The sequence below is a fragment of the Pteropus medius genome, unplaced genomic scaffold (genome assembly GCF_902729225.1).
Source record: "Pteropus medius unplaced genomic scaffold, Ma_sr-lr_union100, whole genome shotgun sequence".
Lineage (NCBI taxonomy): Eukaryota > Metazoa > Chordata > Mammalia > Chiroptera > Pteropodidae > Pteropus > Pteropus medius.
This window is the reverse complement of record NW_024349802.1, coordinates 8140481-8212569: the sequence shown is the minus strand read 5'-3', so window position 1 is coordinate 8212569 and position 72089 is coordinate 8140481. Positions and strand designations below refer to the sequence as shown.

Here is a 72089-nt window from a genome sequence, read left to right as displayed (position 1 = left end):
AATACCTTCACAGAAACAGCTAGACTAATGTTCGGCCAATTGTGACCTCATCGACTTGACATGTAAAATAAACCATCACAACCTTCCTAGTTGATTGAAACTGTTAGCACTATGCAGTCTCTCTCTTGATCTTTAGTAATGCTTTTTGCATTAAAGTCTAATTTGTCTGATATCATTACAGGTATAAAAACTTTTTTGCATAGTTGTCTAGTCTGTTCAGGCTGCTGTAACAAAATACCAGACTGGGTAGCTTATAAACTGTAGAAATTTATCGCTCACAGTTCTGGAGGTAGAAAGTCCAAGATCAGGGTGCCAGCATGGTTGAGTGAGGGCCTTCTTCCAGGTCAGAGACTTTTCTCTCTGTCTTCATGTGACTGAAGGGGCAAAGAGTCTCTGTGAAGCGTCATTTATAAAGGCACTAATTCCATTGATGAGGGTTTCACCCTCATGACCTAATCACTTCTCAAAGGTCACACCTACTAATATCATCACTTTGGGGGGTAGAATTTCAACATATCAATTTTTTTTTTTTGGAGCAGGGAAACAGACCATAGCAATAGTGTTTCTCTTTCATCTTTTTTACTTCTAATCTTCTTCCTTATATATTAAAGTTTATCTCAGTAAGCGGCAAAGGTTTTGAAAAATTTTCACCTAGTCTGACAATCTCTGTCATTTAATTGGAGTATTAGTTTATTCACATTTAATGTGACTAATGACATATTAGGTTTAAATGCTTGCATACTTATAGCAATGAGAACAATAAAAATACCACAATTAACATTTCGACAAATTATCCTGCCAGTCTTCCATTTGTTGATTTAGTCAACAAACACTGATTCAACACCTAACATGTGCCGGGCTCTGCGAACTACAGGGAAGAGAGTTGGGGATGACAAGGACCTGGCCTTTCCTCTCTCCTCAGGGAAATGAAGGAGCTTAGAAGCAAAGTTAAGAACTCTGGCTCTGGTGTCAGAAAGATGTAACTTTGTACTCTTGGGGACCTCAGAAAAAATGCTCTAATTTAAAGAACAAAGAATGTAATTTACTTTTTTGCAATATTTTAAGATAAAATGAACATTTGCTACAACTGAATGAGTGAATGAGATGAGATGAGACGAAGTGATTAATCCTTGCTCTGCTGTCTCTAGTTCTGACAGGGTGACCACGTCCTTTTCTCTCTGGTCAGTTGCTCATCTATACAAAGGATGACAATGTTCACTAGGTTATCTCTAATGGTTTTTTTTTTTTCATTGACTTCTAATATTTTGATTTCTGTGACTCTATAAAATGATCTACGGCCAGCACTGAAAAGGCATTTTCAGGTTCAACAAGTTCTTAACACTCTGAGACACTAGAGGGCAGGAAAACCACACTAAAAAAAAAAGAAATGCACATCCCATTGTTGGGGTTCTTACAGTAAAAAAAAAAGCTCTTGCTAAACTGCATGTTTTCTTCTTGCCTAGGCTGAGTCTGCCCTGACCACCAGGCATGGATTTTGCTCATCACTTATATCTCTGACATAGGTCAATTCCATAACCATTTTCCTGCTCTTAATCCTCATTGCAGTGACTATTTTTTTAAAGTGTAGTTGACATACAATATTTTATTAGTTTCAGGTGTACAACATAGCGATTTGAAATTTATGTAGCTTACAAAATGATCACCATGATAAGTCTATAGCTGTCACCATACAAAGTTATTATAATATCACTGACGAGATTCTTCATGCTGTACATCCCTGTGACATTTATTTTATAACTGCAAGTTTGTACTTCTTAATCCCCTTTACTATTTTTATCTACCCATTCACCCCCCTCCCTTCTGGTAATCATCAGTTTGTTCTCTGTATCTATGAGTCAGTTTGTTTGTTTGTTTGTTTGTTTGTTTGTTTAGATTCTACATACAAGTAAAATTATACAGCATTTGTCTTTCTTTGTCTGACTTATTTCACTTAACATAATGCCCCCCAGGTCCATCCATGTTGTCGCAAATGGTAAGATTTCATTCTCTTTTTTTATGGCTGAATAATACCCCATTGCATGTATATACCACATCTTCTTTATCCAATGGACTCCTAGGTTGCTTCTATATCTATTGAAAATCATGCTGAAATTAACATAGGGGTGCATATATATTTTCAAACGAGTGTTTGCATTTTCTTTGGATACCCAGTCTTAGGTAGTTCATTCTTAATTTTTTGAGGCACCTCCATTTCGTTTTCCATAGTGGCTGCACCAATTTATAATCCTACCAAAAGAGCATGAAGGTTCCTTTTTCTTTTCATCCTCACCAACATTTGTTATTTGTTGTCTTTTTGGCGGTAGCCATTCTGACAGGTATATCACTGTAATTTTGATTTACATTACCCTAATGACTAGTATTGTTGAGCATCGGGTCATGTGTCCCTGTATGTCTTCTTTGGAGAAATATCTATTCTGAACCTCTGCCTATTTTCTCATCAAATTGTTTCAGGGTTGTTGTTGTTGTTGTTTTGTTTTGTTTTATTTTGTTTTTTGGTGTTAAATTAACCTCTTATCAGATATATAATTTGCAAATATCTTCTTTCATTCAGTAGGTTGCCTTTTTGTTTTGTCGATGGGAAATAAATAAAAGGATATATCATGCACATGAATTGGAAGAATCAATTATCATTAAAATATCCAAACTGTCCAAAGCGATCTATGGATTCAGTGCAATCCCTATCAAAATACCGACGGCATTTTTCATGGAGCTTAGAACAAACCATCCTAAAATTTATATGGAACCACAAAAGACCCCGAATAGCCAAAGCAATCTTGAGAAAGAAGAACAAAGCTGGAGGTATCATGCTCTCTGATTTCACACTATATTACAAGGCTATAGTAATCAAAACAATATAGCACTGACATAAAAACAGACACATAGATCAATGGAACAGAAGAGAGAGCCCAGAAATAAACTCATGCTTACATGGTCAGTTAATCTATGACAAAGGAGGCGAGAATGTATAATGGGGAAAACACAGTCTCTTCAACAAATGTGTTAGGAAAACTGGACAGATACATGCAAAAAAAGAAACTGGACCACTTTCTCACACTATATGGAAAAATAAAGTCAAAATGGGTAAAGACTTAAATGTAAGACCTGAAATCCTAAAACTCCTAGAAGAAAACATAGGTAGTAAACTCTTGACATCGGTCTTGGTGATGTCTTTTGGACATGTCTTCTCAGATAAGAACAACAAAAGCAAAAATAAATGGGATGACATCAAACTAAAAAGCTCTAGCACAGTGTAGGAAACTGCAGTGACTATGTTCACATAATGAAATTCAGAACTGCTCATTTGAAAACAGAATGCACTGTTTGAGAGTGGGGCTATGCTGGGAAACTCCTGATACGAGGTTGGTATAGCCAACAGCCTTTCGTGTCTGATCACAGTCCCATCTGGCTCAACTCATTTACTGAATCAGAGTAGAAACAAGTAAACTTGTATACTGTGCACCAAATATTGGTTGGTGTAAGTGATGGAGAGAGGGCTCATCCATTGTGCTGACAGCCAGCACCCTGGAGGGCTCGGAGCTGAGGCTGGGAACCTCAGTGTGACATAATGCAGTAAGAAATCAGAAACCAGAGTAAGGTCCTAGGGTTCTGGGAGCCTGTGGCAGTGAAAGGCTATTCCTTGTCTGCTAAAAGAACAGGGAGTGCAGAGGCAGACTTCAAATACAGCAAGAGTGATTTTGAGTCAAAGTCAGGGATCAGTTTCCTGATCCTGAAGTATAAGTTATCATGGACAGAGGCTTACACTACTGATCATCAGGCATGGTTGGGAAGGGCCTTTCAACTGTGCAGGCCCAACTTACTCGGTATAGATGCCTAGACTAGAGTCCAGCGAGGGGTAACCTTGAATGAACTCTCATAGCAAGCCTATGACAAAGCCTACCCTCATTGCCAGTCTTGGTCCAAGATGGTAATTCCTCAGACTGAAAGTCCGGGTTTAAGGAATGAGTAATTTTGGGGGGGACCAGCTGGTCTCCAGTTGTTGCTGGCATGCTCCCCAGAATGTGCTGAAATGGCCCACTCAACCCCAGAAGGTACAAGTTCTAGCTGGCCATGAATTTGAGACTTGGAAAACCATCATCCTCCTAGGATGTACTTTCAGACAAGGATCTTTGCTCAGTAGGTCAGCTCCTTTTCTTGTGTATTCGAACCCTCCCATCACTCAGAAAGTTCAGTGGTCACTGAGAGAGGCTGGTGGGATTCTGTGTGACCAAATCTCTCACCCTTTTCTCTGATAACAGAGACCAACAGCTATCTTAACCTGATATTCCTACTTTCTGTCTTATCAAAAAGAATCTGTTTTTCACTCATCCCTATTAGTAACGATGAGCTTTTCAATTATTGAGATCATTTAAGAGAGAAATGGAAGAGAACTAATGAATATTTTATACTCATTACAAACCAGATAGTAAGAACACTACTTTGAGCATGTGGCTTTATTTAACCCTAAAAAACATCCTTGTTAGGGAGCGATGACCATCCTATTTTACAGATGCAGAAACTGAGGCTCAGGAATGTTAAACTGGCCAAGGGTCAAGGAGATCGTAAGTGCAAAGCCAAAATTCAAAACTGGTAGGTTTGATTCTAAAACCCATTTTTGTCCAAATAGAATGAGGACCTTGATTAAGGACGTTAAGTACCGGAATATGGGGTACCCAGAGCAGGGTAGAGAGAACCAGAAAGGGTTCTCAGAGAGAAAGAGGATCTCTCCAGCTTGGCTCAAGGCTGAACCCAGGCTCTGGGATGTAAGCTGAGGTAGCCGGGGTTGTGCTTATGAAGCGGAGGCCTGCCGCTTTAATAATGTTGGATATTAATGTTGCATGACGCTTTGTGCTTTATGAAGCACTTTTATGTGCATTATCTCATTTGTTTCTCACTGCAATTCTGCAAAACAGGAAGAAATGGTGTTGCTAATGTGAGGTTATGTTTCAATGGATTTTTATATAATTTGATATAGTTCGACAATCTTTCAGAAGGAAGGAAATGCCTGGCCTGTTGTACAGACTTGCCACATTCAAGATGGAAAGACGGGGGCTCACACAACTCCTTTTCGCTGCTGTGTAGGAGAAGGCAGTGCTGATATATGACAGGGTCTTTGTCAGCCTCAGAGAAGAAAAAATACTTGAGACAATGCCCAAAAGACTCTCTATTTTACTGAGAGATTGGGTGACATGTGTGCAGTACACAGTATGGAGGCTCTTCCATGTCTCATTCTCATTCATTTATTCATCCATTCATCCATCTATAAATGGGCTTTGAGTGCCTACTATTGGTCTGTCACTGTGCTAAGCTTATAAACAAAATGGTGAACGAAATGGGTACCATCCCTGCCTCACGGAGCTGAGACTTTACATTTCGGGCCAATCTGATGGGAATGGACTGATCTCTAATGGTGGTTTTCAATTTCCACTTACCGGGTGGAGTACGTTTTCTTGTGGGCGGTCATTAAAATGTCTCATGTGAGGGGATGAAGTGAACAGACGTGTTTCTGTAAGGTCTCCCTGACTCTGGTACCGAGAATGAACTGGAGGGAACTCATAGCAGGTTGCTTTGGCTATCCAACCAAAGAGGACGGCTGCACAGGGCAGGGGCAGAGACGGCACAACAGACCCAGAGAAAGTGAGAGGATAATTTTGAAAGCAGTGTTTCCAAATTCGTGAAGGTCTTCAGGAATTTGGAAACCAGAAATTGGAATTCCTGGAATTCTTTAAAATTTCTGAAATCATAAGTTTTTCTTAAAACACTTCCAACATTCTTTATACTCCTTAATCATTATTATGGTTATCTAAAAATTTGGTTGATGTGTAAGAATAAATAAGAAATCTAAAGTTTAATGTCTTTACAAAGAACTGTAGCTTATTTATAGCAATATCCAAACACTGGGAAAATACCAGCAAATGTTATAAGGTAGTATCTCAATACTGTAGCATTCAGATATCCTAGCAAGATTAGTGACACTACACAGAATCACATGTCAAAACTGCCAATTTAAGAAATTAATTTGTTTGTAAAACTTGTTATTTCTTGGATCACTCAATAGGATTTGTATAAAGCACATTATGTATATAAGCTTATTAATATACATTTTATTCGCAAGAATGACTCAACCATTAGCAGCAGACAGGGCCAGTGACACCTACTTATAAACATGACAACAGCTACAAAAAGGACAGATTAGTCTGTGATCATCTGGGTTCCCAGAACTTCCTCCTTAACCTGTCACTCCCCTTGTCAGCTCCTCCTGCTGGCTGTTAATGTGAAGTCAGCGGACTCCTTCCCACCAGCACTGTCTCTGTGTTACTAAAGTCTTCATTCTCAAAGGAGATTTATAGTACTTGTTTCCCATATTCCTGACTTCTTGATTGATTTCTTCTCAGAACTGGAGATTCAGAAAACTGCAAATTCTCTGAAAAATGCTGTCAAGAAATCCAGTATGGAAGCACAGGGCTTGTGGTAGATTGGCATGTAGGAACAGTCTGGATGAGAGGTGGCTAATGGATACCGGGCTTGTTTTTATCAGTGTTCTCTCCAAATTGATAAATCTCCCTAAGACTGGTCGTCTCATAGGGTAGATCAACAATGAACACGATCTGATAAATAACCAACCCCACCCTAGTATCCAAAATGAGAACTAAATTCCCAAACACTGCTTACTCTTCTTCGAAAAAGTAATATACCTCTTAAAAGAACAGAGAACAGACTGAAATGCAAGTTTTCCCAAAATCTGGAGCTTTTTCCGTGGAACCATCAAACTCTAGACTTGGAATAGAGACAAGATGGGTCAGCTAGAGATCTGAGCATGACTCCTGGAGGCTGATTTTCTTTTAAATATATTATCAAATTATTCTTTGATTTAAATGTTGAAACAAAATATTTTACTCTATCATTAGCTACTCCTAAAGATTAGGTGGTTGACAACCTATAAAGCATGGCTATGTATGTCATACTGAAGTACACATGATTTAAAAGACAGGATCAAGACAAAAACTTTAATGCAGAAATAAGATGAAATGATTGCAATAAAAAAATCTGATTATCTCAAGTGGCAATAAACAAAATCCTTAAGTCACCAAACAATCTTGATCCTTTTCCTTTGGTTTTGAACCCAAACATGTTTTGTCCACAATGCATCAGAGATTCAGAACAGATGAAAGCAGAGAGTGGATTTTCTATCTGTTGGCTTATAGTAGTGGCCACTGGCAAAGTTTCTAATAGCACAGTTTTCTCTAGGTGCTTTTCTAGAACTGTGACATGTATACCCATCTAGGAATATGTGGTGATTAGTAGTGCTGAAATCTATACCTGAGCTGGAAAGACATTTTGCTATGTTTCCATTCTTACATTAGATAATTATTAAGCACTCTCTGGACACTTGGCATGGTCCCTTTGGTTTTGGTGCATTTGTCATAGCTTTCCCCACGGGGAAATCTTTTTCAGGCTGTGGAGGAATAAGAAAACTGAGAAGAAAATGAACACCGCAGAGAACAGAGGAATACAATGTACTAGAAGAATCTTAAAAACCCACAGCTATTTATAGATCTTGAAATAAATGGCCTTCCTTTGATTGGAAGAGGCACTTCTAAAAGAACTTAAAAAAAAAAAATAGGACAAGAGAACAGCGGTGAAGTGGGAAAAATTATCTAAGACCTGTCTGTCTGCTATAATTTCTTCTTAGAAAAAAAATGTCAGAATTATCACATGTACCAAAAAACAAAACAAACAAAAAAATAGTTATCTGAAGAGGTGGCAGATCTTCCAAAAGGTTCTTTTTGGGGGGTGGGATGGGGTGGGGAGTGGTGCTAAAGTCAAGGAACTGATTGAAAATGGAAGAAGAAACCTTTGGCTTGCTACTGTTTTTCAGGATTGAAGTTTATTTTGCAAAGGTATTTGTGGCTAAAGAAACTGGATAAGATGTCATTGTATTCTTAACAGACATATGCTCGGAGAACTGAGAAATACTTTCACAATTTTATGCAGTTTTTAAAGTATAAATTACTTGACTCCAGTTCATGTTCATTTTGAAGAAATCAGTGCAATTAAATAAGGATAGAGAGTATCAGAGATGGACGAGGAGGAGGATTTGGAGCTAGGTCCTAACTGACCTACATAGATGAGGGGTATGAAGCAGATTATCAAAATCTATCAATAATCTAGGAAATTAAAAGTCAATGGGAGTATTCTAGAGCAGCGGTTGGTTCTTAGCTTTGGCTGCCCATTAAATCACTTGATGAGTATTTTTGTTTTGTTTTGTTTTTTTGAATCTTTGAAGAGTGGTCTCATCAATTCTCATGTAATTGGCCTAGGATGTGGCCTGATATTAAGATTTTTAAAAGCTCCCAGATAATTCTGACATAAAACCACTGATCTAAGAGGCTGATCAGGGCAGTGAATCGGTAGTATCTCTGTGTCCCTTTCACAATGTCTTGGTAGCCTAGGAAATCTAGACTCTGGATGTGCTCCCTGCGCCCAAATCAAGCCAGACAGAAAAGGCTTGCTGTGGGCCACGATGTCTCTCTCCACTGGGCCCTGGCTCCTTTTCTTACGTAGATTTAAAACTATGCCTTTGTTCTCCTTGTTCATGAGCATTTCTCCTTCATCTAGGTGATCAAATGCTTAGCATGACTTGAGTGGTTGGTGGTGCAACTCCATTTATACACATAGTTTTCCTTCTTTTGTTTTTCTTTTCATTCTTTATTGCTTTGTTTTGTATTTATCTTGATCAAAAATACTGTGATTCTTACACTGACGTAAAGCAAATGGATCTGTGACTTTTGCTTCTCAATCTATCAAGCTGGCTTCATGTAAGGTCGTGTTTCATATACTAAAAGCTGTTTTTGAAAAACATTTACATTTTCCCATTGGACACTGCCATGTGACCCACCAATAGTCCCCAACTGCTGCATCTGACACTCAGGCAGCCCTGGAACTGTAATATATGGCAGCTACAGAGCAACGAATTTTCAACATAGGCTTTTAGATACACCTATTACAAACTACCTGCTTCCTTGATTTTGTGTTGCTCAGTTAATGAAGATCCAAATGTGGAGTCATTGGAAAGTTTGTTTTCCAACTGGACAACTCCTTGCACATACACTGTATCTGCACTTGGACTGTCTGTCCACATTTAGAGCAGAGGGTCAACCTGATCTGAGGCAGAGCAGAAAAGCAGCCACAGGAAAGGATGGTTACCATTCTCTTACTGTGAATTTAAATCTTTTGCCACCACCTGCAACTCGAACTTGGCCAGGACTCAGCAGAGAGGGACAATGCCTAGGACAAGCAGGGGTAGGGTCTTCTGAGCTCCTGCCTTCACCACCTGCTGGCTGCTGCCTTTTCCTCTTCCCTTTTTCTTCCTCCTGTCAATCGTCACTGTCCTCTGTTGGGCTATGTGTGGGGTAGGGGCGGGGAGGAAGCTATATGCCCTCAGAGTGGCAGGCAGAGCAACTGTGTCTGCTTCTTGATCCTGAGACAGTAAGACCAAACCTCCAGGGATGCACAATTCAGACTTTTGTGGTTTGGATAAAATGAGGAGTAGGGTCTAGCTGCCCCTGATTGTGCTCATGGCTGGTGGTCTCTCCCTCAGCTGGATCTCCAGCACCCACTGGCCGTTAAGACAGTTCCTGAAGCCCACCACTCTGGTGCTCTTCGCATGACAGATGAACCCACTGGAGTTCCATTTGGGGTCTTTAAAGGCTCAGTAGTGCAGAGCCCACCTCTCTGCCCTCTCCACGAGAGCCAGCCACGAGGGAGAGGATCAGCTTCAGTGTCAGCTACTGCTATAGCCCAAGCAGCCCACAGACGTTACCGGGCCAGGCCAGGGCAGGCCAGGGCAGGCCACCCTCAATGCAAGATGATACATATCGAAGGAAGTAAATCTCCTTTGACATGAACTTGGGTTGGTTTTGAGCAAATTATTAATTAGCTATCCAGGCTCTAGAGCAGTGGTTCTAAAAGTTCCCAGATCGCCTGGGAACTTAGTAAAAATGCAAATTCCCAGGCCCCACTCTAGACCTATTAAATCAAAAAGTCTGTGGTTAGGGCCTTCCAGGTGATTCTGAAAGCCAGTGCTTCTGGGTACTGTATCAAAACAGATGGGAAGGAATCAAACTGACTGCATTATGAATCCTTGAGCGAGTCACCTAAGTTTACTGAGACTGTGTGTGTCTGAATCACATAGAGCCATCTATGATTGTTCTATAGTGAGTTGTGAGTCCTGTATGAACCCATCTGTAGCATTCAAAACCAAAGACATGGCCCTGAAATTAGTTTACTCTCACAGTCCATTTCAGTAAAGGTTTTTCAGGAGGCTGATAATACAGATCCACAAAATGAGAGCCCTATTTTAGAAAGTGTATTATATTGTTTATATTGTTTACTCTCATTATATATGGAATAATATGTTCAATAATTAAATAAAATTATTAAATTTTGGAAAAAAAAACAAAACAAAAACAACTACTGGCTTCAGTAGTTTCTTGGTTCTGCCCTCCCTCTACATCGACTACTTTCTTGGTGACCAGAGGTCTTAGAGGTAATTTCTGTTACCCCTGCATAATTTTTCTCTTTCTAGGCAGCTTTGAGGCTAGCTGAAGCTCAGACGGACTCAAACTTGAACTTGGCTTAGCATCAAGGACCAACCCAGCACTTTACTTTTATTCTAGCTACTACAGATAACGACAAAGTATTATACATTAGCATGTGCTATTATTTGGCATTTCCTTATATATCCAGTGATTCAATGCTCCAAGAATTAGATCCATCTCTAATTCTTTTAGTAATTGAGTATAGTACAACTGTTGCTCCATACCACAAATGACCATGTGGACACCCAGGAACAAAGGTTCTTTATCCCTCATCTTTTCATCCTTTCTCTTCTCAAACCATGTTTCTGTAAGCCATGGCTGATCTCGCTAATCCCACTTCTGACACCAACTAAAAGGGTTCTGGGACTCAAATTCCAATGGTGGTTGGGGGTGAGGAGTAGGGATTCCTTCACATCACCAAGCAATTCTAGAACACAAGTTGGGTATACTACAATTCAACTCAATCATACCACTAACCACTAGGATAAAGGTTAAGAGCTCAGTCCCGCAAGACTGCCCACCCCACCCCACCCTATCCCTGCCAGTGAGAAACCAGATGCAAGGCAGGCTGTTACCTGTGCTTTTGACTGACTGTAGGTGGAGGATTCCAACTGTCTACTCTTTGGGTTCAATTAATTTGCGAGAACGGCTCACAGAAATCAAAGAAACATTTTACTTACTAGATGACTAATTATTATAAAAGGCTATCACTCAGGAGCAGCCAGATGGAAGAGATGCATAAGGCAAGGCATGGGAGTGGGCTCGAAGCTTCCATGCTCTCTCTGAGCACACCACTTTCCCTGAATTTTGACATGCTCACCAACCTGAAAGCTCTCCAAACCCTGTCCTTTGGGCTTTTTATGGAGGCTTCATGACATGGGCATGACTGATTAAATAATTGGCTATTGCTGCCTGATTCAACCGCCAGCTCTTCCCCTCTCCCCGGAGGTGGGGGGTGCTGGAAGACTGAAAGTTCCAACCCTCTAATCACATGATAGGTTCTCTTGGCAACCAGTCCCCAACCTCAGGTGCACTCCAAAAGTCACCTCATTAACCTAACAAAGGCATCTTTATCACTCTCTTTATTTAGGAAATTCCAAGAAGGGTAGGAGCTCTGTACCAAGAACAGTGGACGAACACCAAATATATTTTTTTTTCTTATAAATCACAACATCACACTTTTCCTGAGAGCACGGGCTGCCTTATTTTGTTCCATTGTGGATTTGCGTTCACCTCCTGGGGAGATTATACTCTTTTTAGGGCTGGCACTGTGTCCCTTACAGTCCCGGCGAGAGGGTTAGGCACATGGTAGGAATGCAGTGCCTACCTTGTTTAAGGGAATTCAGGAAGTAAATAAGTAGCAGGCTCAGCAGCTAGGGTGCAGTGAGAGGAGATAACCACTGGGGGGCAGTGGAGGACCAGACTGTGAGCGTGGCTGGGGCCTCTGGACAGGAACCCAGATGGGGATTCAGGTACCAGCGTGCCCCTTAACAGCACAGCCAGGGAGGATGATCCAGGGAGAAGCTCTCCAATGATTTGGAGGCAGGCTAAAAACCCAGGAGAGGAAATGACCCAGAGTCAGGCCCTTCCAATCTTCTCATACTTAACAGGTTTGCCCCCTACTCCTCCATAAGGGCCAAGGGCTGCCTCTGGAGTGCCTGTAATGTGTGTGTGTGTGTGGGGGGATGTTCTTCAAAATGAGCATGTCCCCTTTGTGCCAGACACAGCACTGATGCAATGGGGTCCTGTCCTTCAAGGAAGCCAGCTTAACCCTGGCACAAACTCCAGCCAGAGTCATGGGGAGGAGAGACCACACTGTCTAAGGCTTCAGGAAGTGAAGAAAAATACCCCAGCACAGAGGACTCCTTGGGCTCAACTGAGCTTTGCTCTGAAAGCTGCTGCTAAACAAAGCCAGCACCAACTGGTCCCTGGAAATACGCCAGACGGGCTCTATTCCTTCTGGGGTTCCCAGCGTAGCTGTCCTATCCCACTGCTGACCCCTGCTCAGTTCTCTGAGCTGACACAAACAGCTGCCTTCCGTTGAAAGGGGCCCCCTGGGGCCCACGCACATACAGCCTCGGAGAACCTTCTGGGCTGGGGTGGCGTGAGTAGAGGCCGAAGCACTGAGAATGTTTTGGAATCTTTCAGTAGCTATATTTCCTTTAGGCCTTGACCTTGGCAAGAGGGCTACTTTCTGACTATTCAAAATGAGGGTTTTGAGGTCAGGTCTTGTCAGTGGGAAGCTTTGACTGCAACTGCAGGGGTCAAGCGAGGGTTGGCGGGGTTACAACACACAATGGACTGTCCCTGGCGGCTGAACCCAGTGGGGCTTCTTTCATCTGGTGTCTGTGAGGACAAGCTGGGGAACCACCCTCTGCATGACAGTTGCAGTTAATTCTGATTTATGGCCACTGCGCCTCCCTCTGCCACCTGGAGAAGGAGCTTTCCAAAAGGCTTTATGGCCGACGATGCTGGTAGTTTTATTCTTGGTGCTCCCTGCCCTGGTCCTGGTTGAGCACTGCGCATTTTCCCTCTGCTGGCCACGGGGAAAAGGAGAGAGGGCCAGCCGGCCTGGCCCTGCTGCCTCTGCTCCCCTCCCACTCTGGTCTGCAGCCTGTGACGATGGGTGCCGCACCCCACACCCGGCCACCTTGCCAAGGAGGAGGCACCGGGCTCCATCTCTGCCCCTTTGTCACTAGGTATTTCTTTGGCCCTGACTGCACTTGCTCTTTCTCACATTTGACTAATATTTAGTGACATCTCCCAGGCTGTGAGCCCCTTGAAGACAGGGCAATAGTTCCTGTTCTTTGTTAAATTAACTTGAATGCTTATTGGGCAAGCAGCATGGGCCAGGCACTGGGCTGGGTGCTAGGGAGCAAGAGAACCATGGTTCTGACTCTCATGGAGCTAAGAGACTAGCAAATAAACAAATAAATGAACAGAAAGCTTATGGATAGTGATAAATGCTACAAAAAAAAAAAAGCACAGCTTATGTGATTGGGAGGGGGTGGGAGCTACTTTCAACATACGGGCAGGAAGTGACAGTCCTGTTGCGACCTGAGAGAAGGTCTGGGGGGTCAGAGCCCTGTCTATCAGGGCTGCTCCCCATTGCATACGAGAGTTGGGGAGCAGCTGGCTGAGGGTACAGAAAGTACAATCAGCCTAAGGTAAAACGAGCCTACATTTTCTACGACCTGATGCTTGGCCACTGTGAGAGCGCAGTGATTCGGGAGCACAGTGGTAAGAGATAAAATGGTGAACTCAGCATGTCCCAGCAGAACTCCTGACTCCCCTACAAAACCTGCCCCGCCCAGTGTCCTCCTCATCTCAGTAAAAAGAAAAGCTCTTCTCACACTGCTCAGGTCCCAAACCTCGCCGTTACTCTCCGCCCTCTCTCTGCCTGCCACCAACCACCAGCAAGCCCAGTGGGCTCCCTGGTACATTCAGACGCTGGCCACCTCCTCCCACCCCCGCTGCAGCCAACCTAACCTGGAGCGTGTCTATTTGATTCCCCACTCTCCCCACACCCCTAGCAGCCAGACATCCTTTTAAAATGTCAGATACAGCTTTCCTCTGCTCAAACTCTCCCATGGCTCCCATCCCACTCGGAGTGCAATCTGAAGTCTGAGTGGTGACCCACGAGACCCTATAGGCTCCTGAACTCTTCCCACCTATTCAACTCCTCGCACTGCTCGGCAGCCACTCTGCTTTCCTCAAACACGCCGAGCACACGCCCGCCTCAGGGCCTTGCACTTGCTCCTTCCTCCTGCTGCAGCCTTCCTGCCCGACACCTGCCCCCTCCCCCAGACAGCCACATGGCTCCCTCTCTTAAAGCTCTTTATGTCTCTGCTGAAATGTCCATTTTTCATGGACACTCGGTCTCCTCCCCCTCTGTGCCACCTCCCTCACCTGCCCTGGGCACTTTCTTTTCCTCCATGATACTTATCATCATCTGACACACTGTTATTTGCATGCTGGTTGTTGTCTGTCCTTTTCCACTATGATGAAGGCTCACTAAGGAAGGAACTTAGTTTTGTTCACTGCTGTATTTCTAGCACCTAGCAAAGTGCTTGGCATGTGGCAGAGCCTCAAAAAACATTTGTTGAGGTCAGAAACCGGCAGGGCCAGGCCATGCAGAACACTGCAGACCACGTGAAGTGATGGAGACATGACTCTAAAAGCAGCAATAAGCCACTGGAAAGCTGTAAGCAGTGGAGGAAGCCATGTGCCTCATCTTTGAGGATGTCATGTGGAGCCAGAGCTGGAGGGCCTGGGATCGCCCAGGAAAAGATGCAAAATCGGCTGCCAGTTACTGGGAAGAAGATGCAGATCGGCTGCCAGTTACTGGGAAGAAGCCAGTTTCCAGGGCTAGACGAACTCCTCGTGTGGGCCCTGTCATTCACCCTCACCGGGCTGGGCGGCCCTCCATGCCTGCTCTCCAGCAGAGGCAGGCGGATCATACTCGGAGCCCTTCTGCAGACAGGAGTCTGAGCTGAGCCACCGGCTCTTCTCTCCTTTCTCGATGACGAGCATCGTAAGAGCAAAGGCTGAGCTGTGTATTTGCATCACTCTCCTGCCCCATTCCTCACACATACACACCCCTAAAGGGGTTCAGTACTGTTGTAGGCTGCAGTCTCTGAGAGCAGATGCTGAGACAGACTGTGAAGTTCCATATGTTTATTAGGGATGGACATCTGTGAGAGGAAAGGGTGGAAGCAGCACTGGGCAGAGGGAGAAGTCGAATTATGGTGTAGGCCTCACAAAGCCTCGGCCACCCCGGTGGGGAGCTCAGGAGCTGGCATTACCCAACCCATGTTGGGCCAAAATGGCCGGGCCTTACACCACTGACTGTGTGCTGCTCCGGAAGATGTGGACCCCGGTGAGATGGGTTCTGCACCTGAGGCGGATTCTGAAGGAGCTGACAGCAAGAGGCATCCGACAACACTCCCAGGATTTGGGTGGTGCACCTCTGTATGCTATGGAGAGTGTCCTACCCTTGAAGGCTGTCTGGGCGAGGCCCACAGTCCCTCCCTCTGTGGCTCCCAGGAGGTTTCTGCAACAGTTTGGCTCTTTCTTGGCCTCTGAGCCAACTGGTGTGACTGGGCTCATGAACAAGCCACTGGCCTTGTATCAGACCATCTCTTCGAACTCTGGAAAATGCTTACAGATGGAAGCAGAACACCTGAAATTCATTTAGAGGCATTTTAGCATCTGTTGTGTCATGGACAGATACAGGCTTTGTGTCCAGATAGTCTAGTGTTCCAATCCAGCACCTGCCACACACCAGCCCCATGACCCCAGACAAGTTAACAAGCCTTCTGGAACTATTTTTCCTCTTGTATAAAATGTGTGGAATAATGTGTGGAAAGATAGGCCACTTGAGATTAAGTGCTGTGTCTTACCAGCCTCGTCTTCTCATTGGCATACAGGTGTCTGTTGAACCAACGAATGTCATTTGCTGTCAGGTATTTGTGGCCTTGTCTCACACAGGCTCTGGAGAGCAGGGGCTGTCAGTCACACTTGCACAACACCTGTGCAACAAGAGCTACCCTGACTCTAGCACTTCTCACACTGCATGAGATTTATTCATCTGACTGCCATTTCGCCAACGCTTGGGCACTGCCAATATCATGGCTGAAAACTTAGGTTCAGCCCAGAGTGTGGCCCAAAGTCAATGCCCACCACGTTAGCTGTGTTACTGAAACTTGCCATGAAACACTGGGGGTTCAACAGCACCTAAGAGTCAGCTCACGGTATCCTCTGAAAATAAGTCCCACTTTTACCCTGACCTCTGCCCTTCCCTCTGGAATCTCATTTGCATGGCAGACAGCACGCTGTCCCCAGCTGGATTACGAAGCTGTTCACGAGTGGAGCATTTACCATTGCTCGCTGGGTCATCGGCCACTGAACATCAATCACCCTGGGAAGCCCTCCTAAGCTCCTTCCTGTCAGCTCTCTCCCATTGGCGGATATGTGTTTCCTCTTAAGGTCATGAGAGGAAAGGCTGTAGTTCCTCAATGAAATACCGCGGCCTTCAGTAAGGCTGCAAAGGACCTAGGTTTGTTCATTTCAGCAATTTTCCCTTTTTCCATCAGAACCCTTCATTTTACTCCACAAAGTCTAGTATAGTGGGATTAGCACTTGCTACAGATCTAACAAGACCTGAGTTCAAATCCTGTGTGGTCTTGAGCAAGTCTGCCTAACTTCTGAGAGCTTCTATCCCCTCACTTGCGATGCTTATCTTGCAGGCTGGCTGACGGCTTAGAAAAGTAATTGCCTGTGACAGAACACTCGCTTGGTAGCACGCAGCTATCATTTTCCTTTTGCCAAGGGGAGGGAACAAAGGGTGAGAAGGACTGGTGGCAGTCCTACAGAATGCCACGTGATTCGCCCTCAAGGTGGGGAGATGGAAAGTTCGGGCATCTGCTGCACTCAATCTTGCCCGAGGAGGTCAGCAGGAGAGCAGGCGCCAGAAGGATGTGTAGCTGTACTGGGGCCCTGAGAGGAACTGTCACAGGCAGTAGGAGCCTGTGAATAGTGAAACAGATAGATTTTGCTTCCCTCCCACCACTGCCATCCCCATTTACATTATTCTCTCTGCAGGCGGGACTGAGAATATGGCCCAGACATAAGCTCTGTCTCTACCTGCAGGAGAGGCTGGCTGTATACCCCAAACACTGAGAAAGAGACTGTCAGGTGGATTTCTCCAGGTGGTGAGAAGGAAAGGAGGTCTGGCTCATAAACTTATAAACCCAACTAGAAGCTCCTTAAAGGCAGGAACCGTGACCTTCTGGTGACTGTTGAATTCTTAGCACTTAGCACAATGCCTGGCACATAAGAGGTATTCGATATTTGTTGAGTGCAGATTTTTATCCATCCATCCATGCATCCATCCATCTGGTGAACATTTGCTGAGTGCATGCTCTGTCCCTGGGGTTGGTCTGGGCTGGACGTACAGAGACAAAGCCAGCGTCTTGCAGCTCACAGTCTAAGTGATGGGAATGAGTACTTTAATGGACAATCCCAGTGGGGGCCAAGTGTTCTGACAGAAAGCCCCGGGATCTGTGGGAGCACAGGGGAAGACGCTCAACCTGTGAGGGAGGAGGCGGGGCAGGGAAGCTTTCCCAGGGGAGGGGGCATCAAGGCCACGCCCCAAAAGGGCAGGCAAAGAGAATAAGGACTTGAGATCAGCTGACTCATCTAGTCCACACCGTATCTTTCCATTGCCAATGTGGATGTTAACACAATAAAGTCTGTAAAACGGCTGGCACATGGCACTTGCTCTCCAAAAGTCGGCTGCTGCTGCTGCTCCTGCTGCTGCTCCTGCTGCTGCTGCTGCCGCCGCCACTGCTATCGCTGTCGTCACTGTCATCGTCGTCATTTCCTTTTTCAGGGAGGGCAGAGGAGCGTGCCTGCGCCTTCCTGGTCTTTGTGCTCTCCGCGCTATCCAGCTCCAGCTGAGCTCAGGGCCAGGGCTCTTCCTTCCCTCAGAGGTTGGAAGGGAGAGACGGTGTCCGGGGCGGGGATGGGGGTGGGGGAGGGGGTACTCCGAGGGCCCACCTCGGGCATCCTTGGGATCTGGAGGAGCCCTGCGTGTAATGAGGCGATGCCCCCAAGGGCTCGGGAATTGATCTTCGCTCTTGAAGTTGGGCCTTATGCCCAAAAGCTCATAGCAGACATGAGAAAAGTGGAGCGGGGGTCCAGCCCTGCTGTGGACCTATTATTTCAGGAAGGGAAACTGGGGGACACCAGTATTGGCTTCAGGCAACACTCTCTGTCCAGATGCTGGACACACACTCAGCAATCTAGGTTTTCCCTAAGAATTCTGCTTCTGAGTTCTGTCCTCATGGTGGATGGGAGACTCTACAGGCAGTCCCTCGAGGGAAGGTTGAAGCATGGTCTGTGCTTCAGCATGGTCTGTGCCCGCCGGCGGCCACCACCCTTCTGCTTCTTTCTTTTGGCGATGTGGCACTGGCCGTGAAGGTTTCTAACTGATGCAAATGCCAACCTACAATACTCGACCTCTGGTCAGTGGGCAATTTAGCAGTGACTAAGGTCTCCCAGAACTGGCTGCGCTCTAGTTACATGCAAAATAGAATCTAATACATCTAATTAAACTATTCAAATAAATTTACTTCTGCTCAATTCAGAACAGAGGAGCTATAGCGTTCAACGTCTCTATTCTCTTGGCATTAGGCCAAGAGAATCACCAACGTGGCTTTTATGAATTCTAAACATAAAATTTACTTTTTTACAAACTTGATCTGTGTATGTGTGTGTGTTTCACAAATTATTTTTCGTGTTTATAATGACCTTTAAGTGACTACGTTGCTAGAACATACACTTTTGGAAGCAAGAGATCCAATGCTTAGCCTTTCTGCAGTGAATTGGCAAATCATCAAGTGAAAAAAAAAGAGTTCCGACTGGTAGGAAAAGGAAATCACCATATGCCCCTGCCAAATTCACCATTTTTCTCTCTCATGTACACGTGATCCCATGCTCATCACAAGAAAAAAAACTCTAACTATGTATGGTGATGAATGTTAACGAGATTTAGTGTAGTGACCATCTCATAACGCAGTTGGTCTGTGAACAACACAGGTTTAAACTGCGCAGGTCACTTATACACAGATTTTTTTTTTTAATCTTATAAACAGATGATGTAAACTTAAAATATCGATAAGTACAGTAAAGTACTATAAGTGTATTTTTTCTTCCCCATGATTTTCTCAGTAACGTTTTCTTTTCTTTAGCTTACTTTATCTTAAGAATACAGTATATGATACATATAACATACAAAATATGTGTGAATCAACTATTTATTGGTAAGGCTGCTAGGCTATCAGAAGTTAAGTTTCTGAGGAGTCGAAACTTGTGGATATTTGCATGGGGGGTCCCCACCCCCAACAAGGGTCAACTGTATATACTAATATCAAATCATTATGTTGTACAGCTGAGCATAATATAATGTTGTATATCAATTACACATCAATAAAAACAAATAAATAAAATTGAAATAAAATATTAGGACTTCATGATCTTAAAAATAATAAATTAATTAAATAGACATTAGTGGTAAATATCAAGGAAGACGTAATAAAGATTTTTAAAAAACTAAGAAAACATAAGCATATATCAGATCATATATATTTTAAGATCTTGTTGGGAAGTATTTTAGTTAGATTGAGACTTTCTTGGGGAATACACAGGGGAGAATCAATCACAGAATAAAAATTAGAAAATGACTGCTTCAAAAGGAATGGCTTTAGAACTGTAATTATTTGATCTTCAGAGGAGAAAACTAACATATAATGTCATAAAAGCCCCAAGGATTTTCTTCTTTTATATAATTTCCCTCTTAGTCAAAGTAATACATGTACTTATTTTCAAAATGAAACAAGTTGTCTCAAGAATCTTCTGTTAAAACAAGAATAAATACGTTACCTGGCAGGTAGAACACATTAACCAGTACAGACTACTGACAGTTATGCAGAAAGTAGGTCACATACTCACCAGGAAGCCACCTCAATATTCTGTGGAAACAGAAGTTAGGGCTAGTCTTTCCCAGGAGTGAAGGCTGGGAGGGAGGCAGCAAAGATGGCAAAGGTCTAGCAGACAGGGCTCTGCCCAGCAAGGTACTCCTGGGGGCAGAGAGAACAATGAGACACTTTAGGTTGGAGCCTGAAGGAGGACTCTAGCAAATTACACTCCTCTCCTGGCATATCAAGGTGTGGCCTTGACCCATTTGCAGCATCACCGTCTCCCTTCCTACCCACCTACCTGGGAGAGCTGCAGAGGATGGAAGTACTAGGAGGAGATTAGGTTTAAAAAAAATCCTACTTCCTATTCTTTCCTAAGATGGACCCGAGGTGGTATTTCTCAAAGGGATGATACCATTCTATTCTTTGAAACTGCAATGTAGTGTTGCTAGAATGCTATCTCTTATTCAAGCCACGAAGTGCCTGGAGCCAAAGGGAAAACTTCTTTGTGTCTTTTCAACTTCGTCTTGTGATTTCTGGCAGTGCTATGGTCCCATACAAGCTGCCTTCTGTGACAGTGACCCTTCAGATGTCAACAAACCACTCTCCTAGAGAGATGAGAGGAAGGCAGTCAGCCTGGGCATGACATCTGGAACTCCCTTTGCCAATACTGCTAAGCTTTTTGCATGCCCTTATTTTCAGTAAAAATTCTAGTCATCTAGGGGTACAAACTTCCAACTATTTTTTTTCTTCAAATAGCTGCTCTCAGAATCCAGTCTCATCTCATTCAAGAGAGCGCTTTCTTAATCGTATAGTGGTGCAATATCAGCACACAGCTCATAAACTGAGAATAAGACAAGGTAATGTTTCTAGAAATCTGGAACCCGGGAGGCTGGTCTCTGTGGTTGTCATGTTCTATGACCTTTGAGATTTTGTGTAACCTTTTCTGGCTCACTTTTCTCAATGGCAAAATAATAATAATAATTCAAGGGAGTGCCATATTGTTTTATTTCCTTTTTCAATGCTTACATTTATGTTTATGTATAGTGTTTTCAAGGTCCTTAGTGTTAGGGGAAATAAAAGCATTAAAATGAGAATTGCAAAGACAATGATTATAAAACCTTATTTAGTGACAGATGGAAACTAGGAGGGTGTAGACAACTGTTGGTGAAGCTTCCTCATAGCTCATCTGGATGCAGTCTACATCATCAGCTCAGCACGCAATAAGACCAGGCCTTTCAAAATTCATATTAAATCTCATAGCCTCTGTCCATGTACAAATTCCATGCTGGCTCAGGGTAATTTCTGCAAAGTGAATGTGCCTTTCTCATAATTTACGTTCTTTTTTTCACTCTGTGGGGGCTGTACGCAGATGCCTGCAGGAATGTGAGTTTGATTGAGTCGTCGTAGGTCCTGGCCTGTGTGGGTGGCTCCGCGTTGTTCCTGGCTGGGCTGGTGCTTCAAGACCCCACTGGGCAGAAGGGCTGAAGGAGGACAGTTCTCAGTCTTTGCACCAAAAAAGATGTGATGGCTCAGCTAGTGACCCCAATAAGCAAACAAGGAAAAGAGTGGTCTCACATCCCATTAGCTAGAGCAACCTCTTTTATATTCCTCCAAGGGACACCCTGTATGTGAGAAAGCTGTTGGAAAGTTCAAAGGTTTATTCCTAGGGTCGATGTAATGTGCCTAAGGCTGCTGGAGAAATTCCTGACCCAGGAAGCATAGGAATGGGTGGAGGGAGGTATGTACTTGTGTGTGTGTGTGTGTGTGCGTGCGCGCGCGCGTTGGAAAGGCAGGGTTGGAAAGGTCTGCCATTGCTGAGAATCCATGGTCCTTTCAGGAATAAGTTGCTTGCATGTGTGATGTGATGAGGCAAATGTCCCAAAAGACTTGAGGAAACAGCCCCTTCCCAGGAAGCACCAAGGCCAGACTTGGACTCCCAGACATTTCAGAGGGAAGGTCTCTTCTGGCTTGAGTTGAGCCTCTCTGAGTGGCTTATCTCATTATCAAGACATTGTTCTTCTATCTCCATTTGTGGTCCCACAAAAGGATGATACTCATTGGACCATGATTCTATTTAAGTCACCAAAGGATGCTAAGCACCTACTTTATGTCAGGCATTCTGCATCAGAAACTGAGCACGGTGGTGAGCAAGATAGTAGTTCTCATTTCAAAGAACTTACGAAACAACAATAGCTTCCCATGTGCTAGCCATATACCAAGCTCTATTCTAAGCCCTTAACATGTAACCCTCGCCACAGCCATATGTATAGGATGTATTACTATTATCCCTATTTTACTAATGAGAAAATGAAGTCACAGAAAGGTCAGTTAACTTACCTAAAATAACACAGCTAGTCAGCTACAGAGCCAGGATTTGAATCCCGGCATGGTCTGACTCTAGCATTGATGCTTAAACTATTATAGTTTGCTGCATTAGGCCATCAGGCGGGCAGAGGGTGAGTGGAGTGTCTGCACAAAGCAAATATAATGTGTTAAGTGCTGTGGCGTTAAGTAAAGACTAGGAAAGCAGAGAGAATCGCGTGTGGGAAGTGAGGCAACCAAACACTCCTTCCAAAGGAGGTGAGGTCTGAGACCAAATGTTGGCTGCTTGTTAGCCAAGCCGAATGAGGTTCTAGGCACCAGGAAAAGCAAATGCAAAAGTCAAAAATCTCATGGCGAGAGAGAACATGGTTTATATTAAAATAGAAAGAGTTGAGTGTGGCTGAATCATAAATTTCACAGCAGGTCCTACTTAGAGTGGAGGGTGAAAAGGTTTATTCATCCATTTAACATCTATTTACCACCTGCGATTTTCAGGCATGGTGGCAAGACCACGTTAATTGATCCAACTAAGGTGATGATCTCATGGAGCTTAGAGTCTAGAAAATGAAACGATGCTTCCTCGTTTCACCTGTTAAGAAAAAAACTAAACTTGGAAAGTAGGCAAAAAGGTGAGTAGCATGTTCTTTTAATGTTGATTGGGGCATTATTTAACATTCACTTAATTTACTTATCGAGATTATTTACTTATTGAGAGTAACGAGCCTATATTTGATTTTGCTATTCACTGTAAGTTATGAAATCAGACTCTTATGCAGTTATATGCACCACATAGGTATCTATCTGGTGGAAGAGATAACTTCAAAGTTTATGTTTTAATGGCCTATAGGATGGTAACAGATTTTATCTCTTTCTCAGTGTATTAGATTTCTGTTGTTGCCATAACAAATTATTACAGACCTAGTGTCTTAAGATAACACGAATTTGTTATTTTACGGTTTTGGAGATCAGTAAGCTCAGTATACATCTCACCAGACTAAATTAGGCTGTAGGCAGACCGCATTCCTTTCTGGAAACTGTAGGGGAGAATCCTTTTTCTGCTCATTTCAGTTGCTGGAAGAATTCAGTCCATTTCAGGTGCTGGAGAGAGAGGTCTCTGAGCGGTTGCTAATTGTAAGCTGAAGGCCACTCCCAGTTTATAGAGGCCATCAGGTTTCCTGGTGCATGGCCCCTTCTCGTCTCCAAAACCAGCACACAGGTTCTTCTCACATGGCATTGTCCTGACATTCCCTTCTGCCTTCCTCTTCCACTTTTAAAGACTGATGTGATTAAACTGAGCCCACTCAGATAATCCAGGAAAATCTCCCCATCTCAAGATCCTTAACGTAAATTACATCTTCAAAATCCGTTTTGCCATGTAAGGTAACATATTCACAAGTTCTGGAGATTAGAGCGTGGACATTTTGCGGGGAATCATTTTTCAGCCTACCACATTACAACAACCACCAATTGCTTAAGAATGCCTTTTCTTGAGGCGGGGGGAGGGGTGGGAGGTGGGAGGGGTAAATTATATAATCCTCGTTCCACAAAATGCAATTTAACTAGCTTTACCATCTTACTAGTTCCCTTATTAATGAGTCAGTAAATCTTTGACACATATTCATTCTACATTTGTATGTTTTTCACTTTCTGAAAACTGTAATAATTATAATTGTCAGTTTGGGAGGCTTCAGAGACTGCCAGTACAATTCAACTGTGCGGTAAGGAGCACACACATCGTGGACTGTACTGCCTAGAAAGCTATTTTGGCTCCTGGAATGGATCTCAGAAAGTAAGAAACTTTATTTTCCCATTTTCTCTCTCTCTCTCTCTCTCTGTTTTCCTTTTTATTTCTAGTCCTTGAACAGTTTCAGTTCTGGTTCTGATTTGAGCATCACTAATGTGTCTACAATGCCTGGGGCTCCGTTTTCATGATCTGGTCATCTGGTGGTTTCTACTGGGATGATGGGATCTATTCTCTGAAACAATAGAGAATCCAGTTTGTTAGTTGTCTTGACCACTGGTGAGCTCAAAGCAACTAAGAAGATATTTTGTGCTTCTTGGAACTAAGAACAGCCCCTCTGAGGTCTGGACCAATGAATTTTTGTATTTTTACATCTCTTCTTGATCTGTGACTGAATTTGTAGAGCTGCAGCTGAAAGTTCTCTGTAGGTTTGTGGATAATTAAGGAAAGACTTTACTTCTCATTATGAGAACGTGAAATATTCTTCTCCTGAAAGGTATTAATAAATTAGATTACAATGTGTTAAATTAATTAATTGGTTCATAGATATTTTAAGCATTTACATAAATAAAATAATATTCTCAGAATTCCCCCCAAATAAAGAAACTGAATTGCTAATATTTTAAATGGGCTTAAAATTTTAAACGATTTACAAAAATCCTTTTTTAAAGAAAATGCTAGCTAAGAGGCATTTTTATAAAGAATCAAAAGTCAAGTAATCAAGTTGTATCCTTAGGCAAATCAGATTGATTTAATAATTTTGGCTTAATAATAGTTATATATATTTCTTCTGGTTTTATCAGTATGGGGAAATATGTGAGTTTTTCTTAAAAGGTTTTGGTATGTTTTTCATGAAGAGAGCAGTTAATCTGAATTTCCAAAGCTTTTTACACTGCTTTACTGATCAGACGAGCTAATGTTATACCTACACAACACTTAGAATTGTCAAAAACGTGAAAATTACAACTAAATTATAAATCTAACAAACCTTTTATATCAACAACAATTATTATAGCATGTCAATTTGAACATAATTCACAACACATTAACTTTAAAACCAAAGACTGATAAAAAATTGAGTAAATAACTTTTGGATATCTCGATAATATCTAGGTAAAATAGAATACATAAACCTTGGTTATAGAGTACAGTCTTAATATGTAAATACATGCACTTTTGCTTTTTATTTTCTTATGCTACAGAGTGGCTGTACCTTTGGCTCATGGTAATGGATGTTTCTTTTTGCCCATTGAGGAGGTATAAAGGCCTGTGGGTGGCTGTAGATGGTCATATTATATGTTCCTGTGAGCTTCCGGGTCTATTTAAATGCTCGTGTATGGCAGATGATTCTCAATTATCTGCCTGCATCTCACTTATCTCTTTAAAATAAAACTTGGTTACTTTAGTTAAAAATTTGAATGGTTAAGACTAGATACTAGGAGTAATGGCAGTGAAATTCAACTACTTGCAAGATAATGGGATGTGTCTCTCACAGGAAAAATAGGGTAGTTTTGACCTAAAGAGTCTGATTGTTCATGAATGTGAAAAAGAATAATGAAGGACAAAACTTGGATACAGAAGGTTGTAGGTTTATAGAAATAAAATTTTATTTACTTCGACTTATAATCCCTACAAATAATGATTCTGAAAAAATTCAAAGGAGTGTGCTAAAATTTTGGAAAAGTTTGCTATGTTGATGGGCCTATTCAGAAGATACGTTTAATAAAGGGATGGGAGGAGCTGGAAAATCCTTACTGCCAAATCTGATATTAATGTAAAACTTGAATTTGATTTCTCTCTGTTAAAATGATAAAGTGATCTTAGAACATTTAGTCTGCTCTTATAAGGGAGTGCAAAATGTTATTCTCTACATTCTGTGTTATCTGTCTGGATAGCAAGGATTCCAATTCTCACCAGAGTTATTTTCCATCTTTGTGTTGGCTTTATCATGCCTTTGATATGTACAGAGTTAGTTTCATAAAACTATGTCACCTTCTATATTTATTTAAATTATCATAGTGTCACTTTGATTAATAGGTAACCAAGCTATTGTTTCTACCTTAATCAAAGTGTTCACATTTCCTCTCATAACTCTTGATTTTGCCATCCCCAAATCAGACCATAATTTAGAAAAAAAATTAGGATTTCTTTTATACCTAAACATCCTTGCAATGTTCCAAATTTCTCAAGAAAACTCACAAAGATTTGTTTTCTCATCTTATTTTAAATAAGGCAGGCTAGAAATAATTAGGTTTGTTTTACATATTTCTTAATTAGCTTCATACAGTTGTAAAAGCTAAATGACAAAAATGGTCATGTCAAATCAAAAACAGTTTTGTAGAGGTAAAATGTTATTAATATTACCATTTCAGAAAGTGTCCTCATTACGGAAAGAATTGGGAGGGGCCAGAGATCGATCAATGCTCTCACTGTCCATAATATGCTCTTATCCAAAAGAGAACATTAATCGAATTCTCAGGAAAAAAGTTATGTATTACATCCCAAAAGAGAACTCAACTCCTCTATTTTGATATTATTTAGTATACTAAGTGAGCCACAGACACACAGTCTCTCATCTACAGGTGGTTTCCACTTTCCTCTGACATTTTCCCAAAGGCCCATAGGCTGGCATCTGTATCTTCCACAAAAAATAGACTCAGTCTTGAGTAGAGGACTGGACTAGGTACCAATAACTACTGATGTTTCAAGGACTAGAATTATGGGTATAAATTCTAATGTGTAAAGCCGACATCATAGAGCCAGGCTGTCTCAGGAGACTGGTCAAAATGTCCAGAATATTTTTAGTTCGGAAGCAGAAAATTTCAGAAAAGAACTCCTGACTCAAGACCCAGTGGACTAAATTTAATTACACAGGACTGAATTAAAGTTATTTACTTTGGCATATTATTATTATTTTTTTAATGTTCTATTTCTGATAGGTAAATGAGGAAATCTTTTTATTTCTTTTTAATCTATCTCTAATTTAGCAGACCGTGCTTTGACAAACTGAAATACAACACTTTTTAATGGTATCTGATTCTCGCTGACACTTCAGAACATAGAAACTAATTCCTCTACTAAGTTTTAAAACTCTGAACATGAATTTAGTTGTTTGCATAGTTTCAGTGATAATTTCATCTCCTTTTCACCAAGATATACTTTGACAAATCAACTGTGCAACCAAGGCTGTATCTCAAGTGGAGTGTAATGCTGCTCATTTAATCAAGTATTATAAGCTCCTGTTTTTTTTTTTTTAATTTTTAAAAAACTTTTAATTAAGTTCATTGGGGTAACATTGGTTAGTACAATTATATAATTTTCATGCGTACATTATCATTTGACATCTGTATATTCTATTGTGTCTACCACCCAAAGTCCAGTTTCCTTCAGCCACCATATAGTTGATCCTCTTTACCCACTTCACCCTCCCCCTAAACCCTATATTTGACCCCCTCCACCCTGTCTACCTCCCCGCTCCTTCCCTACCCTACTAGTAACCACAAGTCTATATTCCATGTCCATGAGTCTCTGTCTGTTTGTCCTGCTCATTTGTTGCTTTTAGGTTTATATCCCACATATAAGTGATATCATGTGATTTTCAACTTTTTCTGTCTGGCTTATTTTGTTTAGTATGATCATCTCGAGGTCCATCCATGTTGTTGTAAATGTCAGTATTTCATCTTTCCTTATGGCTGAGTAATATTCCATTGTATATATGCACCACAGCTTCTTTAGCCAGTCATCTATCATAGGACACTTCAGTTGCTTCCATGTCCTGGCCACTGTGAATAATGCTGCTATGAACATCGGTGTGCAAATATCTTTTTGGATATGGGTTTTCAAGTCTTTGGGGTAAATACCCAGTAGAGGGATTGCTGGATCATATGGTAGATCAATTCTTTCCATAGTGGCTGTAACCAATTTGCAGAGCCACCAGCAGTGTATAAGGGTTCTTTTTTCTCCACTTCCTCTCCAGCATTTGTTATTACTTGTCCTGTTGATTATAGCTATTCTAACAGGTGTGAGATGGTATCTCATTGTGGTTTTGATTTGCATTTCCCTAATAGCTAGTGATGTCGAGTATCCTTTCATATATTTGTTGGCCATTAGTATGTCCTCTAGAGAAACGTGTCCGTTCAGGTCCTCTGTCCATTTTTTGATTGGATCATTTTTTTGTTGTTGAGTTGTTTGAGTTCTTTGTATATTTTGGATATTAGGCCCTTATTGGAGGTGTTGCTTGCAAATATATTTTCCCATTCGGATGGTTCTCTCTTTACCTTGTTGACGATTTCTTCTGCTGTGCAGAAGCCTTTTAGTTTGATATAGTCTCATTCATTTATTTTTGCTTTTACTTCCCTTGTCTTTGAAGTCAAATTCATAAAATCCTCTTTAAGTCAAAGATCCTTGAGTTTAGTTCCTATGTTTTCTTCTATGCATTTTATTGATTCAGGTCTTATGTTTAGGTCCTAAACCATTTTGAATTAATTTTGGTGTGTGGTGATAGACAACAGTCTAGTTTCATTCTTTTGCAGGTGGCTTTCCAGTTTTCCCAGTACCATTTATTGAAGAGGCTTTCCTTTCTCCACTGTATGTTTTTGGCTTGTCGAAAATTATTTGCCCATATAAATATGGGTTTACTTCTGGACTCTTGATTCTGTTCCACTGGTTCTCAATTGTTCCACTGGTCCGTGTGTCTGCTTTGCTGCCAATACCGTGCCATTTTAATTACTGTCACTTTGTAGTATGATTTGAAGTCAGGCAAAGTGATGCCTCCAGCCTCATTCTTTTTTCTCAGGATGGCTTTGGCAATTCAGGGTCTTTTGTACTTCCATACAAATTTGATGATTTTTTGTTCTATTTCTTTAAAAAATGCCAATGAGATTTTGATGGGGATTGCATTAAATCTGCATAATGCTTTAGGTAATATGGTCATTTTAACTATGTAGATTCTTCCAATCTAAGAACATGGAATATGAATATCTTTCCATTTCTTTGTATCTTCTTCGATTTCTTTTAATAGGGTCTTATAGTTTTCATTATATGGATCATTCACTTGTTTCGTTAAATTTATTCCTAGGTATTTTATTCTTTTTGCTGTAATTGCAAAAGGAATTATTTTTTCCACTTCTTTTCATGACATTTCATTATTAGAGTATAGAAAGGCTATGAATATTTGAACACTGATTTTGTATCCAGAGACTTTACTGTATTTGCTCTTTTTTTCTAGTAGTGTTCTTGTGGAGTCTTTAGGGTTTTCTATATGGAGAATCATGTCATTCGCAAATAGTGAGTTTGACTTCTTCGTCTCTTATTTGGATGCCTTTTATATCTTTCTCTTGTCCGATTGCACTTGCTAGGACCACCAATGTTATATTGAATAACAGTGGCAACAGTGGACAGCCTTGCCTTGTTCCCGATCTTAAAGGGAAGGTTTTTAGTTTTTCACCATTAAGTATAATGTTGGCCGAGGGTTTGTCATAAATGGCTTTCTTATGCTAAGGTACTTTCTTTCTATACCGATTTTGTTAAGTGTTTTGATCATAAATGGATATCTTTCCATTTCTTTGTATCTTCTTCGATTTCTTTTAATAGGGTCTTATAGTTTTCATTATATGGGTCATTCACTTGTTTCGTTAAAAATGGATACTGTATCTTGGCAAAGGCTTTTTCTGCATATATTGATATGCTTCTTATTATTTGATTTGTTTATGTGATGCATCACATTAATTGATTTGCATATGCTGAACCATCCCTGTGCCTCTGGGATGAAGCCCACTTGATTGTGGTGTGTAATCTTTGTAGTATGTTGCTGTATTCAGTTCACTAGTATCTTATTTAGGATTTTTGCATCTATGTTCATGAGAGATATTGGTCTGTGATTTTCTTTTTTTGTGTTACCTTTACCAGGTTTTGGTATCAGAGTAATACTGGCCTCATAAAATATATTGGAAAGTATTGCCTCCTCTTCGATTTTTTGGAAGAGTTTGAGGAGAATAGATATTAAATCTTCTTTGAATGTTTGGTAGAATTCACTGGTGAAGTCTTCTGGTCCTGGACTGTTACTTTTTGGTAGGTTTTTGATGATCGCTTCAATTTCCATACCGCTGACTGGTCTGTTTAGATTTTCCAGTTCTTCTTGAGTCAGTCTAGGAAGTATGTATTTTTCTAAGTACTGGTCCATTTCTTCCAATTTATTAAATTTGGTTTTATATACTTTTTCATGGTATTCTTATGTGATTCTTTGTACTTCTGTAATGTCAGTCGTAATTCGTCTCTTTCATTCCTGATTTTATTTATTTGTGTCCTTTCTCTTTTTTCTTTAGTGAGTCTAGCCAGGGGTTTGTCAATTTTATTAACCTTCTCAAAGAACCAGCTCTCTATTGCATTTATTTTTTCTATCATTTTGTTTGTTTGCTTTGTTTTGTTTTCAATTTCATTTATTTCTGCTCTAATTTTGATGATTTCTTTCCTTCTGCTGACTTTAGGCTTCATTTGTTCTTCCTTTTCTAGTTTTTTAAGATGAAGCGTTAGGTTGTTTATTTGGGTTCGTTCTTGTTTTTGGAGATAGGCCTGTAATGATAGGAACTTTCCTCTTATGACCACTTTTGCTGTGTCCCAAAAGTTTTGATATGTTGTACTATCATTATCATTTGTTTCTGTGTATCTCTTCATCTCTTTTTATTTCTTCTCTGACTCAATTATTCTTCAGTAGCATGTTATTTAATCTCCATGTATTTGTGGTTCTTCATGATTTCCTTCTGCAGTTGATCTCTAGTTTCAAAGCATTGTGATCAGAGAATATGGTTGGTATGATTTTAACCCTCTTATATTTGTTGAGACTATCTCTATGTCCAAGTATGTGGTCGATCCTTGAGAATGTTCCATGTGCAGTAGAGAAGAATGTATAAGCAGCTGTTTTGAAATAGAAGGCTCTGTAAATGTCAATTATGTCCAGTTGGTCTAATGTGTCATTTAAGGATGTTATTTCTTTACTAATTTTCTGTTTGGATGATCTGTCATATCCGACAGTGGGTATTTAGGTCTCCTACTATGATAGTGTTTTGGTCTGTTTCTCCCTTTAGTTTTGTTAGTAATTGCTTTACATATTTTGGGGCTCCCTAATTGGGAGCATAGATATTAATAAGTATTATGTCTTCTTGGTGCATGATTCTCTTTATCATTATAAAGTTGTCCCTCAGTATATTCACCTTTTTTATTTTGAAGTCTATTTCGTCTGATATTAGTACTGCTACTCCTGCTTTTCTCTGAGTGCCATTTGCTTGAAATATCATTTTTCACCCTTTCACTTTGAGTCTATATTTGTCTTTGGAGCAGAGATGTGTCTCTTAAAGGCAGCACACGGTTGGGTTTTGTTTTCTGATCCATCTGCAACTCTGTGCCTTTTTGTTGGTGAGTTCAATCCATTTACATTTAGGGTGATTATTGAAATATGAGGTCTTCTTATAGCCATTTTATCTTTTGCTTTCTGGTAGCTCAGTGTTTTCATTGCTTCCTTGTCCTTCTGTTTTCTTTATTTTGGTTGGCTTTTGTGGGTTTTCCCTCTGGTCCTTCTTGTTTTATGTTATATACAACAGTTCTGAATCTTTGGCGTGTGGTTACCATTATGAATATGTAAAGGACAGTTATATATATAATATGTGTATGTATATATATACATACACATATATGTATATGTATGTATGTGTGTGTGTGTGTGTATATATATATATATATATATATATATATATATATATATATATATATATACACATATAGTCATCCATTTTCTTCTGTGTGTGCCCTATCTCCATTCCTCTTTGTGAATTTGGATCTTTGAATCCCCCCCACCCTTTTCAATCATTGTTGTCTCAATTCATTTCTATGTATGCTGAATGTTCAAAACTATCTTGTTATAACAATTCTCTTATTATTTAAGCTTATAATGCTTTGTTCTTAGAAAGGTTTGTACTCCTCTACTTCTATTTGTCTGATACTCATCTTACTCCTAATTATGGGTTTGTTTGTTTTCTTTCATTTTGTTTCAGGTGAACTGACCCCTTTCAGTATTTCCTGTAGTGCAGGTTTCATAGTGGACAGTTCTCTCAATTTTTGTATGTCTGGAAAAGTCTTAATTTCTCCTTCATATCTAAAGGAGAGCTTAGCTGGATATATTATTCTAGGTTGGTAGTTCCTTTCGTTTAATAGTTTAAATATTTGATTCCATTCCTTTCTGGCTTTTAAGGTTTGCGCTAAGAAATCTGATGATAATCTAATGGGTTTACCTTTGTAAGTAACTGTTTTCTCCTCCCTGGCTGCCCTGAGAATTCTATTTGTTGTTGATCTTTGATAACTTTAATACAATGTGTCTCGGTGAAGGCCTTTTCAGTTGAGATAATTAGGTGTTCTGTTGACATCTTGAGTTCCAAGCTCCAGCTCATTCCTTAGATTTGAAAATTCTTGTCAATTATTTGTCTGAAAATGCTTTCTAATCCCTGTTTCTTTTCCTCGTCTTCAATAATGCCCATTATTTTTATGTTTCATCTCCTGATGGTATCAACTTGTTCTAGAATTTCTCTTTCATTATTTTTCATTCTTCAATTTCTCTCTTCTTCCTTCTGATTTATTTCTAGATTTCTGTCTTTGATATCACTGATCCTTTCTTCCATTTGGTCGACTGTTTCCCAAGCTTGCTATTTCATTTTTCAACTCTTGCAGCGTGTTCTTCATCTCCAGAAGTTCTATTTGGTTCTTTTTGAGAGTTTCAATCTCCTTGCTCTGCTCATCTAGTTGTTTTTTCAATTCCTGAAATTGTTGATTTGAGTTGTTTTGGATCTGAGTTTTTTCAGAAATACCATCCTGAATTCTCTGTCTTTTAAGTCACATATTTCTATGTCTGTAAGCTTATTTTCTGGAGATTTTTCTCTTTATTTCTGCAATGCCTTGTCACCTTGGTTGTTCATGGCGTTTAATGGACTATTTCTCTGCCTGGGCATTAATGGAAGTGTATTCTGCTGTTTTTCCAGAAAGATTTATTATATCAAGGTCTCTCTTTAGCCTGTTGCAAAGAAGGTGCTTTTCTTTTGGTTTCCAGTAGGTGGCGTCTAAGCCTCTCAGATTCCTGCTTTATATAAAGTCTTAATAATGCTTTTTAAATTTTCTTGTAGATATTTAATCACACTCGCTACCCTCAGTTTCAGTCCCTGTCAGTGTCAGTGACAGTCTTGGCAGCATTTGCTCAGATTCCTCTGGGGCTCCTCAGTGATCGGTCTCGGAAAGTATGGCAGGAGGGGCCCTCTGGGTTCAGGGTTGAGGGTTGGGGGATGCAGCTCAGCCTCGGTTTTGTAACCACAGCCAGCAAAAATCAGCTATTGTTCCTCTGCGGTCCCATCCTGCTTCTCTGCTTTCTGCCCTGATGACTGGGCCCTGCAGCCAACTGGCCACGGGGAGCTCACAGCTATTCCAAGCAGGAATGTTCAGGGAACTCACCACAAACTTGCTGCTCCTTCTCCCCTCCCCCTCCTCCTACAGGAAGCTCCGGCTCTGAGAGGCAGCTTCTTTGTTTCTCCCAGTCCACTGCCTGACATCCAGGGTTCTGACCTGTGGTAGCTCTTATGCACAGATCCCATGCTCCGACATGCTGGTGTGCAGTTTGGGTGTTTTTTGTTGAGTTTTAGATGCTTAGCTTATTGTTGTATCAGTGGGAGAGATCTGGGGACGTCTCTCACTCCGTCGTTTCCAAAGATCCTTTAAGCTCACATTTAAAAAGGTACATTTAATGTGCAATGTCAATATTTCCAAAGCCCTTCAAGAAACCTGGCCTGAGACATGTTTCCCTGGCTTGCAGGGTCCCAGCCTCACAGGAAGTATCGCAGGCACACCCTGCCTCACCAGCCATCTTAACAAAATTTGGAGGATCCTGAAGAGAGAATTCACCAGTATCTATAGCTACAACATGTGAAGTCTGGAGGAGTTTCTTCAGCTTGGTTTCTAGCGTCAAGATATAAGAGCAAAGAGTCAAGTCTTTTAAAAGCCCAATTTGAGATTCCTTAATATAATTTCCAGACAGAAGTTAAATCTCTGGTCTTAGTATTTGCTCAATACTATCTGCTCAAGGAGTTCTATATGGTTAATTGATACCTCTTGCTTCATCTTTGTAAAAAATTGGGCTAAAACATAATGGAGCCAGCTTTTTTCATGATCAAGAATAATCTTTGGATATTATTTATGATCAAAACAGGGAGACTGTTAAGAAAAATCTTTTAAAACTTGGAAATAAGGCAAAGATGGGGGTAGCATGTCTCTTTAATGTTATACTGCAGAATTGTTTTACAGGCTTAACTGAGGGTTAATTATTTAAAGGAATATATCTGTATTTGGCTCTGATGTTAAGGGATTGGATCCAGTAAAGTTACATGTAACAAGTAGAATTCTCTCAGGTAAATTTTAAAACCCTAGAGGTTATGTTTTATTGCCCTATAGGATATTCTAGTTTTGTGTCTAACTCAGCAAACTTATTTCAGAATGCCTTTTCCGGTAGACTGTATAACCCCTATTCTTTAAAATGCTCATTGAACCAGCTTACAGTTCCCTTCATTATTTAGTTAATAATCTTTGACATATATTCATTCTATATACAGAAAAGTCATGCTTTTAATGGTTTTAAAATTATAATATTACACAGCTTACCTATAAGGATAACAATTGGGGAGGAAACAGCCTCTCTTTCCTTCCCAGTTCCTGGGGGTGCCATTGCCCTGGCTTTTGATTTAATGACACTTTCACATGTCCTTCTATCTCCCTCCTTCCTGTGCAGGAGCTGAGCAGTAGCTGTGGGTCAGCTGATCTCTTTCTCGGCCCCTTCGTAACTGCCACAGAATCCTAGGCCTGCATTACAATATACGCTGCAAAATTCTGGGAGAAAATGAGTGGTTGCTCTAAGCTATTCCAGACATAACCAAGGCGCAGGTAAGAGGATGTTTTAGTCATCTGACCTATTCCTGACAGGGCTGTTTATTTATTTATCTACTGTTTATTTATCCAGTGATTTTTTTCAGTATTCATCCACTAAGACCTCAGAAACTAGTATCAGAACCACAGTAGATGGTTTATTGAACTAATTAGGTGAAACCTTAAAAGCTGCCATTTAACTGATTGTGTGCCATGAAGTAAGCAATAATGCGAATATCTTTTTTTTTTTTTTTTTTGGTATGTAGGCAGACATCTTTATATGTAGCTAGCTGCGGAAACAAACTCCAATTTTTTTGCAGTTGAACATGAAAGTCTAGTTCTTATTCTTACAGGGTGCAGTCTGTGGTAGAGGCATGCATTCAGGAATCTAGGCTACAGATTCTCTGCCATCTTCAATGGGTGACTTCTTCCAAAGTTGGCCTGGGTGTTGGTATTCAGCTGGCAGATGGGTGGAGAGAGAGACTGAAAGATTGGGTGAGAGTCCTTCATGGGCTGGAAAAGGTATCTTCCACTTATATTCCATAGGACAGAACTCAGTGACAAAGTCACACCTACCTGCGAGGGAGGCAGGGCACTTCTTCCAGCTGTGTTCCTAGACAGAGAGGGGAGTGATCTTCTAGTAACGTCCAGAATCCCAGAGTCCTTCCAGCCCTCGCTGATGCTGACTCTGGAGGTCCCCAGAAGGGCAACCTCAGGTCATGTCTGCTGAAAACCTTGCCTCGCTTTGTTGAGCAGCTGGCTCAGCAGCAGTTGCTATGTTTGAAAGTACAATGGTGAAAGTGACTTTATTTCTCACCTAAACATTCAGAAGGCAGGGATAATCCTTTCCTTCTTCTTTTCCTTTATCCACAGACATAGCAAGCTTTCAACATTATTCTAAGAACTTCGTTGAGTAGAGCTTGGGAAACAGCTGACAGGTCTGTGTGCGGATGAAATGATCCCAGTTGAGCATCGTGAAGGTACATCAAGGTTGATGGCTCTGGCTTCCCCTGCATACCTGGTAGATGACTCAGCACTTCTACTACTACAGGGTTTCAGAGGGTCTCTAATTTGACGCCTTAGTTTTCCAGTTCAGCATTCTGAGCCACAGAGAGATTAAGCAGTTTCTTTAAACCACTAGACTAGTTCATGGCAGAGCATAAACAAAGCCAAGTTGCGTTGTTTCTAGCCTACACTGTTATGCCAGGCAACATTTCCATTAAATAGTGAATGATCTTTTATTTTAATGCAAAATATAATGAAATGTTGAGTAACCAGAAATACTAGTGAACAGTATTTTCTGAACCAAATTTTCTGGTTAACTGTTTTGGCCATAGAAGCTTTTTATTTCAACCTGTGGAGTTGCAAATTGTCCTAAGATACCAGCTCGCCTTCCTGCCTTAATAACCAATGTTCCAAAATGAGTAAACAATGTTGCCTTGATGTTGTCCATATGGACACTTACTATTCCAAAGTGGGGAAGGGGATGAGAATTTTCGATAACCTAGAAGTCAATCATGGTGACCTGAATAAAAGGTGAAAACTTGTTTTCAGGTATTTTCTCCTCTCAACAGCCTTTAAATTTCAGAATTCAAATCAGAGTACAAACTGCCTACTAAACATACTGGACAGAGTGTTCTTGCTATTAACTAAGGGGACCTGGGAACTTAATACATCTTCATCTCGGCCACTTCCTCACCCACAGGTGGGGAAAAAGCCCATCTGTATAGGTCTCTGAGTACATATCAAAAATAATAGTTCACTTTGTGCCTTGTTTTTGAATAATATTCATCGAATAAGAACCATACTAATTATTTTTCCCATAATATTTCATGATGACAATGTAAATAAGTTTTAGGTCATAAATCCATTCAGTGACTGTGTATACTGAATAATAATGATGAAAACTTTATCTTGTAGCTATCATTGCTTCTCGCTATTTTACATTGCTTTGTTCTTAAAATTATATTGTTTTACTGTTATAAGAGACTTCAGGCATGCTTCCTTCCAGCACGAGAAAACTGAGATCTAGAACTACGAGACAACGTGCCCAGTGTCACAGATAGAATTTATGACAGCCCGGTTCTCGGATTCAAGTTCAGTGTCTGTCTCTCCATCTGGAATAAGGACTATACACAATCGTCCATTTTCGACTAAAGCCCTGGCCTGTGTCCACCCCTCTTTCCCCGGTACGGAGAAAATCATCATCTGTAAAGCAGATGGCCATATAACTGAGTACTGGGATTCTGTGATGGAGTTCCCTGCCACGATGGGAAGGGTGCCAAAGAAACAAAACGTCTGGTGCCATCTTTGGGCCAGGCAGCCCTCCTGGGCGACATCACCTCATTTTATTTTCACAGTGTTGTAAGAGAGATGTCATCATCTCCACTTTGCAGATGAGGAAATGGAGGCACTGAGTTATGAACTTGCCCTAAACACGAAACTGGTACACGGAGAAACCAGACTGGAACTTAGCCTGCCTGGCTACATGCTGGGGTGTGACTCCTCCCTCCCCTTCAAGACATTTGAAGTTCCTATTTATTCCCTAATTTCTGTTAGTCTCCCAGTGCAGACATACTGCAAGGGTCTCCTGAACAGTGTGTCTTCCGCAGCCCAATCATTAGGCCCCACTGAGAACATTACAAGGTCCCCAAATCCCTTACTGCCTAAAGAAAGACATGAGTAATTTGCAAAGTTCCCAAGTAATGGGAAGATATGCACCCAAACCTGACATCAGGTGTATATTCTCAAGAGAAAGCACCTTGCTGAGAAAAACTTGAAACTTGGGTATGTGTGGGAATCTTCAAACTGGCAGAAGCCTCTTCTTCTATTTGTTCTCTATATAAAACATATTATGAATTTACTTTGTACATATACAAAAGTACTACCATCCAGTTTTTAATTTCTAGGTTAGCCTCTTATGTTTACTTCAGATTTTTCTTTTTTCGTTTTTAAAGAAAAATCTGAAATTGATTCTTATTCTTTCATCCATGTTTTTATAGCCTTACTACATATATATCCATCCATAATGTTGTTTTTTTTTTTTAAGTTCACAAATATAGTTTTGTCTTTCTGCAACTTTCTTTTTGCACTGGACACTGTTTTCTAGATATATACATATTGATGTATTTAGCTCTGGTTCATGCATGTTCGCTGCAGTATAGTAGTCCAGTGTATGAATATACCACAGAATTTATTGACCCATTCCCCTTTTGAAGAATATTTAGGTTATTTCCAATTTTTTGCTATTACAAACTGTAATGGTTAATTTTATGTGTCAACTTGACTGGACCACGAGGTGCCCAAATACGAGATCAAGCATTACTCTGGGTATTTCTCTGAGGGTATTTAGGATAAGATTAACATTTAAATAAGTAGACTGAGTAAAGCAGATGGTCCTCCCTAATGTGAGTGGGCCTCATCTAATCAGTTGAAAGCCTGAAAAAAACAAAAACTGACTTTCTCGTGAAAAAGAATACTTCCGCCTGACTGCCTTTGAACTAGAACACCTGCTTTTTCCTACCTTCGTATTCAAACTAAAACATCACCTCTTCCTCAGTCTCGAACCTGCTGATCTTTGAACTAGAACTGCATCATTGGCTCTCCTGGGTCTCCAGCCTGTCAACTCACCTTGCAGGTCTTGGGACTTGTCAGCTTCCATAATGATGTGAGCCAGTTCCTTACAATAAATTTCTTTCTATATCCACATGTATCCTACTGATTCTGTTACTTTGGGGAATACTGACTAATAACCAAGCAAAGCTGAGCCTTATTATGCATCGCTTCTGTACACATGGGTCTGAGCTTCTCCAGAGTGTGGACCTAAGAAAGGGACTCTCAAACCATCCACCTGCATATGCCCAGGAGCTGCTCCTTCATCAAGCCATCACCCATGTGAGCGAGGCAGAATTTCCATTTCCTTTGTGAAGCTTCACAAACTATTCCGAGTCCTTGGTCGTGCTGGCCTCTCCCTGCACCGCTGGCCTCCATAACACACTAGGTGGCCTTCTTCCTCCACCCCAGGTCTTCCCAGATAACGGTTTTATCCTGTCCAGGTTCTCCTACCCTCCGTCCCTCCAGCCCTCTTTCTCTTCCTTCCTTTCACCATAAGTTGCTGAATTATAGCAGCCCAGATACTTTCTAGGTGAGAGATTCAAACAATTAACAGAGCCTCTGCTCTTGAGGAGCTCGAGTTCAGCAAGAGTGATGAACAGGTAAAGGAATTAAAAGCAAACCCCACAGGCAAAGGCAGTGCCTGCACAGAGATCCACACCAGGAGAGAGAGAGGCTGAGGACGGAGTTCAGCCAGGCTCTCAGGAAAGGGGCCTGTTAGGGCAGGATTCCTAGGAGAGAGATTCTGCAGCCCCGTCTGAATGAGCATGTGGATTTCTCAGTTGCACCAAGGACAAGGAGAAGGAAAGAGACATTCCAGCAGAGGGGAGCTGGTACAAAGCATGGGCTAGGAAATAGCTGAGCAAGATGAATTCAAATGAGCAGGATGAGGATGGAGAGACAGGTAAGGGTGGGATATCGGAGGCCTGCTTCCCCTGAGGAGAGGCCTTGGGAGACTTTAGGCGGGGCTGTGTTAGCCTCTCCGCCAGCCCTGCGCCAATGAGTACGAGCCAAGGTCACCTGGTTTGTGTAGCTTTCATTTACTAAGCCATTGTCTAACGTTTGTGACAAAACAAATAAACTGTGCAATGTGCAATGTCCACATGGCTGAGATTTATAAACAACAAATTTAAGCTAAAAACCATCTGAGGTTTGTCTTACTTGGGGTTCCAGATTTTCCTTAAGACCACATTTCTGACAGTCAAGAACTGAGCAGTGTATCTGTCGCAGGCTTCACTGCATTTGCTTTATGGTGACGTGGGGCTGGGGCACGTGCCCTGAGAGACAGAGGTGGGTCCTCTTGAGAGGAAAGGGCCTGAGACCTCACCTCCACTGTTAGAGACACCAGCTTTTATTTTAGGAACACTATTAATTTACTCTGCTCATTCGATCAGCATTTTCTTGAACTAATAAAGAACATTCATTTTCAGAAGCTGCTATTTTATTTGGTTCTCCTGGCTCATTCTCCTAAAAAGGAGATTCCCTTGATTTAATTACATAAGTTGGGTTTCAGCAGCGCTGCCAAGGAGCGGCGGGTTTGCCAGCAGCAGCCTCTCTGACTCCAGGATGCCCTGTCACTGCGATGGAATTAATTCATGGAAGGGGCTTATTTCTACCCGTGGTACAAGTCGCCCGCACTATGCCACTGAGGAACGAATGCACTCTGTGGGCTCATTCCCTTTTTTCCCCACACACACTCTCACCTGGTTGTTTCTCATTGTAGTAAAATGAGGAAAGTGAACATGTGGCGTTAGTGAGACCTGGCGAAGCTGCACTGCTCTTTGCATCTGTGCTCCTCTCTGTGCACTCACCGCAGCTGGCGACCTGCTCAGCTGAGCTCGCCTGGATCACTCTGCTGGATCCCTCCTGCCTCACCTGGCAGACTGTAGAAAGGCAAGCATCTTTCCTCTTTTGCACCTTTTCTGCCTCTACCCGGAGTGTAAGATATGATTTTCAATATGCCACTCCTGCCACTGTGCTTTCTAAAAATCCCTCCTGGAAGTTGAGTTTTGCTAACAGCAGTCAGTTAAATAATGAACATTTATTGAACTCTTACCAGGAACACTGTTTTAATTACAGAGAAAAGAACAACAGTTCTTGCTCTTTCCTTGGCTGCAAAAGCCCAAACCAGGCTAAGTGAAATGAAGAGTAAATTTACAAAAGCTAAAAAGAACATGATATGTCTTCATGACACAGAGTAATTAAATGGCCGCTAACCACCCATTGTTGAGGGCAGAGTGTTTTCTGAGATGCTTGACTCCAAGTGTAAGCTCTGTGGGGAAGGATGTGTTTTTCTGGTTCACTGCTACACCCTTGGTATTCAGTTCAGCTTCTGGCCCAGAGAAGTGCTCAGGAAGCTTGTGGAGAACGGAGGGAAGGAAAGAGGCTGCACATGATGAGGTCCTCTTCTCATCCTCGAAGCTACCCTTAGCCACATTTATGGTTTTCAAATTCAGTTCTAGGACAGGGGCTAGGAAATAGGTCAGCAAGATCTTTTTGTCACATTTCATCTTTCTAACAAAGAAAGAGACTCGGTGATAAGGGCCTTGTGTCTGAAGCCACACATCTAGCAGATGTCAGCAGCAGGATTTGATTCTGAGTGATTCCGTTGCCAAAAGCTATGCTCTTCTCAGTGTACCAGCTGCTTCCCAGCAGAGGATGGCTGGAGTGGGGTTGCAGGCGGCTGCTCTTAATATTCTTAATAGAGGAGGACCCTGCGAGAAGACCAGGGAGGAAAGCAGGGCTGGGTGGCACCTGGGCCACCTCCTCACGGTGTTCTTTGCAGGCTATGATGGCACAGGGCTAGAAATGGATATTTCAGGGAGTGGAAAGGCTTGCACAAAATGAAGAGAGAGCTACCCTTGCCAGTCCAGCATCAGAGCTGGGGGTTTCCTATGTGAGCGTCTGATGTTTCCGAGCTTAGCCTCCAAACACTGACTACTGAGGACATCCCTTCCACTAACGTTCAAGGTCAGGTACAGGACACTGCAAATCAAGACCATTAAAATTAAGGATGAGTCAGATCATTCAGTGGGAAGCTAGACTGCCCACTTCTTTTTCCTGTTGGATCACATATCATTTAAAATTGTATGAAAGTTCTGCTCTAGGCAAAGAGACATCATAGAGAGAGAGAGAGAGAGAAAAAAAACCATAACATAGACACTATGCTTATCTGGCATTCCTGAGCCATGCAAATGGTTATCCTGCCTTTGTGCTGGCTGTTTTGACCTGAAAAAAAAAAAAAAAAAAGCCCATTGTACTTAACACCAAATGAGTGCAAAGATCAGCCAGCCCTGTGGGCCTCTGGAGAGCTGGGAGGCTAGAGAAACACCCGAGAGTCCAGGAAGCTTGTCTGTCAGCCTGGTGCAGGGGAGACTCAGTAAACACAGGGGGCGGGGGCGGGGGGCGGGGGCAAGCAGGGCTGCACGCGGCTCCCACTTCCTTTTTATCTAGCTGGATACTAGCTGGTCAAGTTTGTGGTTTTCAAATTTAGTTGTACAATGCCTTGGGATAAATGACTATTTCAAAATTCATTACAGAAAAATTTTAAATATTTTTGAAATAAAAGGTGCTTGCTAATGCATACTCCTCCGACTCAAAGAGAGGCTGGAGTGCCCAGGTTACCCTGCTCAGCCTCGCACAAGGTAAGGAACACAGGTCGTTTCCTCTGCTGGAATATAGCTCCCCTCATAAAGCTGACATTTTTTGACTGCATAATGGGTGCCAGTACCTCAACCTACAGCAGATACTAGTTTTGAATGTCTATGCCTTTAAGAACAGAGGAGGTAGAAATTCCAAGAAGCGGGAGACTGAAGATGGGCTTGGCCTTTCTGCCCTTCTATACCCTAGAAGTGATTTTTTTTCCCAGCTGGCCAAGGATATGTCCTGAAAGTTGGCCCTGACTTCCTAACAAGCTCTGCTTGCCCTTGAATCTGACTCCAAATTTTAATTTTCACACTCTGCTCAGATTAGATATCTCCTGTGGAGCTGACCTAGCCTCAGACTCCAGAACCCTCTATCCTCGCTACTCCAGCTCGGTCTCATTTCACTCCCAAGTCTGACATTTGGTTCCGCTCCCCCAGCACCTGCTCTTGGGTCCCTTGCTACGGGCTTCTCCTGCCTAGGTCCTGACAGCCTGTTCCTTAGCATTTCATTACTTCCAGTTGAAATGCTAAGGAACAGAAGCACCTTCCCACCGAGTACATCTAGTTGCTTCTTAATCAGGCCCAGAGTCCTGGAAGGGTAGATGGTACAGCCTATACCTGCCAAATTGTGCTTTTAGCCTCACCTGGAAACTGGAACAAACCAGCCTGCCTGCCAGGGCCCACAGCCTCACGATTCTGTCCAAAAGTAGACCTAGAATTCTCCGCTTGGAAGGAGACCACGTGCCAACTTACTAAACGATTCAGAAGACGGCATCCTACAAGTGTTGACCTATTTTGAAAAAACCCTTAGATTTTTCATTTTCTTTAAATTGTTTTCCAGTTCCTTTTCATCTTTGTGCCCCCACCCCCACCCCCACCCCTTGGAGTGGATGAAGGTATATGTGACTCTGTATCAGAACCTAGATTCTCTAATAAGTCATGGCTTGTGAGCATGCAGGGGTCACACTTCCCTATGAAAGATCACTTCTCTGATTCTTGTCCCAGAGCTCTGGATGTGTTTCCTCTTTTAAAGAGTAGAGATATGATCAGATTCACATTTCATAAAATCACTTGGTTTCAGTATGCAGTACGGATCGGAGGAAGGCAAGGCTGGAGAATTAAGAGACTTATGAAGAGTCTTATCGAGTCCTGATAAGGGACACTGAAGACATCTATTATTCCTGAACATATGTGATGACTTGGTTGAGCCTAAGTAACTTTAGACAAAAGGGGCCATCAGAACAGTCTGCCTATTCCCCACCTTCCACTCTCCCAGCACCCAAGACTTGAATCTTATTATTATTACATAAGAAAGATATCCACCAGCTACAGTAGGGAGAGAATCTGCCTCTCCACTAGGGCTTGTTTATGCTATTAAGGTTTGTCATTTACTACAAAACAAGTCCCTGAAATCTGACCAGATTACTACCTACCTTGGAGTAAAATCAACGGAGTTAGAGGGAAACTTTGATTTGAATTACAACCTCTAAAGGAAGCCAAAATTCTCAGTCACTTCCTAAGAGCCTTTGGGCTTAAGAGTAATTGAGGCCACTTATGCCCATTTACTGGCATCTTCCTTTGACTTCCTACAAAGGAAATTAAGAGAGATTTAGGCCCAATCTGAAGAGCCGAGGGGAGATATGGGCAAGCAGAGAAAGGAAGTTTTCTAAAGGAGGCAAGAAGGTTTGAAGCTTCACTGAGAGGAATATTATTTAACAAGAACCTCAGAGCCCTCTTGAGACAGCAGGACATAAAATATCCCTGAGACAGTGGGTGTCAGCATTTTTAACTATAAATTAAGAAACACTGGAGTCAGAGATACAAGCACAGTTAGCACATAAGACTGTGTTATTAACAATGAAAGAGAAAGTTTAAATTACTTTGTTTAAACTTTCTAAAATGTGACTGATATGAAAACCTCTGGAGAATATGAACTGGTGGGGAGAGGACAAACAAATGATAACCCAAGCAGAGGGACATGACTCAAACCGGAGTGAGGGAAAGATGCAAACGGAGGAAGAGCAAGACAACACAATGCTCTCTCATCACTTGGTGCAGGAGTTAAAAGAGGAAGGAGACGAGATATATGGCAGAGTGACCCAAATCCAAGTATGTGCTATTTTCGTTAAAAGTGTGAAATCTATGGGTAAGCAGCCAAACTCAGAACAGCAGGAGCGTCCAGTAGGAAGGAGCAAGACAAGGACAGTACGAAGTAAGTTTTGTTAGTCCTCTCGTTCAAAAATGGCAAATGGGCTTAATATTTGTACTAATTTTATGATTTAGGAGTGGCTTCTTAAAACTGTGTATTGAAAATGAGGCTACATCTGGGATCGACAGTAAGTCTGCAATTGATTAGCGATGCCTGCCACAAGTCTAGGGTTGGAGAATGGATCCAACTAATGTGGGGGAAAGAAACCTTACTTGTGGCCTAGTCTTGTTTACTGGCATTTTTTATATTGGGGTTTAGGGTCAAAGGCCCAGCTAACACTAAAGTGAATCTTTTATCTTGCCTGTACATTATTTCCCTTGGGATTCCCATGGAAAGTAATGCATTGAGAGTAGGTAGTATTCCTGGATCCACTGGCCCTGAAAAGCCTACTCTTTGTCCCCCAAATTTTATATGCAGGTATTTTTGGAATTGGGGACCTAAAATTGTCCCTGATCGGGCTTCCACAAGTCTTGATGGTAATCTGGGACATGGAAAGGCTAGGACCTCTGGGTGGGCATCAGTGAGCAAGAACTGTTCCTAGGCTCCTGCCCATTCTCCTATATAAGAGAAGGAATGCTTAAGTTTCTTGTTCTATGGTATAGGACATCACTGATCCTGGAAACCCTGGTCTAGGCCAGGAGGGCCTAAGGGGACATAAGGACTTGAGCTGAGATGGCATGACTCAGCGACATTTAACACATGAGTATCATGTGGGGGACGTTGACATTATCTGCATCTACTCTTTGCTTTTCCCCCTGACAGCCAGAGACAGATGTTCAGGCATCCATGTGAAAAGCTTCTTGGCATAAAAGTAGATTGAGTATTGATTCTCATTTATGGATTCAAGGGTTCCCCGTCAGGAAACAGAACATGGAGTCTACATGGCATACCCAACACTTAACTGCAAAGATTGACTTTTCTCCGAATGACAGCTTGTGTTACATGGCCTAAATATGAGTACAAATAGAACAGCTCCCAATTGCCTTTGGGTCAGAGCTCATTTTATTTGTTCAGAATAGCATATAAATCAAACCTTGGTCAAGTGCTAAGTACCAGGTCAATAAAACTTTGGTTTTGTTGTAATGTTTGCACTTTGTCATCTGGAAAATAAAACAAACAAAACTAAACCATGATTTTTTTTTTTTCAGATAAAATTACAAAGCTAATAAAAGACCATACCCTTATTTGTGCCTGTATATATGCCTGTATATAAGTTTCTGTCCTATATAACATATACATTCTGAGGGCGGCATTGTATAAACTCATTTCTGTATTCCCCAAAATGTCTTGTGCATAACAGGTATGCTTGATAGAATTGTTAACTTGAAAAGACAAGTTGTGGAGAGAGCCCAGCCTTTGCATTTGAATTTGTTTCCTGCAGTATTCCCAGCCCCTTAAATAATACCTGGTAGAAACTCTTCCTAGCAACATGAGCAATATGAGCATGGGCAAGCTTTTAACCTGATATGAGATTAATGTTCTTATAAGAGGAGGAGGAGACAGCAGAGCTCACCCGCTCTACTACCTGCTCCCTTTTCTCTCTCTCCCTGCCATGTGAGCACACAGTGAGAAGGCAGCTGTCTATAAGCCAGGAAGAGAGCTCTCACCAGAACCTGACTGTGCAGCACCCTGATTTCAGACGTCCAGCCTCCAGAACTATGAGAAAATAAATTTCTGTTGCTTAAGCCACACAGTCTACGGCATTTTGTTATGGCAGCCCGAGCTGACTAATACACCATGACACCACTGCTATAAGATACAGAACAATTTCACCACTCTTCCAATTTTTTATAATAGACTGAAAAACTCTAACCTTAACACTAGGAAAGATGTGTCTGCTATAGGAAAAAGCACAGTCCTTTCCAAAATTCCTTTTGAAATGTTTTGTTGCCTATGATATCATTATGCCAAATTTTAATGAAGAAAAGGAGCCATTATGCAATTAAAGCAAAGGATTCATGGTAATTCAGCCTTGAGCATCCAATTAAGCTGGTCACAGTTGCCAGCTCTGAACTGGTTCTGGTAACCTAAATAAATTTTCCAGCTGAAGCCTGACAGCGACTCATCAGAAACAAGAGGTTCTCTGAGCACTGGGAATACTAGAATGTTTTGGAAAAGGAAAGCCTTTGATGTTTTCTGGCCTCTTCTTCCCTCACTTCCCAGGAGCCAAATTCCCTTCTCCTCCAGGAATTGCTTTCTTATCCTTATCCCTCCTCCCCATCCACCCCAGGCAGGAACAAAGCAGCCTCTAAACCCTGTCAGCCTGACACAGTGTCTTGCAAGAGTTGCTCCTCAGGAAATGTTTGTGGAGCAAATTACTGATTAAATGAAGTGAAAAGGAGCTGACCAAAAAAATGGCAGCCATCTTACATCATAGAGCTTGATATTTAATGCATGTTAAGGCAGCCCAGAATGTCATCTAGCGAGCTACCTTTTGATTTTATGAGATCTCTGGGCAGGCAGGGCTGGCACAACTGAGAAATTATTCTCACCACCTAGAGGAAATGGCCTGACCGCCATATCATCACATGAAAGGCCCCTCTCTACCTGGTCTAATCCATATTTCCAGCTCCATTTCCTACCTTCTTCCCTCTGTGCACCTGACAGTCCACATACCAGGACTGCTTATTAAACCTTAAATATACTGTGTGTGTTCTGTCCCTGCTTTTGCCCATGCTGCTGCCCTTTCCAGAACCAAACTAAACTGGAGCCACTTATGTGAAAGGCAAAATGAAGTTGGCCAATCCAGGTGCATTAAAGAAAAGGAAATTTAACCTTACCTAAGTTACAGGAGTATGCAGCTTTTCTCAGAAACTGGCAGAGAACACCAGCCAATCGCCAGAAGCCAAGTCCGTTCATGCCATCTTCCGGACTTCCTTGTTCCCTGGACTCAGGTACCCTGATCCAAATAAGGAAGAAGACCACCAGGCAACCAATCAGCAGAAAAAGCCAAAAACTTCCACATTTACCCCACAAAATTCTCTCATGTCTGTGAGCAACTCAAAACTCATTGCTCCCATAGCCTTGTTTCTCGACTTACAAGTTGGAAACCCTTGCAATAAACTCATCTTTCTGCTTTGTTTTACTCAGTGTATAGCTGGTTTTTGACACCTTCACATATGCACTTCTCTGCTGTGGCCTCCTACTTGGTCTCCCCGTCCAAGCTCAAAGTCTCCTCTTCCTTGGCACCTTCTCCAACCAGATCCCAACGCCCACATCGCCCACAGGTCCGCCTCAGGCTCTCGCACATTGCTTACACCAGCTGCCTATTGTGTTTTTCTTTCATACTAGATAGCGAGGCCCTTGAGTGATGCTGTGGAGTCTTAATCATCTAGTAAATCTACTGTCTATCCAGGGCTATGAATCTAAAGGCTCTCAGTAAACACTTGAGGAATTGAATTGTCCAATAAGCCCTACTCACTTTCTCTTCTCGGATGGAGTGGAGGGCAGAGGAGGCAGCTGCTGCAGTTGGGAGGAACATGGCTTAGGTCCAGATAGCCTGGAGTTTAAATTCTGGTTCATCACTTTGTTTTCATGTTCTATCACTGTGTAACCAATTGACACAAAACATCTCCTGGTTTCTGTAGGCCAGAAGTCCAGGCACAACTGAGCTGGGTTCTCTGCTCAGAGTTTCACAAGGTTGCAATTAAGGTGTCAGCTGGGTTGAAGTCCTATCTGGGGCTCATGGCTTTCGAGCATATGTGAGTGCTCCCTGAGGTTGAAGAACGAAGGCCCGTTCTATTGCTGATTGTCGACTGGTAATACGTCAACTCCTAAGGCCACTTGCATTCCTTCTCACGGGGCCTTCTCCAACTTCAAAGCCAGCAAGAGAGTCTCCTTCATGTCTAACCCCTCTTATTCTTCAAATCCCTGACTTCCTCTCTGACCTCTCCACGCAGAGGTAAAGGGTTATGGGATTAGTCAGGTACACCTGGAGAGTTTCCCTTTTGACTAAGTAGTAACCTTAGTTACATCTGCACAATCTTTTTGCCATGTAACATAACCTAATTATGAGAGTGCTGTCCTATCATATTCACAGTTTCTGCCCAAACTCAAGGGGAAGAAATTATACGAGGGTGAAGGCCACTTGGAACTCTGTCCACCCCATCTCCTCAAGCTATGTTACACCATCTCGATATCAGTTGCCTTGGCTGGAAAACAGAATAAATAAATCTACCTCCCATATTTGGGGTGAAAATTAAATTAAAAAATTATATGTGAAAGAGCCACTCAGTGACTACAGGCCTCTTTTCTTCTAGTTTTGTCTGGGCTGCTATCTCATAATAGTTCCCAGGTTACCCAAAGAACACATACCAGCTGGACTATCTGCCTATGAAGTGACTCTATAAGATCCTTGGTAACACATGCAGATTTAAAAAGCACTAACTGAACACACAGTGTAAATATATATATATGCCTTCTGTTAAAGTGTACTGCTGAAACTTACTGGATTTCATTAATCAATGTCACCATAAAAAATACATAAATAAATATATTTAAATAAATAAATAAACACAGCATCTCTTCTAAAAAAATAAAAGATAAAAAAGACTAACTGATAATGTCCAGTGATCCGATATTTGGAGAATGGTACTAGCTGAGATCACCCAAGATTCGCCTATGACCCAAGTGGTGACGATTTTATAAAGACTGAAATCCAAGATCCTCAAGTAGATTACTACTTTAAAAGGCTTAAACTATTATTTGCCCTCAAAAACAAAAACACTTGTCCACGGTACTTGAGCTTTAGTAAATTAGATGCTATGAGAAAGAAAATCCATGGCGCTGGGTTTTAATAAACTAGATGCTATGAGCCCAGAGATAAGGTCACTGTCGGTTTTCAGATGCAGCTGATACAGGGTAAGGCAAAGTGGAGCCTCTTCAGCTCTCCTTCTCAGTCGACCCTTGCTGCAGTTGTCTACTGCTTGTGCTGACTCCCCGCCTGGCTGCCTGGGGACCTTCACAGTGGTGTCCCACCTGAGCAAGTTCTCCTCCAGAGATTATTTTATTCTTCCCCACAAAACTTATCACTCATGTGTTCTAGCCTTTAATGCTCACCTGGGTCCCTGATAATTAGGTACGAGAAGAGCAGAGGTGTCAGCCAATGAGAAAAGCTGAATATGACAGCCTCTTCCTGGTTATATCTGCACTTTACAGAGGCTTCCCATGTTATTCAACCAAAGCAGACTTCCTACCCTTTCAGGACTCAGTCTCCCCAAATGCCCAGAGCCCTAGCTCTCCCCTGCTGGAGCAGACACCCGCTGCTTACAGAGCTCCGTCAGTGGTCTGGAACACACCAAGCCTACAGAAGGTCAAGTTCCATCACTCCACCCTCACCCTAGATGTGAACTTACCATTTTCATTTTCCAAAGGGCCTTCATCCTTCACTTCACACCTATAAGACAAAATGGTACCTCTGGGTCAGAGAAATGTAAATACATAACAGTAAAATGCAACTTTTAAATATGAATTGGTACCAAAACCATTCTGTACCAGTGAATTTTCAAGTGAAAGAAAAATTGGCCATGTCCCCTAAAGACTGTATTTTACAAACATCTATTTTGTTTAGATAACAAAGAGGTATAAAACATCAGTAGTCCTCTTTTTTGCCTTTAATAATGAATTTAGAAACACCAAAATCCAATTAACCCTCATCAAAGGTGTGTATGTTTCATTCTAGCAGTGGTTAGAGACCTGTACCCTCTAAGGCTGAGCTGATCAGTAGCAGACTGAGCCCAGCCAAAAACACCAAGGCGCCTGTATCATCGAAGCCAGCTTGGTTGTCCCAGGGAAGCAGTGGCCCTGGTTGGGTGGCTGGAGAAGGCCGAGGCATAGCAACTGGAGCTGTGTAGTTTCATGGTCTGCTTTGGAGCTCTCCGAGTGCAGTCTGGAAGCAGTAAATAGCCTCCCCTTAGAACTCTGCAGCCCTGCTGGGGTTGAGAAAAGAAAAGAAGGAAAGGATGATTGGTGTGGGATGTGAGGCAAAGCAGTTGGCTTGGGACATGGAGGGATGACAAGGCCATCCTGCGCTCTTGGAACATCCTGGAGGAGGAGCAGTCAAAGATACCATGTATCAGCATTTCAGTCAAACATCAAGGGCAGGCAGCCAGCCCTGGCCGACAGGCTCTGCTACACACTCACTGAGAGATCCTAGACAAGTCCTTTCCCCTGAGAAAACTCTCAGCTTACTCCTTGAAAAAATGTGTTGTTTAGCTGGATTCTCTGGCTTCTGCCATCCATGAGGAGAAATTCAATGAGAACAAGGATGCCCCCATCCACCAGACCCTAAACATCCTCCCTGGCCAAAGTCTAGCCCTGAGTTTTCTGCTCATTACTCAGTCCAAAGAGGGGCTATGACTCGGTTGATGAATGAGCTCCCAAGGCCTGAGGTTTCACCAGATAGGACTGAAGCTCACTGCAGCCTCTAAAATGGTTAAACAAGCCATAGCAAATGGAAACTGACCAGTAATGATCAGGGAATGCTTTCTAGGTCAGATCTGCCAGTTTCTCCATTAATCTGTTCCATCAACAGCAGTGATACAAGGTCCTCAGGAGAGGAATCCATGAGGATTTCACACAGCCATGTCCGACTCGATGAACTGGTCCTCGTCCAGCACAAGTGCAAAGGTACAGCCGCTGTGGGCAGAAGGTGGGTTCTCAGGGCTCCCAAGCCAGGGAAGGAGGGTGGACAGCCCACCTTTGCTCTCACATCCCTGAAACAGAGCAAGTGGTTCATTTTATTTAGCTAAAAATGCCCAATAAAAGAGAGTGACAAGTAAACTAGGAACCATGCTCTCATATTACTTTTGAAAATATTAGCTAAAACAGGGAAAATGCTTATAAGCTAATGTTAAGTAAAAGAGCAGATGCAGATTTGTATTTATAATGTGGTTACAGTTATGCAAATGAAAGCAAAATTCCCAGAAACTTATATATAAAGACAACTGTAGAATAATTATCATTGAAAAATTCTATTTTCTCTACTCTGGTTTTTCTGAAAAATGTGTATATATTTTTTTAAATATATTGAAATATTTAAAAAATAATCTTATCAGAAAGAGTCCTAAAAGGTCATTTAGTTCCGTGGCTCCCAAACATGGTTTTGCTGAGCACCCAGCTGGCTGCCTTGGCGTCTCCAGGAAAGCTTATTAAATATGTAAGTGTCTAGGCTACAGCCCCAGAGACCCTGACTTAGCAAGCCCGGCACTGGGCCCCGAAATCTGCATTCATTAAGTTGAAAATAAAAAGCTTAATAGGTAATTCCAAAGTGCAGCCAGGGTTGGAGGTGGTTTTTCTCGTGCAGTCCATTCTCTCGCTATGTAGAATGAGGAAACTGAGACCCTAGAGAGAGGAGTCACCCGACAGGTGACAAAAGTAAGTACCCATTCTGGTGGAGCGCGGTGGACTCTGGGTAATTAGATAAAGAATTATGAGTGGACTCTTTGCCCCGTTTTTTGTCACTGTGTGGTGTGGCTTTCCAAAGGCAGACTCTTCTGGAATGGCCTGACCCTTTGGACTGCTTAAGAACGCTTACTAGAGGCAATGTACTCTTCTCGTAACCTTTCACGAACAAAGGCATCTGGCCATAGGGATCTGAAATGTTAATATGGAGGAACTGAATAAAAGATCTCTGATTCTGTCCCCCTTCCCTAAGGGCTGGCATTAACGTATCTGTTTGTTTTGGCCTTCAGGGCAGAAAGTGAAATTGCTCATCCTCCTTTGACATGCAAGGTTGGTGTATCTAGATAGGGTGCTGGAAGGGGAGGCTGGCCCCAACTCCTGTCCAGACCTCCCCTCCATCAGGAGGCCAGCCTTCAGGCTGAGAATGGTGCAGAAAGGGCAGGAGCAGGAGCTATGGCCTGGGAGGTGCAGCAGCAGCCGGAGCAGCTCCATCAGTTCTGCGCATGCTCCTAATTACACCACATGCCATTCGGCCGGCCAGGTCCTTCCCAGAAGAGACCCATCAAAGCTGCCTTCTTCCTCATGGATTTCTCAGTAAAAGAGAAGGCATCAAAGATGATGGGTGTCAAACTGCATTTTTCTGCCTTCTGTCAAAACAGCTGCACCTGTATGGTGCTTCCTTCTCATCTCTTGTAGCATCAGCAGCCCTGCCTTGCTGAGTAAAGACCAGGGGGTTTGGAGATCAGCTCATGTCCTGGCCAGAGACTCACTCAAGTTACTCCGAAGGAAAAATGGGTTTACTGTTGGGACACTCAGGGTCTGGAGCAGTGACAGAAAAGCAGTTAAGAAACATGCTAGCAACAACAATAATGATAAAAATAATAATAGCTAGTGTGTCAAGACAGGGTTTCTTTTCATCCTCATGTCTTCTTTCCTTCCACTCCTCCCCCTGGCAAACAGAGTGTCTGTGATAAGACAGTGTAAGAAACAGAGGCTTTCCTGAAAGTACCACCAGCCTCTGAGAAGTATCCACACTGCAGTATCCAAACTCACACTGTAGACAGCCAGTAGGAGGCTTGAAGTGACTGCAGAGCACTGTGGCACAACTCTTGGATGGAGAGGGGGTTCCTGAGGAGAGGACAGAGATTTGGCTCGCCAGGATAAAGAGACAGAAAAGACCTAAGGGCAGGGTGAGTAGAGAACACAGGAAGAAAAGAAAGGGTCTCCTGGGCAGCCCTCCAAGGCAGACTTTATATGGCAAATGAATCAGGGGAAAGTTAAGAAATATTTTGCACCACCATCTGAATTCAGTAAGTTTAATCTATTTTCCTTATTGGTGATGGGGTACCCACCTGTCATTTCAGACCTTGCACACACAACTGAGTGGTTTGACAATACCTTTTAAGTCACTCCTTGAATGTTTATTTAAAATTGGTTCCGATTCCAAACCCAAGTGTAATAGGAAAGTATTTCATAACTTTCACCTCCACCAGCTCATCTGGAAATTCCTGGGAAGCAATGCACTGTACCTGGCCACCTCTACTTAAACACTACTACTTTAACTACCGGTTTACTTCTGGCAGCTCATAGCATCAACCATCAGTCCACTGAACTTTTTTTTTTTTTTTAGCCTAAATCTGCACGCTCTACATTTTAATAGATTTTTAGAAAATTTTTAGATTCACAGAAAAATTAAGCAGACAGTAGAGAGTTCCCATATCCCTCTCCCCTCACACAAACATTACCCTATTAACATCTTGAGTTAGTGTGGTACATTTGTTACGATTAATGAACAAATGTTGATACTTTATTATGAACTAATTTATGTCTGATTCGCTCTTTGTGTTGTACAGTTCTATGGGTTTTGACAAATGTATGATGTCATGCATCTACCATTACAATATTGTTTTAATCAGGGTTCAATAGAACCAATACAAGATATATAGATATAGCTGAAACACACAGTTGACTCCTGAACAATGCAGGGGTTAGGGGCACCAACTCCCATACAGTTGAAAATCCATGTATAACTTCTGACTCCTCTAAAACTTAACTACTAATAGTCTTGTCTATAACATAATATATGTGTTAATTGACTAATTACATTTATTATACCTATTGAAAAAAATCTGCATAAGAGAACCCACACAGTCCAAACCTGTGTTGTTGAAGGGTCAACTGTGTGTGTGTATTCAATGGAACCAATAGGAGATAAACATTATTTATATTGTTAATGTTAAATATTATTTAATTTATCGATAATTTAAGATATTAATATAACATTTTATTCAACATAGTGCATGTATTTTATAGATATTATATGGCTCGTGTACTTACAGAGGCTGACAAGTCCCAAGATTCTCAGCCAGCAAGCTTGAGACCCAGGAGAGCTGATGGTGTAGTTTTAGTCCGAGTCCAAAGGCCTGAAGGTCCAAGACCCAGAAAGGGCAATGTTTCAGTTTCAGTCGAAAGGCAGGAATAAAACTGGTGTCCCTCCCAGTTCCAGGAAGTCAAGCTGGAGGAAATTCCGTTTTACTCATGGTGGCGGGGGGGGAGGGGGTGGCCTTTTTGTTCTAGTCAGGCTTTCAACTGACTGGACAAGGCGCACTCACTCAGGGAGGGCAGTCTGCTTACTCAGTCTACTGATTCAAATGTTAAGCCCATCAAAACACCCTCAAAGGCAAACTTGGAATGATATTTGACCAAATATCTAGGCACCCCATGGCCTACTCAAGTTAACACATAAAATTAAGCATCACCAGCATCATACAGAATAGTTTCACCATCCTAAAAATTACCTGTGCATAAACTATTCATCCTTCGCCCCTCCCTCAATCCCTGTTAACCACTGATCTGTTTGCCACTTCTGTCATTTTGACTTTTTCCAGAATGCCATTAAGTTCAAATCATACAATAATCATATAGAGAAACCAAAGACTAGGAGAAAATATTTGCAAAACACATCTAATAAAGGACTTGAATCCAAAATACATCAAGAACTCTTTAAACTCAACAAGAACCCAACTTGATTAAAAAATGGGCAAAAGATCTGAACAGACACCTTACCAAAGAAGATGCAAATAAGCATAAGAAAAGGTGCTCAACATCAATAGCAATGGCAAATGAAAAAAAAAATAATGCGGTACCACCATACACCTATCAGAATGGCTAAAACCCAGATGCTAGTCAGGAGCAACAGGAATGCACTTGGTGCTGGTGGGAACACAACTGGTAATTTTAAGGAAAAGACAAGGGGACTTGCTCAGGATTACCAAGGAATTCATTGGAGGTCTAGGTCAAAAACCCAAGTGTCTAATCTCCATCCAGTGGTCTTTCATCTGGACTGTGTGACTGCTAATCTCACTTAATGGGATGTCATTAATCATTAAACTGGACCTTTTAGGATGTGATGGAGGAATGGATGGAGGCATGAAAACTTCCTTGGGATAAGAAGAAGAAAGAGTGGTAGAACTGTGAAGTATGAACTTGGTGATGAAGAAAAGATAATTTGTTTGAGTTTGAGAAAGGAAAGACAAGACACTTGAAGGAAGCAGCAGGGTTCACTGGGGTGGTCTGAGACCAGTACCCAAGGTGGGTCACATGGAGTCACACAGGAAGCTGGGAAGGAGGCCAGCCAGGCTCACAGGCACAGGTGCTGCCACAAGCTGCTGCCAGGTCAGTCACTTGTTCATTTCCAGTAGCAGACAACTTGAGGCTTCGGAGAGGCCTTTATTACATGTCAGTTCGGGTTAGGTACTTTTCATTCCATTCTGGCCCAAACTGATTTTATATTTTTCTGATGTAAATTAGGTTGGAGTACTCTGAGAAGTAAACTCCATCTCCCAAGTTCAGGTTTTCAATACTCATAATGTATTAGTTTCTACCACTGGTAGATCTAGCATGACTTGCTGAGTATGAATCAGCATAAAATTGATAAAATAGCTTATTTTCCCTGAAAGAGGAAAGAACAAGGAGCCAAATTATAACTCAGAGTTGATATGTTTATACAGCCACATCTACTAGAGATATACACAATATATTCAGATGAATTTCAAGATGAAAATATCACTGGAAGAAATGCTGCATGCCGCTCTTTAAAGAAAGATCTCATTTTTCAATCAGCGATTACAGCTTGTCTCAAGCACACCAGCCCACTGGGAATTTCTTCTGAGTCTTACCTTCCAAGAAAAAGAGCACACTGTCAGAAATGAGGTTAGTAGTCGCAGTGCAGATCAAAGATTACTGGACTGAAAGCAGGAAGAACAGGTTTCAGTGCTTGTCCCTCTTCCAGTGATTTGAGAATAGGTAGCTGGAAGTGGATGCAGATATTACTTCCAAAATAGATAACAAAAGCTGTCCTGATCTAGTGGTGTCGGCTATGGTTAGGAGAGGAAGACACATTTGACTTTCTTGGACTGTATAATTTTTACAGGGTCAGCCTTGCTTTCTCAGTATAGAAGATGAATCTGTTATTTGTGAGCTGGGTGAGTTCTGCAGACTCATACTGGAATCCTGGCTCTGCTTCCTACCAGCTGTGAGACCACATTAGCTTTTTGAGCTCTATAAAGTAGAGGTGATAACGCACCTACTTCGCAGAGCTGTTGTGAGTAATGAACAAGACAACTATTTAGTGGCTTACAACACTGAATGCTCAAATTCCTATCTGTTGTTATTATTAATAATGATATTATTAGTTATATTTAATCAGTGCATACTCTCTCCAAACTTCCTTTCAAAACATATCTCCAGGGCTCCCTCCTCCATGCTGGGTACTGGGCTAACCACTGGGATGCAGTGATGTCACTGCATGCCTCGTGGAAGTGAAGGAGCCCAAAGTCCACGTGAGTGCTTCCAGAGGTGCTTTAGGACAGTTGGGAGGGGTGTACCGACAAATCAAAGGAAGGGAAAAGAAGTTGGCTTTGCTCTGCAGAACAGGAAGCACTTCACAAAGATGGAATTGCACAGCCTTGACAGGTGAGTTCATCACATGTGTAAGGAAGAAACACATTTCAGGCTGAGGTGACAGCAGAAGTCAATAGCCTGGTGTCCTGTCCTGGTCACAGAGGGGCACCTGAAGCAGGAATCTAGTGGCAAGACTAGGCCATGAAATAAACATGAAGAATTTGAAATCCTATACTAATGATCCCCAACATCTAATCCATACTCTCTGCCCCATCCCAAAGCAAAGGAAGCCTATTATTTAGGTCCCAGGAAGGGCCTAGTACTCTCTTCTCGTTGTCACATATTTTTGTGAAATTTGAAAAAAATGACATATTTGAACCTCGACTGGTTGAGAATGCTGTCTCTTCCCATGCCAACGTCCCTTCTGTCACTTTTCCTCTTGTTTTGAGTGGTGCTAGAGTAGCTATGAAAAGTTTTTTTTGGGATTTGGCTAAGGAGAAGTTGTCTTCTGAATACCTTCGGTTTAGGTCTAGCGGGGTATGTTTGTGGGGTGTGCAATCATCTCTGTATATACTCATTGCTAGCCATCTGGTTTCATAATGGTGTCCAAGCACACTGCTGCTGCCGCTCTGCCAACTTACCTGGTCGCATGATGGCAAAGGTGCAGGGTACCAGTGCAGGCACATGCTTCAGAGGGCTGGCACTGGAAGGATGTGAACAGTAGAGGAGAAACAAGGCATAAAATATAGAGACAGAAGCCAATCCAGAAAAACTTCACATGACAGGGAACATTCTAAGTGGAGGAGTTGGTTCTCCACACCTTGTCAAAATGGAAGTTCTCCCCTCTCAGTAATATATCCAAAGGGCTATTATAATTATACCATGATGCTTTTCCCTTTTCTGAATGAAATTGCATGAAAGAAACTTCAAGTGAATACGTATGTCTGTAGGGCACAAGCCTGAAGCAGTGGAACAAGCAGTGAGAACATCTGTGTCTGAAGCCATATATATGTTTTATGTACTCCAACTATAAATAAAGTATCTTTTTTTACTAATTATATTAGAAGACTGAATCATCCTTCTTGCTTTCTATAAAAAATACTACAAAACTGTCATCAACATGAAGAGGTATTAAAGAGTATACAGGTAAAAACTGAAGGAAAAATTATTAAACAGGTGTGTCAGCCAGTTGATTAATAAAAAATTATTTATATTGGATTTTTATTTGCATTAAAATTTGTGACTTGAATTTCTTTCCTCATTATAAACAAATATTCGCTTTCATATCTGATTTTACATTAATATTTTTTCTTTTTCTTAAAGAAGGCCCTTCAAATTGTATGAAGCTCAGATCCCATAAGACCTGGACTGACCCCTGCTCCCAGGCTGAGACCTTCTCTATGTACCCCTTGCCCCGTCAACTCTCTTTTTGCCCAAATTGCTGAGAAACTTCATCATCTTTTTATTTTGTCACCTCGTTCATGCTTCGGTCCTCTTCCTCTCTTCTTCTGCCTCTCTTAAGTTCTCCAATTCCCCCTTTCCTTTTCCCATTTTCATTCCTTAATTTTCCATTCCTTGTCTTTACCCTTTCCCTGTCTTGCTGGGTTGTTTTTTTCTTTGTTGTCTAAATCTCACACTCAAGCATCTCAACCAGTGGATCAGAAACCACACGCAAGTCTTAAAGCCTTACTTAGCACGTCTCTAAAAGGGTTCCACAAATATCTGACATTCGCCAGGCACCACCTTCTCCACTCCTCAGGGTTTCCTCTCAGAGCTCAGTAGCAGACGCTCTTCCCTCAGCCATGCCTGCATCTTCTTTGCAAACGGAACTGTATTTTGTAGCAGGTGGGCAGTAAGTGGGCAGCAGTGGGCTCCGGGAAGACTGGTATTGTTGCTCCCCGGAAGGAGTGGTTTAGGCTGGCCTAGCTAATCCCAGTCGTCTTCACTGGTGACTGTGCTGGACGTGGGTGTGTGATCCAGTCTGGCCAGGGAGACTAAGGGAGGATCTTCTCTTTCATAATAAAGAATAAATATTGCAGGAGGAATATCGCCCCCACCCCACCCTCATTGCCTTCATGGGATGTTATTATTTAAGGATATGTTGCTTGAAGCTTCAGTAAACATCTTGTCACTCTCAGTGAAAGGCTAAGAGCAATGGCAGTGTGTGGACACAGAGCCTTGACATTGCTAGTTCTGAATCAGCCCTGGAATCACTTGCTTCCAGATTTTTTGTATTTGTTGTCAACAACAAATATCTTTAGATTTAAGCTACCTTTAGTCTATTTTTTATTGTCGTTGTTGTTGTTGTCACTTGCAGCCCAAAGTAATCCTAATATATAAGTGCCCAGCACAGATTCCTGCACTAGATCGAAGTCACTCCCAGCATGGCCTTGTCCTCTATGTCCATCAGTTTGGAGGACCTACTGTTCCCGTTTAGCAAACTAGTTACCCTGCTGGAGACGCTGGAAAACACTTTGCCGATGTGTCGCCTACTGTACCTTAAGGCAGAGACCATGTGCCAAAAGAGGCTGTCTCATTAAGGGAAATGGTGGGAAAATGCAGGCTGTTGATACACTTGGAGCTGCTTTTTTAGCTTTTAGCACAGTCTTACAAGAGATAAGTTCAGGTTTAACTAAACTCTAAGAGCAAAGAGAAGACAAGGCAGCTTCACTAAAAGGAGGCCTTTTTTGCTTGTGTCCTAAAACCCAAGTTGAATAAATGTCCACTTATTTGAATACATTCAAGGTCAGAAAGGCTGAATTCTCCACCCCAAGCTAAAGTTAGACATAGAAGAGGAAGAAGATTTAGAGAGATGATATTTGTGGAAAGATAAGCTTGCTGCCATAGGCCTCTTCCCACCACCTTCTCATGAGTGTTCCTTGTCTGACAGAGGAGATTACTGTGTCCATTGGGAAGGTGGGTGCAGGATGAGGCCTGGGTAAAGGAGAAGATAACTGTTGCTGCTTTTGCAAACAAGGCCATTAGTATGAAGTAATTCAAGGTAAGGAAGTTAAACTTTAGGCCAGGGAGATAAATATAGCACAGTGGAAGAGAAGATACCTAACTCTGGGTACCTGAGTGCCTACTAAATTTCCTAGAAGCAAACAGATGAGAAACTACTAAGTTTGCAAGGGACCTCTATTGCCAAAGAAAGCCCTGGGTTGGCTGACAATAGTCTACATGCCTAATTCCTAAGCAATCCCTTGAACTTGGAACCTGTTATATCAGGAAGTGGACTGTGAAAGCTGTGCATCCTCATAGGGGCACGTATAATTCCACCCACCCCAGAACACACGCCAGGCATGGCCACAGAGGACATCACAATGGGAGCATTGTCCCAGCCAGGACGATCAGGTTGGCTGGCCAAAGATTCATTCCGTTGTGCAGGCAGAAGGTCATTACCAGTTTTGTCCAGCAGCAGTAGTAGTACTAGTAACCGTTATGCATTGTTTCTTTTCTCTACTTTCTAAATAGAAAGTACTATGATTGTTAACCCCTTCCTTCTTCACTACTGAATAATGGTTGGTTTGAGAATTTTTTAAATAATTGCTTTTTAGTCATAGGCAGAGAAACACTTACTGTGAAGTTGTGGTATCAGGGACCCTGACTTGCATGGGCCCTTTCCAAGATTCAGTGTGTTCTTTTTGGTGTCATGGGAGAGATAGGACACAGCAGCTGGAGGCAGGGACTGCCATCCAGTCTGGGAGTTTACTCCCTACACCCAGGTGTGGTCCTGATGCTTTCGGTAGGGTCCGTGGGTATCAGGTCTCCCTCTCCATTTGCCTAGCCCCCAGGAACACCCCACCCCTGCTGCACCACATTTCAGCATCTGGAATTGTTGATGGTTAATTTTATGTGTCAACTTGGCTAGGCCACAGTACCCGGATATTGGTCAAACATCAGTCTAAATGTTGCTGTAAAGGAATTTTTAGATGAGATTAATATTTAAATCAGTAGACTTTATGTAAAGAAGATTACCCTCCATAATGTGGGTAGGTCTCATTCAACTCATTGAAAGGTAAAGAAAAAAAAGATGGAGGTCCTCCAAGGAAGACGGAATTCAACCAGCCTCCAGTCTGCTTCTGGACTCCAAACTCCAACATCAGCTCTTCCTAGGTCTTCAGCCTGCCAGCGTATCCTGCATATTTTAGACTTGCCAGCCTCCAAAATCACGTGAGACAATTCATTAAAAATATATATATACACACCCTATCGGTTCTGTTTCCCTGGAGATTCCTGATAATACAAAAGCCTATCTTTAATCCAAAGTAGAACTATGTGATTGAGAGACTGCTCTGTTCCTTGCCTGGAGGCCAAGACGACCCAGCACTCATCACCACCTGGCTATCTCACTTACCCCAGGTCAAGAGTGGTGGGGCCAGAAGGAACTGGGGGTCCCCAGAAGCAGGCTGAATCAGCTGCTGTGGAAGCTGCAATCTGAACTTGTGTTCTGTGAGATTAAACGGCTGGAATTCTCCTTAAGTTCATCTCGCAGCAAAAAGACCTGCCTGAGTACAAAAATGCAGTGTTACAACTGTGGTATTACAAATAAGAAAACAAGTTGTAAAGTTGAAAGAAATTCCCTAAACTTTCAATAACAAAAAAATAAAGACTGCATTACCTTTCTATTCTCTCTATAGACATTTGAATTATGAAATCAGTCATTAACATCTGATAGTTTCTTATGATTTGTTCTCTCATTCTACATAACTTTTCCCTGTCTGTGCCTAATTTTGCATTTATGATGTAGTATTATTTTTCCCTCAACAGAGCCTCCCACATTGTATAAGCTTCAGGCCCCACAGAGCCCAAATGTCTCCTGGTCCTATGTCACCAGACCGTTTAGATCTGAAGGGAAGGACTGCCCATTATCTGGAGATTTTGCAGCTGGAACTGGACATATCAGCTGAACAAGACTCAGGAGTATGAGTAAGTTTTCCATGATCGTGTCAGGATTACTGAAGTGTGTGTGTACCAAAATGGGTGTGAGTATGTTAGGGAACCATAAAGATGATTGTGTGAAAACCACTGCTTGTGTAGTTAGTGCCATTTCCCCTCTTTTCCTTCCTAACAGAAGTCTAAACCCCTTCTTGTAACGCAGTAGATAAATAACCCTTTTTCTCTCTAGATGAAGCAGAACCAGAAGGTCCAGACAAGGCTGTTTTCTTTCCGCTTTCGCATTTACATCATATACGGTTACAAAGTTTGGCTTCTTCTCTATATACACTTTTATATTCTGCTTTTTTATGCTTGATATTTTGGTAAATATTTGTCCTGCATGATATTAAAAAGTTTCCAAAGGTGCATAAGCATCTATCATAAGCATGTAATATTACTTATTTAACCGTCTTCCCAACCTTTACCTTTATAAATAATGTTGCAATGCACATACGTGTGCACGAACCTTTATTTAGATTTCTATCTTCTTAATATAGACTCCAGAAAGTACAATTTCTATTTCACAGGAAGCAAAAGCTCTATAGCATATTGGTTGCAGCTGCAGGTTTTGGAGTGACAGATAGGGACCTGAACCTCAGCTTTGCCATTTTTTAATGAATAACTCTGGACAAGTAGATAATTTCTCTAAGCCTTGGTTTCTTTACCTGGAAACAGATGAAAGCAGTCTGCAGCTCACAACATCGTTTGAAACTTAAAAAGACTGATGTGTGTGTTAGTAGAGCCTGAGCCTCTGACACACAAGCAGCACTTGATATATGATGTAAGAATTATCACAGCAGAATAAGAAAATAGTAACAGAATATTTATCTTGAGAATTTAAAAAATGTGGAAAAGTAAAAAGAAAAAATGTCATTTACCCATATTATATTAACTTTTCACATGCTGACATTTGCTTTAAATTTTTGCTTATTACTCAAATGAGATACAAATATATTCTCCCTTTAAAAAAATTTTATAGATAAATATAAGCCAAAGTAGAACTTTCCTAATCTTAGCAGAGTCACAAGTTCAGTTACGTATGTTTTTCTAAAATCATCTTTGTTCCAACAGTTTGCCTTAGGACTTCTGAGTCACTCCTGTTGTTGTCACCTATACACAATGTTATTCATCCTAGGCTTCGAAACCTCGAATTACATCAAAATGAACATAAACTACTGCTGCTCTTCATTTTTGCTCATACTTGTTTTGCTCTCTTGGACCGTTTCTTTCCATTCTAACACTAAAACACATCAATCTCTCAGTTTCTTCTCAGAGTAAATTATCTTTACGTTCTCTGTTGCAGTTTGAATGAACAGGGAGCAGTTTGTTGGTCAAGGTGTTGCAAAGGACTGTCGACTGCACGGCTGTCAAGAGGCCTCCTCAGGAAACACTCAGATTTGTTCGATGAACCACAGTCCCTGGGCTGGCCGTCAGGCTCAGGTTCAGGTGCCTGATTTTGCGGGACTCTCCAAAGGAGAACTGCTTTAATACACCCTTGCCAACACTGGTTATCACTGAAATAGTTTTAGTTAGTTTGCAGGCCGGCGTCCATTCTTGTTGTCTCAACTGGCATCAAATGACATTTGGAATGCTCTTTCCATCTTTGGGGTGTATTAACGGTACCATGTCAATCAATGTCACATACGGTTCTAATGAAGAGGTTTTTTTAGTCTCTGTGAGGTTCTACAGTAAGACAGCTGATGAACGACCCTCAGCTTTATCTGAGAGAGACCTCACTGGACTTCCCTAAAGCTGAATTTGGAAAGACTTTTTGCCCCATAAGAGTATGAAAACACTTTCGATTCTGAGCTAAAGCACTAGGTTATAATCTTTCTCAAACTGCATGCACATCCTGTGTTTAAAATACTTGAACACAGAGCTTCATTTGTGTCAACTTTTACACACCAGCGAGAACTTCAATTATAGCACATAACTTTTAGTAGCTATTATCATAAGAAGAAGAAAATAAGGCTTGGGAATATAAAAGAGTGAAATAGAATGGAGGTTTTTATGATAAAGACTTGGGAGAGAGAGAAAAAAGGCTGAAGGAGGTCAAGCAAGGCTCAGAGCTCACCCTGATTTCTGCTCGGAAGAGAGAGCTACGTGTACAAATCTAAGAGGATATCGATGGATTGCTTGTGCTTGGGTCTCAGTCACTCAGACCGTAACAGGGGTAGGCAAATGGGAGTCAAAAAGTCTGAGTCATCTACTCAAAAAAGAATTAAACACTTGTAATGAAAAGCAAATAGGAAAAAATGATATGATACTCATGACAAAGCAAAATGAATTTCCAGGCATTCTCCTGAAGCTTCAAGGAAGGGTAATATTACATTTTTCCATGATACATAAATTAATTGCATAATACTAGTTACTGGTAATTTAAAATATATTAAATGCAGTTGATATTTTTTTAATTGGACCGAGTTGGATTTATTTATATTGCTGAATATGAAAGTTTTAGAAGGGCATTCATAGAGTTTCCTGTGACCTTGGCCTTGGCAACTCTATTTTTCTTATGGTTTTAATATTCTCAACCATGCATTTTTCTTCTACCATGGAATTTAGAGAAGGATCTCCACATAGTGAGTGAAGTTGGGATTACCATGGCTTTCTTCCTCCTGCTGTGGATTCATTTCTACAAGTATCACACAATCAGCACAACACAAGTGTGTTTCCATTTTTCACTTAGGAGCTGTTAGAAGCCATTGTGGGTTGTGCAGAAGAGACTTCTTGTGTGGATTGTTGGGGACCTCGTCTTGCCTTCTAATCATATGACTTGCTCAGTTTCCTTAGTTCATTACTCTTCAGCTTCGTGGCGGTTTCCTTAACATCCCTTTCTCTGGCCCCTTCTTTCCTCCCACACACATACACACACCCTCTTGTCTGGAGTCATTTCGCATACAGCCATTTCAACAGAGCGCTCCTTGGCTACCAACTTTTCTCTCTCCCATTTTCCTGCTTCATCCATCCCTGCCCTCAATTAGTATTCCCATCTAGATCCTCTAAACCCAAGCCACTGAGCATCACTGGAGAAAGTCCCACAACAAAGAGGTCAAATTGACAAGGCAATTTTATGAGCTTGAACATAAAACTGATATGGCTTCAATTCAAAAATTAGTATTTATTAGTTATGTGACCTTGGGCAAGTCACTTAATCTATCAGAATTTCAGTTTCCTCATCTATCAAATAGATATAATAAGACCACCTACTTAGAATGTTAAGCACTGGATATACAGCTGGTGATAAATAAATATTAAATGTTATTACCACATCATGACGATGACGACGAACTGAGCACTCTGTTAAGAACTATATTAACTCATTTAATCTTCACAACAATTCTTTGAAGGTGAAGTTATCTCCATTTTATAGATGAGAAAGATGAGGTTCCCAAGGTAAATGAAGAGGGGTTACTTCTTTAAGTAGTGTTGCTGGATCACAATTGTAGGACTCTAGTGCCAATTTTCTTTCTCCCATACAACATTGTACCCTAAATGTACACTTTATTTATTTGTCTGTTTGTTTGTTTTATATTTTTTATTATGGTGACATTGCTTAATGAAATCCAGTAGGTTTCAAGTATATAATTCAACAGTAAGTCATATAAATTTTGCATTGTGTGTTCACCACCCATAGTTAGATTTCTTTCTATCACCACATATTTGACCCTCTTCCCTCTAGTAACCACTAGTCTGTTGTCCATGTCCATGTCCATGAGTCTCTGTTTGCCATGTTTATTGCTTTTAGGTTTATATCCCACATATAAGTGATAGCATGTAGTTTTCAACTTTTTCTGTGTGGCTTACTTCGCTTAGCATGATTATCTCGAGGTCCATCCATGTGGTCTTGAATGGCAGTATTTCATCTCTTCTTACGGCTGAGTAATATTCCATTGTATACATGTACCACAGCTGCTTTAGCCAATCATCTACCGTAGGACACTTCGGTTGCTTCCATGTCCTGACCACCATGAATGCTGCTGCTATGAGCATCGATGAGCAAATATCTTTTTCGATATGAGTTTTCAAGCCTTTGGGGTAAATACTCGTTAGAGGGATTGCTGGATCATATGGTAGATCAATTCTTAGTTTTTTGAGGAACCTCCATACTGTTTTCCACAGTGGCTGTACCAATTTGCAGTCCCACCCACAGTGTATGAGGGTTCCTTTTTCTCCACATCCTCTCTAGCATTTGTTATTACTTGTCCTGTTGACAAGTACTAACAGTTGTGAGATGGTATCTCATTGTGGTTTTGATCTGCATTTACCTAATAGCTAGCAATGTTGAGCATCCTTTCACATGTTTGTTGGCCATTTGTATGTCTTCTTGGGAGAGGTGTCTGTTCAGGTCTTCTGCCCAGTTTTTAACTGGATTGTCCATTTTTTTGTTGTTATTGAGTTGTATGACTTCTTTGTATATTTTAGATATTAGGCCCTTATCGGAGGCATTGCTTGCAAATATATTCCCATTTGAATGGTTGTCTTTTTATCTTGTTGGTGGTTTCTTTTGCTGTGCAGAAGCTTTTTATTTTGATATAGTCCCGTTCACTTATTTTTTCTTTTATTTCCCTTGCCTTTGAGTGCTTTGAGGAATAGAAAGTTATTTCTTAAAGTAGTATTTACTGAGCTAAATACCAGGAACAGTGCTGCCTGCCTTCCTCGTATCATCTTGTTAAACCCTCACAACGCCTCTCTATTAAGACAATTGTTAATTATACACATAACTTTAGAGAGCCCATTCACCAGTCCAATGAGAGACTTAGGCACAGAGGAAAATCAGTTTTCCTCTTCAACCAGGGGGAAGTTCCAGGGGTTGCGTGTGCCATCTGACCCGTCTACAAGCCTAACAGGTGTTGGCAACCTGATGCTGCAGTTCTAGTTCTGTTTTTTTCCCGGCTTCACTGCCAGCTTATTTTGTGCTGTTTTTCCATCCCCCTCAAGTTGGAGCAATTTGAATTATTGTCACACAGCTGCCAATGTTTCAGTGGTAAGAAAATGCAATTAGAATGAAGTTAAAAGTATGTCAACAATAATGCACAATGGGAGAATTACTAGTGTTTTCTGGTTAGATATTGTACTTCGTTTCATTGTGGGATTCAAATAAACTCATAAATATTGGATGGTATATGATAAATATCCCTTCTTAATACAGAATAGAGATTCTTCATAAGTGCCAAATAGATGAGATTTATGTACCTGCTGGGGAATATCCTACACTGGAGCTTTATTCAGTGCCAAGACTAACTCACAGCAAATCCTCAGCATGGCAGTGAGGTGGCTCTCCTGAGCTCACAGGTGTTATATAATTCAGGAAGAGTCTTAGTGGAACACTAAGCTGGAGTACTGAAAGTCAGACAAACGAAAGGGAGGTAAACAAATGTCTGGCTGCATGAGGAATTGAAGATCCTTATGGGAAAAGGCTCCTCCCAAGGGAAAGAGGAGCCAGGCTCTATCGGTTTCACCCAGTCACAAAGCTCTGTGATTGGAATGGAGAGCACGGCGTGGTAGCTGCCCTGCCACTGGATGTTTCTAGCTCAGCCTCACTCCCATGAACTCACATCTCAGTTTTAAAGAGGGAGGAAACTGTCAATCAAATACTGAAAGTGCTAAATTGCTAAAATAAAACAAAACCTAACTGGGTAGCCCCTTTAGGACAATATATCACCATAAAGTGGTGGAGGCATGCTCCCCCACATCATCCCAGACCACCACGCAGCTCCGGCACCTTGAGAACTCTAGCATGCTGCTGGCAGTCCCCAGGAGAGCTGGTGGAAGTGGCAGCAGTGGATTACGGGAAGTGCTAGTGTTTAATGGAAAAGTAGAAGCATGCCGGCGTTAAGTGTCAGAGGTTTAGAGATGGTTTAGATTTAGACAAGACAGTGGTATTCACCGGACTCAAAGGTGCCCATTTGAAAGGGATGACCATACACAGAAATTAACTACAGTGACTGGCTGAACTTGCCTGTAAGCACATGAGAGACCCCCCTATTACTATCAGGAATGATGTCAGAAACTTTATAGGAGGTTGTAGCAAGGGAATTTAGCTTATTACTATAACCATGAGTCCATGCACAGGTGACCAGGTGAGGTGTAGCTGCCTCAGGCTCCAGGGAACTATGTCACATAATAGTATTAATCATAAAAGTATGTGCCACAAAACAGATCAAGTACCTAAATGTAAGAACTGAAACTATTAAATTCTTAGAAGAAAACATAGGGGGGAAGTTTCACGACACTGAATTTGGCAATGATTTCTTGTATATGACACCAAAGGCACAAGCAACAAAAATAAAAATAAATGAAAATACACCAAAACTAAAAACTTCTGTGTATCAAAAGACACAATTAACAGAGTAAAAAGGCAACCTGTGAAATGGGAGAAAATATTTGCAAATCATATAGCTAATGAACAGTTAAATCTAGAACATATAAAGAACTCATACAGCTCAACAACAAAAAGACAAATAATTCAATTAAAAAATGGGCAAAGAATATGACTAGACATTTCTCCAAAGGCATACAGGTCAACCAGCATATGCAAAGATTCTCAACATCACTAATCATTAATGAAACGCAAATCAAAACCAAATGAAATATGACCTCACACTCATTAGGATGGCTACTAAAAAAACAAACAAAAAAAGAAAATAACAAATGTTGGCTAGGATGTGGAGAAACTAAAATTCTTGTGTACCGCTGCTGTGAATGTAAAATGGTAGAGCCACTGTGAAAAACAGTATGGCAGCTCATCAGAAAATTAAAAATAGAATTAACTTATGCTCTACCAATTCCACTTCTGGGTAAATACTCCCAAAGAATTGAAAGCAGGGTGTTGAAGAGATGCCTGTGCGTTCTTGATCATAGTAGCATTATTCCCAATAGTCAAAAGGGGGAAGACACCCAAGGGTCCATCAGTGGATGAACAGATAAACAAAATGTGCCATATACACACATACAGTGGAATATTTTCAGCATTAAAATGGAAAATTCTGACACATGCTACAACATGGATGAAGCTTGAGGACATTATGCTCAGTGATATAAGCCAGTCACAAGAAGACAAATACTGTGTGATTTCAATTATGTGAGGTGCCTAGAGTGGTCAAATTCATACAGAAAGAAGATAGAACGGTGACTGCCCGGGGCTTGACACAGACAGAAATGGGAACTGTTCAATGCACAGAGTCTCATTTTGGAAAGATGAAAAAGTTCTGGTGATTGGCTGTACAAAGATGTGAACAGACTTAATACCACTGAACCACACTTAAAAATGGTTAAGATGGTGACTTATACATTATTGTATATATTTTACCACGATTTAAAAAAATTGTGCCAACTTGAGAACATTGTTTAGAAACTAAACTTTCTTCACTGCCACCAGGGACGAGGGTGGTGGGGCAGCTGCTCCCTCGCCCCACCCAACCTTCTTGTGACTACAGAGCTTGAGGGACTGAGGGTGGTTCAGAGCAGTAATTCCAAATTTGGGGAGACTGATAACGTCTAGAGATATTTTGGTTGTCACGACTAGGAGGTACTACCAGCATCTGCTGGTAAGAGGCCAGAGATGTTGCTATACATCCCACAATGCACAAAACAGTCTCCCAGAAAAAAGAATGATCTGCTCCAAAATATCAACAGTGCTGAGGTGGAGAAATCCTGGTTTAGAGCAAGCCCATTCCTCATTCAGGAGAAAGTTCCCACTGGCGAAGGGTAACCAACTGCATTTTCACAGGCAGAGGAACACAGTTATCCGCAGATCATTCATACCATCTTTCCTTTCTCCCACAAGCTTTCAGCCAGATTTTAACGTACCCCCAGAAAGATGTCTCCAAAGCATAATTTGTCTCGTTTTGTCCTCAGTGAATATGTCCCAGATCAGCCATTATCTTTCCCCATCTTTAGAGAGCTGAAGCCTGAGAAGAATGAAAGAAGAAAAACCTGTTATCTCTGCAGGCATGCCGTGAATCTGTCCTGGCCATGTGTGACAATTTTATCCACACATCCAGACTGGTTAGTCACATGGTCAGCTCCACTGCACAGATGTGGGCTGCCCTCATTTGAAATCCTCCCATTAACCTTTCTTTGAGTTAGAAAAAAACACTGCTCTCCTCCAAATGGTTGTCCAGAAAGAAGCTGGGTTGAATTGTTCGATTATTTGGTTCACAATGGAATGTATTAGTGTAATGTCCCATCCACCAAAAAAAAAAAAAAAAAAAAAAAGCTGTTTCCCCTGGCTAATATGCAAATTCTCAAAACCAGACAATTAAATTAGGAAGGCAATAAAATTCCTGCTTTTTGGGGATCATGTTTAGGTAGAAATCAGGGAACATGTTTACCTTAGAATACACTATTTCCAAATAAGTGACAACACAGGGATCAGAGACCCAGTAATAAAATGCCCCTTTCCTTTTTCCTGTCACAGGACAACTGTAAGTGCAGAAACTTATGCAAACTTAAAATTATAATTCTTAGACTATTAGAGCTGCAAGGGTGAATTGCGGAAACCCTTCGTTTTTATAGATGAGGCATGAGGCCCAGAGGGGGAAGTGATCTGCCTAAAGGTGACTGAGCTAGTGAGCAGGAAGGGCTCTTTACCCCGAAGTGTGCCAGGCACTGCATTCTGATACACGGGTTCTTGTGCTGCTCTTCTCACCACCAGAGCCTAGGCAAGTCAGGACAAACGATGGAAGGCAGTAGTGTGCACCATCTGAAGTGCCGGCGTATGGATTAGTACTATTTAGAATTTCCCTAAGTGAACTCTAAGTTCAATGAAGTGAAAAGTAATGCTTTCTTCTTTGTAACATCACTCACTGCAGGGCACTTAAGTTTTTTTTTTCCCAACATTTTATTATGAAAATTCCAAACACACAGTATGTTTTAATTGCCTCCTATTCATTCTGTCAGTGAAGGAGGTATTTTCATCCTCGGGCTATGGGGATGGCCAAACACAGGACACCTGACACTGGACAGATGAGAATAATTAGTCACATATACTCACCACCTGGGAGAGGAAGACACCACATGTCATGCAGGGCCACACGGGGGTTGCATTCAGAAACAGAGTGAACAAGCAGAAGCTGGGACGTAAGCTTTGTAGTATCAAGAGGATGAAGTGGCCCCCTGCCCCCATGAGAAGATGTGATTGACTTGGTCTAATAATTCCTCGGACTAGCAGGAAACTGAAACCCCCTACTCAGGTATAAGCAGGTACTGCATCTGGTCCTCTGGATAAGGAGGGTTATGGGGTTAGAGGACCTTATCCACAAGAGCAGAGTGGGGAGGGGAATTTAAGACCATTTGAGGCTCTCCCAATTTTACCAGATGTCAAGGTAGCACAAAATATTAAAGACTTAGTTTTGGGCCTTATACCATACATGATAGTTGAAAAAACTTGACAGTGAATACCAAATTATCTACCACCTAAATTCTAGCACTGACACTCCATCTGTCCATCCATTGCTCCATTCTGTATTTTGTGTTTCAAAGTAAATTGTAAACAATAGTATACTTCCTCCTAAATATTTCGCCATGAAAATCATTAAGTAAAGCTTAATATTTGTGTATTATTTTATCTTTTAATGAAAATTTACTTCCAATGAAATGCACTCGATTTACGTGTGTATTCTGAGTTTTGGCAAATGCATATACCTGAGTAACCAAAACTCCTATCAAGACAGAGAACATTACCATCACCCCAGAAAGTCCCATCATGACCCCTCCCAGTCAACTCCTGCCCTCAGTTCTCTCAGAGGCCACCACTGTTCTAATTTCTTCGGTTATAAGTCAGCTTTGCCTGTTCTAGAACTTCATATAAAGGGAATCATACAACACGTCTTCTTTTGTGCAAGGTTCCTGTCACTCAGCATGTTTTCCAGGTTCGTCCATGGCGTGGTATACATCGGCTGTGTGTTCCCTTTTACTGCTGTGTAGTGTTTCGCTGTATGTATGCACACTGTATGAACATTCAGTTTGTTATGGATTCTTCTATTGAAAGACACTTAGGCTGCTATGTACACTTGAATAGAAGTCTTTCTATGGACATATTTTCATTTCTCTTGGGTAAAGGCCTAAGAGTGGTTCATAGCATAGATGTATATCTAGTCTCATAAGAAACTGAAAGGCTCTTTTCAAAATGAACAATTTTATATCTTCCATCGACAATATGTGAGAATTCCTGTTGCCCCAAATTCTCACCAGTGTTTGGTGGTGTCATTCTTCTTATAATTTATTTCTGAATTGAATTTAAAAGTTAAGAAGTACATGTGGAAGAAG

The 72089-nt window shown here is 41.6% G+C and overlaps 1 long non-coding RNA gene across 1 annotated transcript; it reads right to left on the bottom strand.

Annotated features, from left to right (window-relative positions):
* Positions 1-50288: 50288 nt before the first annotated feature.
* On the bottom strand, positions 50289-54435 carry LOC120581153 (uncharacterized). Its single transcript, XR_005647165.1, has 3 exons — positions 54315-54435; positions 51040-51289; positions 50289-50506 (listed from the first exon to the last, which is right to left on the bottom strand). It is a non-coding gene; the product is annotated as an uncharacterized LOC120581153 (long non-coding RNA).
* Positions 54436-72089: the final 17654 nt, after the last annotated feature.